The 72089-nt window shown below is 39.2% G+C and overlaps 3 non-coding genes and 1 pseudogene across 3 annotated transcripts; 1 reads left to right on the forward strand and 3 right to left on the reverse strand.

The window, feature by feature from the left end:
* Window positions 1-18197: 18197 nt before the first annotated feature.
* On the reverse strand, window positions 18198-18305 carry LOC148564381 (small nucleolar RNA R71). The gene has a single exon (XR_015884679.1). It is a non-coding gene; the product is annotated as a small nucleolar RNA R71 (small nucleolar RNA).
* Window positions 18306-29381: 11076 nt separating this feature from the next.
* On the forward strand, window positions 29382-29489 carry LOC148564382 (small nucleolar RNA R71). Its single transcript, XR_015884581.1, has one exon. It is a non-coding gene; the product is annotated as a small nucleolar RNA R71 (small nucleolar RNA).
* Window positions 29490-35392: 5903 nt separating this feature from the next.
* LOC148564383 (small nucleolar RNA R71) lies at window positions 35393-35496 on the reverse strand. Its single transcript, XR_015885321.1, has one exon. It is a non-coding gene; the product is annotated as a small nucleolar RNA R71 (small nucleolar RNA).
* Window positions 35497-64484: 28988 nt separating this feature from the next.
* Window positions 64485-66037, reverse strand: LOC148564384 (uncharacterized; annotated as a pseudogene).
* Window positions 66038-72089: the final 6052 nt, after the last annotated feature.

Consider the following 72089-nt stretch of genomic DNA (forward strand, 5'->3'; position numbering starts at 1 on the left):
ATGCCAGAAATGGGCAGCAGCCTGGCGTTTAACGCCAGGATTGGCAGAAAGGGGCATTTTTGCACACCGCTTGGTGCAGGGATGAGATATCCTTGACACCTCAGGATCTCTAGACCCCACAGGATCCCCACCTACCCCACCTCTCTCTCTCTTCTTCACCCATTCACTAATCACCTCACTACCTCTTCCCCAAAAACCCCTCACCTATCAAATCCCACATTTCTCTTCACCACTCACATCCATCCTTCATAAAACCCCACCTACCTCACCATTCAAATTCAAACCACTTTCCCACCCAAACCCACCCATAATGGCCGAACCATGCCCCCCTCTCCACTCCTATATTAACCCATCTTCACTCCTGATTTTCACACAACATACACACTACCCATCCCCCTTGGCCGGAACACAAAGCCCCCTCCATCTCCTCTATTTCTTCTTCTTCCTTCTTTTGCTCGAGGACGAGCAACCTTCTAAGTTTGGTGTGGTAAAAGCTAAAGCTTTTTTTTGTTTTATTTTTCCATAACCATTAGAAAGAGGAAAGGGAAGGCAAAAGCTTCCACCTTCAAGTCATGGGAGATGGAGAGATTTCTCTCAAGGGTGCATCAAGACCACTTCTATGAAGTTGTGGCCAAGAAGAAGGTGATCCCCGAGGTCCCTTTTAAGCTCAAAAAGGGCGAATATCCGGAGATCCGACATGAGATCCGAAGAAGAGGTTGGGAAGTTCTCACCAACCCTATTCAACAAGTCAGAATCTTAATGGTTCAAGAGTTCTATGCCAATGCATGGATCACCAAGAACCATGATCAAAGTGTGAACCTGGACCCTAAGAATTGGCTTACAATGGTCTGAGGGAAATACTTAGACTTTAGTCCGGAAAATGTAAGGTTGTCATTTAATTTGCCTATGATGCAAGGAGATGCACACCCATACACTAGAAGGGTCAACTTTGATCAAAGGTTGGACCAAGTCCTCATAGACATCTGTGAAGATGGTGCTCAATGGAAGAGAGATTCAAGAGGGAAGCCGGTTCAACTAAGAAGGCATGACCTCAAGCCCGTGGCTAGGGGATGGTTAGAGTTCATCCAACGCTCAATCATTCCTCTACAAAACTATTGGGAGCAAACCAACACCTCTCTAGGAGAATTAAGTTCCAACATGGGACAACTAAGGGTGGAGCACCAAGAGCATTCCATCCTCCTCCATGAAATTAGAGAAGACCAAAGAACCATGAGAGAGGAGCAACAAAGGCAAGAAAGAGACATTGAGGAGCTCAAGCACTCCATAAGATCTTCAAGAGGAAGAACAAGCCGCCATCACTAAGGTGGACCCGTTCTTTAATTTCCTTGTTGTTTATTTTCCTGTTTTTCGAATTTTTATGCTTATGTTTATTTATATTTGTGTGTTTATTACATGATCATTAGTGTCTAAGTGTCTGTGCCTTAAAGCTATGAAAATGAATCCATCACCTTTCTTAAATGAAAAATGTTTTTAATTGAAAAAGAAAAAGAAGTACTTGAATTTTGAATTTTAAAACAGTTTAATTATTCTGATGTGGTGGCAATACTTTTATCTTCTGAATGAATGCTTGAACAGTGCATATTTTTTAATTTGATTGTCTATGAATGTTAAAATTGTTGGCTCTTGAAAGAATGATGGGAAAAGGAGAAATGTTATCTGATGATCTGAAAAATCATAAAATTGATTCTTGAAGCAAGAAAAAGCAGTGAAAAGCTTGCAGAAAAAATATATATATGCGAAAAAAGAGAAAAAGAAAGAAAAAAAGAAAAGCAAGCAGAAAAAGCCAATACCCTTTAAACCAAAAGGCAAGGGTGATAAAAAGGATCCAAGACTTTGAGCATCAGTGGATAGGAGGGCCCACAGGAATAAAATCCTGGCCTAAGCGGCTAAACCAAGCTGTCCCTAACCATGTGCTTGTGGCGTGAAGGTGTCAAGTGAAAACTTGAGACTGAGCGGTTAAAGTCGTGGTCCAAAAGCAAAAAGAGTGTGCTTAAGAGCTCTGGACACCTCTAACTAGGGACTCTAGCAAAGCTGAGTCACAATCTGAAAAGGTTCACCCAGTTATGTGTCTGTGGCATTTATGTATCTGGTGGTAATACTGGAAAACAAAATGCTTAGGGTCACGGCCAAGACTCATAAAGTAGCTGTGTTCAAGAATCAACATACTTAACTAGGAGAATCAATAACACTATCTGGATTCTGAGTTCCTATAGATGCCAATCATTCTGAACTTGAAGGGATAAAGTGAGATGCCAAAACTGTTCAGAAGCAAAAAGCTAAAAGCCCCGCTCATCTAATTAATACTGATCTTCATAGATGTTTTTGGAATTCATTGTATATTCTCTTCTTTTTAACCTATTTGATTTTCAGTTGCTTGGGGACAAGCAACAATTTAAGTTTGGTGTTGTGATGAGCAGATAATTTATACGCTTTTTGGCATTGTTTTTAGTATGTTTTTAGTATATTTTAATTAGTTTTTATTATATTTTTATTAGTTTTTAAATAAAAATCACTCTTCTGGACTTTACTATGAGTTTGTGTGTTTTTCTGTGATTTCAGGTATTTTCTGGCTGAAATTGAGGGACCTAAGCAAAAATCTGATTCAGAGGCTGAAAAAGGACTGCAGATGTTGTTGGATTCTGACCTCCCTACACTCGAAGTGAATTTTCTGGACTTACAGAAGCCTAATTGGCGCACTCTTAATTGCGTTGGAAAGTAGACATCCTGGGCTTTCCAGCAATATATAATAGTCCATACTTTGCCCGAGATTTGATGGCCCAAATTGGCGTTCCAAGTCAGCTTAAGAATTTTGGCATTTAACACCGGAACTGGCACAAAAGCTGGAGTTAAACGCCCAAACTTGCACAAAAGCTGGCGTTTAACTCCAAGAAAAGTCTCTACACGTGGAAGCTTCAACGCTCAGCCCAAGCACACACCAAGTGGGCCCGGAAGAAGATTTCTGCATTAATTACTTATTTCTGTAAACCCTAGGCTGCTAGTTCTCTATAAATAGGACCTTATACTATTGTATTTGGGAATCTTTGGACGTTTAGTCCCTAGACCTTGGAGGCTGGCCATTCGGCCATGCTTACACCATTATCACTTTTGTATTTTCAACGGTGGAGTTTCTACACACCATAGATTAAGGTGTGGAGCTCTGCTGTTCTTCATGAATTAATGCAAAGTACTATTGTTTTTCTATTCAACTCAAGTCTATTTCTTCTCCAAGATATTCATTCACACCCAAGAACATGATGAATGTGATGATTATGTGACACTCATCACCATTCTCACCTATGAACGCATGACTGACAACCACTTCCGTTCTACATGCAAACAAGCTTGAATGTGTATCTCTTGGGTTTCTAATCTAAGATTGGAACCTTCGTGGTATAGGCTAGAATTATTGAAGGCCATTCCTGAGATCCGGAACGTCTAAACCTTGTCTGTGGTATTCTGAGTAGGATCTGGGAAGGGATGACTGTGACGAGCTTCAAAATCGCGATTGTTGGGCGTGTGACAGATGCAAAAGGATCAATGGATCCTATTCCAACATGATCGAGAACCGACAGATGGTTAGCCGTGTGGTGACAGTGCATTTGGAATATTTTCACTGAGAGGATGGGAAGTAGCCATTGACAATGGTGATGCCCAACATAAAGCTTGCCATGGAAGGGAGTATGAATGATTGGATGAAGGCAGTAGGAAAGCAGAGGTTCAGAAGGAACAAAGCATCTTCATACGCTTATCTGAAATTCCTACCAATGAATTACATAAGTATCTCTATCTTATTTTATATTTTATTCATATTTTAATTATCAATTCTCCATAACCATTTGAATCCGCCTGACTGAGATTTATAAGGTGACCATAGCTTGCTTCAAGCCGACAGTCTCCGTGGGATCGACCCTTACGCACGTAAGGTTTATTACTTGGACGACCTAGTGCACTTGCTGGTTAGTTGTGCGGAATTGTGACAAAGTGTGATTCACGTTTGAGAGCTCCAAGTCCTTTGGCACCATTGTTGAGGATCACAATTTTGTGTACCAGAGGACTTGTTAGTAAAGGTTGAAGGCCTTTACATCCCTGCTGATTTTATAATCCTAGACATTGGGAAGGATGAGGATGAATCCATCATCCTTGGAAGACCCTTCTTAGCCACAACAAAAGCTGTGATTGATGTGGACAGAGGAGAGTTGGTCCTTCAACTGAATGAGGACAACCTTGTGTTTAAAACTCAAGGATCTCCTTCTGTAACCATGGAGAGGAAGCATGAAAAGCTTCTCTCACTGCAGAGTCAACCAAAGCCCCCACAGTCAAACTCTAAGTTTGGTGTTGGGAGGCCACAACCAAACTCTAAGTTTGGTGTTGAACCCCCACATTCAAACTCTATGTTTGGTGTTGGGAGGTCCCAACAATGCTCTGAACATCTGTGAGGCTCCATGAGAGCTCACTGTCAAGCTATTGACTTTAAAGAAGCGCTTGTTGGGAAGCAACCCAATGTTATTTAACTATATCTATTTATTTTCCATTGTTATTTTATGTTTTTTGTAGGTTGATGATCATGTGAAGTCACAAAAACAACTGAAAAATAAAAAACAGAATGAAAAACAACATTAAAAATAGCTCACCCTAGAGGAAGAGCTTACTGGCATTTAAACGCCAGTAAGAAGCATCAAACTGGCGTTTAACGCCAGAAAGAAGCATCAAGCTGGTGTTAAACGCCAGAAACAAGCACCAGACTGGCGTTTAACACTAGAACAGAGCATGGAATTGGCGTTAAACGCCAGAAACAAGTAGCAAGCTGGCGTTTAACGCCAGACATGCATTCTAAGGGCGTTTTGCACGCCTAATTGGAGCAGGGATGCTAAGTCCTTGACCCCACAGGATCTATGGACCCTACAGGATCCCCACCTACCCCACCTCTCTCTCTCTCCCTCCATCTCCTCCATTTTCTTCTTCTTCCCCTTCTTTCTTTCTTCTTTTGCTCGAGGATGAGCAAATTTTTTAAGTTTGGTGTGGTAAAAGCATTGCTTTTTGTTTTTCCATAACCATTTATGGCACCTAAGGCCAGAGAAACCTCTAGAAAGAGGAAAGGGAAGACAAAAGCTTCCACCTCTGAGTCATGGGAGATGGAGAGATTCATCTCAAGGGTCCATAGCTCAGTAGTAGAGCATTTGACTGCATAATAAGAGAGCCCACTCATGAACCTCAACAAGAGCATGAGGAATTCCCTCACCAAGAAATCTCTGAGATGCCTCAACGGATACATTTTCCTCCACACAACTATTGGGAGCAACTAAGGATAGGAGCACCAAAATCACTAGGGATGAAGCAACAAAGGCAAGGAAGAGACATAGAGGAGCTCAAAAGCACCATTGGTTCTTCAAGAGGAAGACGCCACCCTCACTAAGGTTGACCCGTTCCTTAATCTCCTTGTTCTTATTTTTCTGTTTTTCATTTACTATATGTTTATTTATGTTTATGTCTTTATTACATGATCATTAGTATTTAAGTATCTATGTCTTAAAGCTATGAATGTCCTATGAATCCATCACCTTTCTTAAATGAAAAATGTTTTAATTACAAAAGAACAAGAAGTACATGAATTTCGAATTCATCCTTAAAATTAGTTTAATTATTTTGATGTGGTGACAATACTTTTTGTTTTCTGAATGAATGCTTGAACAGTGCATATGTCTTTTGATATTGTTGTTTATGAATGTTAAATATGTTGGCTCTTGAAAGAACGATGAAAAGGAAAAATGTTATGGATAATCTGAAAAATCATAAAATTGATTCTTGAAGCAAGAAAAAGCAGTGAATACAAAAGCTTGCGAAAAAAAAAAGAGAGAAAGAAAAAAGAAAAAGCAAGCAGAAAAAGCCAAAAGCTCTTTAAACCAAAAGGCAAGAGCAAAACGCCAATAGCCCTTAAAACCAAAAGGCAAGGGTAAAAAGGATCCAAGGCTTTGAGCATTAATGGATAGGAGGGCCCAAAGGAATAAAATCCTGCCCTAAGCGGCTAAACCAAGCTGTCCCTAACCATGTGCTTGTGGCGTGAAGGTGTCAAGTGAAAACTTGAGACTGAGCGGTTAAATTCAAGGTCCAAAGTAAAAAGAAGAGTGTGCTTAAGAACCCTGGACACCTCTAATTGGGGACTCTAGGAAAGCTGAGTCACAATCTAAAAAGGTTCACCCAATTATGTGTCTGTGGCATTTATGTATCCGGTGGTAATATTGGAAAATAAAGCGCTTAGGGCCACGGCCAAGACTCATAAAGTAGCTGTGTTCAAGAATCAATACACTAAACTAGGAAAATCAATAACACTATCTGAATTCTGAGTTCCTATAGATGCCAATCATTCTGAACTTCAAAGGATAAAGTGAGATGCCAAAACTGTTCAGAGGCAAAAAGCTACTAGTCCCGCTCATCTGATTGGAGCTAAGTTTCATTGATATTTGGAATTTATAGTATATTCTCTTCTTTTTATCCTATTTGATTTTCAGTTGCTTGGGGACAAGCAACAATTTAAGTTTGGTGTTCTGATGAGCAGATAATTTATACGCTTTTTGGCATTGTTTTTACTTAGTTTTTAGTATGATTTAATTAGTTTTTAGTATATTTTTATTAGTTTTTAAATAAAAATCACATTTCTGGACTTTACTATGAGTTTGTGTATTTTTCTGTGATTTCAGGTAATTTCTGGCTGAAATTGAGGGACTTGATCAAAAATCAGATTCAGAGGCTGAAGAAGGACTGCAGATGCTGTTGGATTCTGACCTCCCTGCACTCAAAGTGGATTTTCTTGAGCTATAGGAATCCCAATGGCGCGATCGCAATTGCGTTGGAAAGTAGACATTCAGGGCTTTCTAGCAATATATAATAGTCCATACTTTGCCCGAGTTTAGATGACGCAAACTGGTGTTCAACGCCAGCTTTCTGCCCTATTCTGGAGTTAAACGCCAGAAACAAGTTGCAAATCAGAGTTAAATGCCAGAAACAGGCTACAACCTTGCGTTTAACTCCAAAAAGAGTCTCTACACATGAAAGCTCAATGCTCAGCCCAAGCACACACCATGTGGGCCCAGAAGTGGATTTCTGCATCATTTACTTAATCTTGTAACCCTAGTAACTAGTTTAGTATAAATAGAACTTTTTACTATTGTACTAGGGGTCCTTTTCCCTATTTTCGAATTCATATGCCATTTTGGGAGGCTGGCCATTCGGCCATGCCTGGACCTTGTTCTTATGTATTTTCAACGGTAGAGTTTCTACACACAAAAGATTAAGGTGTGGAGCTCTGCTGTTCCTTATGAATTAATGCAAAGTACTATTGTTTTTCTATTCAATTCAAGCCTATTTCTTCTCTAAGATATTCATTCGCACACAAGAACATGATGAATGTGATGATTATGTGACGCTCATCATCATTTTCACTTATGAATGCATGCCTGACAACCACTTCCGTTCTACATGCAAACAAGCTTGAATGTGTATCTCTTAGCCTCCTGATCGTGAGATCAGAGTCTTCATGGTATAGGCTAGAATTATTGGCGGCCATTCTTGAGATCCGGAAAGTCTAAATCTTGTCTGTGGTATTTCGAGTAGGATCTGGGAAGCGATGGCTGTGACGAGCTTCAAACTCGCGAGTGCTGGGCGTAGTGACAGACGGAAAAGGATTACTGAATCCTATTCTAGTATGATCGAGAACCGACAGATGATTAGCCGTGCGGTGACAGCGCATTTTGGACCATTTTCACTGAGAGGATGGGATGTAGCCATTGACAACGGTGATGCCCAACATACCGCTTGCCATAGAAAGGAGTATGAAGGATTGGATGAAAGCCGTAGGAAAGCAGAGATTCAGAAAGAACTAAGCATCTCCATAGCCTTATCTGAAATTCTCACCAATGAATTACATAAGTATCTCTATCCTGTTTTACATTTTATTTATCTATTAATTATTAAAACTCTATAACCATTTGAATCCGCCTGACTGAGATTTACAAGGTGACCATAGCTTGCTTCAAGCCGACAATCTCCGTGGGATCGACCCTTACTCACGTAAGGTTTATTACTTGGACGACCCAGTGCACTTGCTGGTTAGTTGTGCGAAGTTCTGACAAAGAACTAAAATTATGAACGTGCGCATTAAGTTTTTAGTGCCGTTACCAAGGAATGAACAATCACGATTTCGTGCACCAATGCCACCAAAGCCTTCATGGAAGAGGCTAAACAGGAGTTTGATCGGATGAAAGGCTTGAAGGAGGAGCTTGAGGTGAAAGTGTCCAAACTGGAGAAGGAGCTGAAGAATGAGAAGGCTAGCTCCCTTGCTTTAGCGGCTTCTGTGAGGTTGGTCGAGGACACGGCATTGAGGCATAAAGACAGCTATGTTACATCCTATCGGGAGGTGATGCGTCTGAGGGAAGAATTGGAGTCTGCTCGAGCTGATTACTCCGAGCTCCAAGGTTATCTTGCCGGTAGCGTAAATGCTGCTTATGAGAACCTGAAGGAGCAGGTTCGAATTCTGGCTCCCGAGGTCGAACTTTCTCTCTTCAGCCTGGACAATGTTGTGAGGGATGGTAAGATTGTTCTTGACGACCCGGATGATGATGATGTCGAACCTCCCCCTGCGCCTGCTGTCAAAGTGTCAACTTCTACAGTTCCTCTGGCTGAGGTCAGTCATCCCGTATCCGATCTGGATTGTCAAATCCTGAATCGAGATGATGGGACCGTGGATGCTGTGCCCATTCAGACTCGCCCTCCTTCACCCCGTATTGATGCTACTGAGAAGGCTTCTGATGTTTAACTGAACTTTTTATCTTGATTGTGCAGATAGCCCGGCTTGTGGGCTTTTAAACTCTTTTATTATGTAAATGATGTTTTAGTGACTGTTGATACTTTTCTTAGTTGCTTGTTTAGCAACTTTTATTAAGTAGCTTTCGAGCTTTTGGGGCTGACTTTGATGCCTCTGAAGCTGGTTATAATATTATGCTTGTTTGCGCTTGACTTGGCACCTTTCTAGGTTTTTAAGAATGTTAGCGTCTTCTAAGTTATTTTTTTAATCCTCTTTTTTGGACCTTGTACGGGTCTCTTTCAGGGATTACTTTATAACTTTATGTTTTGGGCCGACTTTGTCATGTCGGGCCTTTCCTCATGTTAACCGACTTCGCCATGTTGGGTCAAATTATTTTGTAATCCTCTTTCTTGGACTTTGTTTAAGTCTCTTTTAGGGATTAGTTATAATTTGCGGGCCGACTTCGTCATGTCGGGCCCTTCTAAGTTATTTTGGTAATCCTCTTTCTTGGGCCTTGTTCAAGTCTCTTTCAGGGATTACTTCTATAACTTTATGTTTTGGGCCGACTTTGTCATGTCGGGCCCTTCTATGTTATTTTTGTAATCCTCTTTCATGGACCTTATTCAGGTTTCTTTCAGGGATTACTTCTATAACTTTATGTTTTGGGCCGACTTTGTCATGTCGAGCCCTTCTAAGTTATTTTTGTAATCCTTTTTCTTGGACCTTGTTCAGGTCTCTTTCAGGGATTACTTCTATAACTTTGTCATGTCGGGCCCTTCTAAGTTAAAGTAATCCTCTTTTATAGGGTTGGCCAGACCTCTTTCCAGGGTTTACTTATAACTTGGTTTGACTTGGTCTGACTTCTTAACGTCGGCCAGTCATTTAAGTTATTATTTAGCAATCCATCAGGACCTCGTCAGGTCCTTTCTCCGGATCACTTTCGATAACTTCTTGCATTATTCTATTTTCATCTCTGCTGATTTGTAGAAGGTGGGTTAAATCCTCGTTTAGTCGACCTTTAGATGAATCCAATTTTCATCTCTGTTGGTCTTTATCGTGATCGTGCAGTGAATTTGTTTTTCACTTTTTGCCAATCTGTCGCTTTATAATCGGACGATAAATGTTTCAGATTAATGCATCTTGAAAACTTTGTAGAATGTCTAATATATTTTATTTAAAAGAAAATGAAAATATGTACATACAGAGTTTTTATCCTTTTGAGTCGGACAATTTCTGGATCTCAACTTGGTGCCTCATTAAAAAACCTTTTCAGGAAAAAGAGTGCATCCTACGATGAGATCTTTTACCTTCTCTAGCTATAGTACCTTCTTAGGTTGCAGGCATGCCACGATCTGGGAAGCTCTCGTTCGTCGAGTTTGGATAGTCTATAGTAGCCCTTCCCAAGTACTTTTATGACTCGGTAGGGTCCTTTCCAGTTTGCTGCTAGCTTTCCTTCTCCGGGTTGAGTTGTTCCGATATCGTTTCGGATTAGGATGAGATCATTCTCAAGGAAACCTCTTGGCACTACCTTTTGATTATATCTGGAAGCCATTCGACGTTTTAGTGCTTCTTCCCTGATCCAAGCTCTTTCTTGGATTTCAGGAAGTAGGTCGAGCTCTTCCCTTTGAAGTTGGGAGTTGGCTTCTTCATTGTAATGAACCACTCTAGGCGACCCTTCCTCGATCTCTACTGGGATCATTGCTTCCGTTCCGTATGCTAATCGGAAGGGTGATTCCTTTGCGGTGGAATGTGGCGTCGTTCGATATGCCCAAAAGACTTGTGGAAGCTCTTCAGCCCAAGCTCCCTTTGCGTCTTGTAATCTCCGTTTTAACCCAGCCAATATGACTTTGTTGGCAGCTTCGGCCTGTCCGTTGGCTTGAGGATGTTCGACGGAGGTGAAATGGTGCTTTATGTTCAAGTCGGCTACTAATTTTCTGAAGCCTGCGTCTGTGAATTGAGTGCCATTGTATGTTGTGATGGAGTATGGAACCCTGAACCTTGTGACAATGTTCCTATATAGGAATTTCTGGCTTCTTTGAGCAGTGGCGTTGGCTAGGGGCTCTGCCTCGATCCACTTTGTGAAATAGTCTACCCCTACTATGAGGAATTTAACTTGTCCCGATCCCTGGGGGAAGGGTCCGAGAAGATCGAGTCCCCATTTTGCAAATGGCCAAGGTGAGGTTACGCTGATGAGCTCTTCTGGTGGGGCGATGTGAAAGTTGGCATGTTTCTGGCATGGTGGGCATGTCCTTACAAACTCTATAGCTTCCTTTTGTAGAGTTGGCGAATAAAATCCTACCCGGAGTACTTTTTTGGTGAGAGCTTGTGCTCCGAGATGATTACCACAAATGCCACTGTGTACTTCCTCTAAAACTTCCCTTGTGTTGGAGGTCGGCACACATTTTAATAGTGGTATTGAAATCCCTCTTTTATATAGGGTGTTGTTTATGATAGTGTAGTACTAAGCCTCCCGTTTTAACCTCTTTTCCTCATTTTCATCTGTGGGGAGTGTTTATGTTTTAGGGTAGTTAATTATGGGGGTCATCCATCCTTGATCCTGACCTGTTATGGCTAGGACTTTTCCTCTTCCGAGATTGACGGGTTCTATAGCATTTCCTGGATGAGGCTTCTATTGTTGCCCCCTGGTTTGGTGCTGGCTAGTTTTAAGAGTGCGTCTGCTCAGGCATTTTGTTCGTGGGGTATGTGGCAGATCTTATATTCCCCGGGTTGTCCGAGCTGTTCTTTGGTTTTATCCAAATACTTTTTCGTGGTGGGATATTTGGCTTGGTAGCTTCCTGTAATTTGTGAGGTGACTACTTGTGAATCGCTGAAGATGTTGAGTTTTTGAGCTCCAACCTCCTTAGCCAGCTTCAAACCAGCTAGTAACGCTTCATATTCCGCTTGGTTGTTTGAGGCCGGGAACCCAAATTTGAGGGAAAGCTCAACTTGGGTTCCTTGGTTGCTTTCTATTATCACATCTGTGCCACTTCCAGTCTTATTCGAGGAACCATCCACGTAGAGATTCCATTCTGTGGGGGTTTCCAGGGTATCTGTGAATTCTGCAATGAAGTCGGCTAAGTACTGTGACTTGATGGCTGTCCGAGCTTCATATTGGAGGTCAAACTCGGATAACTCGACTGCCCATTGTGAAATTCTGCCTGCTAGATCTATTTTCTACAATATTCCTTTTATGGGCTGGTTGGTCCAAACCTTAATGGTTTGAGCCTGGAAGTACGGGCGAAGTCGTCGAGATGTCAGTATGAAAGTATAGGCAAACTTTTCTATTTTTTGGTAGTTCAGCTCGGATCCCTGCAGCGCTTTACTAATGAAGTATACAAGTTGTTTCCCTTTGTCGTCCTCTCGAACTAATGCTAAGGCTACTGCCCGACTCCCTACCGCAAGGTATAATACGAGTGGCTCTCCCTCTCGTGGTCGTGCTAGGATAGGTGGTCATCCCAGGAAACTTTTGAAATTCTGGAAGGCTTGCTCGCACTCTATTGTCCATTCGAACTTCTTTCCTTTCCTTAAAGTAGCATAGAAGGGGAGAAATCTTATCGCTGATTTTGCTAAGAATCTGGATAAGGCTGCCAATCTCCCGTTGAGTTGTTGTACCTCTCTGACACAAGTTGGGCTCTTCATGTTGAGTATGGCCTGGCATTTATCCGGATTTACCTCAATTCCTCTTTGTGTGAGCATAAAACCTAAGAATTTTCCTGCTTCTACTGCAAAGGTGCATTTTGCCGGATTGAGTTGCATGTCATGCTTCCTTATAGTGTCGAACACTTGGGCCAGGTTGGACAATAATGTCTCTTCACTTTGTGTCTTTATTAACATATCATCCATGTAGACTTCCATGATTTTTCCGATATGATCTGAAAAGACTTTATTCATTAGCCTTTGATAAGTAGCTCTCGCATTCTTGAGACCAAAAGGCATCACAATGTAGTAGTAATTTGCTTTTGGTGTTAAAAACGAGGTCTTTTCTTGATCTGGTGGATACATGGGGATTTGATTGTATCCGGAATATGCATCCATAAACGAGAGGTATTTATATCCGGATGAGGCATCCACCAGAGCATCGATACTTGGGAGCGGATAAGGATCTTTTGGGCAGGCTTTGTTGAGATCGGTATAGTCGGTGCACATTCGCCACTTTCCATTTGATTTTTTCACCAAGACGACGTTGGCTAGCCATAGTGGGTACTTGACTTCTCTTATGAATCTTGCCTCCAGTAGTGCTTGTACCTGTTCTTCCACAGCTTGGGATCGTTCTGGCCCAAGTTTTCTTTGTCTCTGTTGTACCGGCCGAGATCCTGGATAGACCGCCAACTTGTGACACATTAGCTTGGGGTCTATGCCTGGCATGTCTGCAGATTTCCATGCGAAGAGATTGACATTATCTCGTAAGAACTGTACTAGTAATTCTTTTGCGTCTCCTTTTAGGATCGTGCTAATATTAGTTGTTTTATTCGAGGTGTCTCCGATCTGAACTTTCTCTACTTCACCTTCGGGCTGTGGACGGAGTTCTTCTCGTCTCTGAACTCCACCAAGCTCAATTGTATGGAACTCTTCTCCTCTGCCTCTGAGGTTTATACTTTTGTTATAACAGCGGCGTGCCATCTTTTGATCTACTTTTATAGTAGCTATCCCTTCTGTAGTTGGGAATTTCATGCATAGATGTGGAGTTGAGACTATTGCGCCGAGTTGATTTAGTGTTGTCCGACCTATTAAGGCATTGTAGGCTGAGCTCACGTCGACCACGATGTAATCTATCTTGAGTGTTCTGGATTGGTTCCCTTTTCCGAAGGTTGTATGTTGTGACACGTATCCCAGTGGTTGTACTGGGGTATCTCCCAGTCCGAACAGGCTGTTCGGGTATGCTCTAAGCTCCTTTTCTTCTAAGCCGAGCTTGTCGAAGGCAGTTTTGAATAAGATGTCAGCGGAGCTCCCTTGGTCTATTAGTGTGCGGTGGAGATTGGCGTTTGCCAGTATGATGGTGATGACCATGGGATCGTCGTGTCCTGGGATGATACCGGATGCGTCTTCTTTGGTGAACGTAATTGCAGGGATGTTGGGCGTTTCCTCCTTTCCTTCGACATGATATACTTCTTTAAGATATCTTTTGCGGGATGATTTGGAGATTCCTCCTCCTGCAAATCCTCCGGGTATCATATGAACATGTCTTTCTGGTGTACGAGGTGATCGCTCGGTTCACCCGGCCTCTTCATCCCTCCTCCTTTTTCTTTGCTCATCATCTCGGGTGGCCAGATACCGATCTAGTTTTCCTTCTCTTACTAACTTTTCTATGACGTTCTTTAGATCGAAGCATTCATTTGTAGAATGTCCACGGACACGATGGTATTCGTAATACTCGTTTCGGTTTCCCCCTCCTCTTTTGCCTTTGAGTGGTCGAGCTGGGGGTATTTTTTCTGTGTGGCAAACTTCTTTGTACACGTCCACAAGAGACACCCGAAGTGGGTGTAATTATGATATTTTTTAATTTTTTCCCATGTCGGTCTTCCTTCTTTTTGGGCTCTTTATCTTTATCTCGGTAGGAGAATCCGGATTTTGAGGTTTCTCCTAGCCGAGAATTTTCTTCCATGTTGATATACTTCTCCGCTCGCTCTTGCACTTCATCTAAAGATGTGGGGTATTTCTTTGATATAGATTGGCTAAAAGGTCCCTCTCGTACGCCATTGATGAGGCCCATGATAGCGGCCTCTGTTGGCAAGCTTTGTATATCTAGGCATGTTTTGTTGAATCTTTCCATGTAGTTGCGAAGACTTTCCCGATCTCCTTGCTTGATCCCTAGTGGACTGGGGGCGTGCTTAGCCTTGTCTTTTTGGATGGAGAATCTGGCCAGGAATTTTTTGGCTAGGTCGTCAAAGCTTGAGATGGACTTTGGAGGTAGGTTGTCGAACCATCTGATTGCTGTCTTTGTGAGAGTCGTTGGAAAAGCTTTGCAGCGAACGGCGTCTGAGGCGTCGGTGAGGTACATTCTACTTCGGAAGTTGCTGAGGTGATGGTTGGGATCTGTAGTGCTATCATACAAAGTCATATCCGGGAGTTTGAAGTCCGTAGGAATTTTAGTTTTCATGATTTCCAAGTGAATAGATCTTGATCTTTGCGTGAATTGTCTTCAGGGGTGGTCCAGGTAGCTTTTGCTTTGAGATCGGCTTCGAGTTGTAGGAGTTTATCTTCTAATACTCGATGTCGCCTTACCTCTCTTTGTAGATCCTTGCCAACTTCTCGTTGATGCTGGCTTTCTTTTTCAAGTTGTTTTAAACGATCTTGAAGCGCTTCTATTACTCCCGGATTTGATGAGTTTTTGTCTCCGTTAGATTCCGGGGTATCATTCGGCGTAGTGTCCGCGTTTTTGTGTGGTGTTCTATCCTCTAGATCCGAATCGTGGTCGTTGTCATGGTCGTCCGCCATGGTGATGGGATGACTTCCAGGTTCCCCGGCAACGGCGCCAATGTTCTGAGGGTTACCTAAAACTGTAGGTCGATCTCGGCGAGATCTTCTGTACTGGTCGGAGATGATGGGTCCGGCTGGTGGGTGGCGGCCGGAGCTGTCGTGTCCGACTTGTTAGACTGGCTGCACTTCTAATCCTTGGTCACCGGAGGGTGGGGAGTACTTGAAAGAGACTCCGATGCTTAAGTTTGCACGGGTATTAAATAGGTTTTTTGTAGAATCAGAGTATGAGTTATACCTGGGTGCTCCAGTGTATTTATAATGGTTGTGGAGTAACTATTTTTAGATAAGATAAGTTAGTTATCTTATCTTACCTTTATCTTTGAGTTGAGGTCAACTTATCTTCAAGGGAACTGCCCTTATCTCTATAGGCTTGGACTGCCTTTGGATTTGGGTCGTGTTCCTCTATTTGGGCTTTTCTGTCGATTCGTCCGACCTCTTTTGAGAAGAGGTCGGATAGCCTGACCTGAAGAGGTCAGTCGCTTTATTACTGAACATCCCGGATCGGATAGCTCGAACCAGGGTGTGAACAGTTACCAAGGAATGAACGATCACGATTTCATGCACCAAGTTTTTGGCGCCGTTGCCGGGGATTGTTCGAGTTTGGACAACTGACGGTTCATCTTGTTGCTCAGATTAGGTAAATTTTATTTTAATTTTAAGCTTTTCATTTTTATTATTTTTATTTTTATTTTCGAAAAAAATTTCAAAAAAAAATTCAAAAAAAAAATAAATTATTCTCTATTCTTCAAAATTTTTAAAAAGGAATTCTAGAGTTTCTTCATGATCTATTGAAGCTTGGCTGGCTGTCAAGCCATGTCTAAATTTTTGGACTGAGGCCTCCACTTATCATGGCAAGAGCCCGTGGACTCTCATCTAATCAGCTGTTATATGCCTGAAATTCTCATTAAAAATTTTGAAATCCTTATTTTTCTTTTTGCAATTAATTTAAAAAAATTCAAAAAATTTTTAAAGCCATAAAACCAAAAATAATTTTGTGTTTCTTGTTTAAGTCTTGTGTCAATTTTTAAGTTTGGTGTCAATTGCATCTTGTTAATTTCATTAAAATTTTTGAAAACTCATGCTGATGTTCTTCATAATCTTCAAGTTGTTCTTGATGATTTGCTTTGTTTGATCTTTGCATTTTTATGTTTTGTGTCTTTTCCTGTTTTTCATATGCATTTTCAATTTGTTAGTGTCTAAAGTTTGAAAATTTCTAAGTTTAGTGTCTTGCATGTTTTTCTTTTCTTAAAAATTTTCAAAAATAAGTTCTTAGTGTTCATCTTGACATTCAAAGTGTTCTTGATGTTCATCTTGACATTCAAAGTGTTCTTGCATGCATTATGTGTTTTGATTCAGAATTTTCATGTTTTGAGTCTTTTTATTGTTTTTCTCTTTCATCATTAAAAATTCAAAAATAAAAAAATATCTTTCCCTTTTTCTTCTCATAAAATTCGAAAATTTGAGTTGACTTTTTCAAAAAATTTTAAATTTAGTTGTTTCTTATGAGTCAAATCAAATTTTTAATTTAAAAATTCTATCTTTTTCAAATCATTTTCAAAAATCAAATCTTTTTTATTTTTTCTTTCATAATTTCGAAATTTTCAAAATTTATTTTCAAAATCTTTTTTTTATTTCCATTTCATATTTTCAAAATTAATGCTAACAATTAATGTGATTGATTCAAAAATTTTAAGTTTGTTACTTGCCTTTTAAGAAAGGTTCAATCTTTAAATTTTAAAATCATATCTTTTAAGTTTCTTGTTAGTCAAGTAATCAACTCCAATTTTCAAAATCAAATCTTTTTAATTTCCAATTCAAATCTTTTTCAAAATGATTTTCAATCATATCTTTTTTAATGTTAATCACATCTTTTTCAAAATCAATTTCAAAATTTTTTCTAACCTCTTATCTTTTCAAAATTGATTTTCAACTTTTTTTTCAAATTAATCCTATCTTTTTGTTTGATTCTTATCTTTTTCAAAATCACCTAGCTAATTTTCCCTCTCTAATTTTCAAAAAATCTTCCCCACTTTTTCAAAATTCCTTTTTAATTAACTTTTGTTTTAAAATTCTAATTTAATTTAATTCCATTTTTCTTTTTAAAAATTTCGAATTTTAACTTCAAATTTTAAATTAAAAACAAAAATATTTTTATTTTATTTTATATAATTTTCGAATTCTTCCCTCTCTCATCTCCTTCTATTTATTTATTTATCTACTAACACTTCTCTTCTTCTTAAAAATTCGAACCCTCTCCCTCTTTCTGTGTTCGAATTCTTTTTCTTCTCTTCTACTCACATAAAGGAACCTCTCTACTGTGGCAAAGAGGATCCCTATTATTTTCTGTTCTCTTCTTTTTCATACGAGCAGGAACAAGGATAAGAACATTCTTGTTGAAGATGATCCTGAACCTAAAAGGACTCTGAAGAGGAAGCTAAGGGAAGCTAAAGCACAACTCTCTGGAGAAAATCTGACAGAAATTTTCGAAAAAGAAGGAGACATGGCCAAAAATAATAACAATGGTGGAGATGCAAGGAAGATGCTTGGTGACTTTACTACACCAAATTCTAACTTACATGGAAGAAGCATCTCAATCCCTACCATTGGAGCAAACAATTTTGAGCTAAAGCCTCAATTACTTTCTCTGATGCAACAGAATTACAAGTTTCATGGACTTCCATCAGAAGATCCTTTTCAGTTCTTAACTGAATTCTTGCAAATCTGTGATACTGTTAAGACCAATGGGGTTGATTTCGAGGTCTACAGGCTTATGCTTTTCCCATTTGCTGTAAGAGACAGAGCTAGAATATGGTTGGACTCTCAACCTAAAGATAGCCTGAACTCTTGGGATAAGCTAGTCACGACTTTCTTAGCCAAGTTCTTTCCTCCTCAAAATCTTAGCAAGCTTAGAGCGGATGTTCAAACCTTCAAACAGAAAGAAGGTGAATCCCTCTATGAAGCTTGGGAAAGATACAAGCAACTGACCAAAAAGTGTCCTTCTGACATGCTTTCAGAATGGACCATCCTGGATATATTCTATGATGGTCTGTCTGAATTATCAAAGATGTCATTGGACCATTCTGTAGGTAGATCCATTCACCTAAAAAAAACACCTGCAGAAGCTCAGGAACTCATTGACATGGTTGCAAATAACCAGTTCATGTACACTTCTGAAAGGAATCCTGTGAATAATGGGATGCCTCAGATGAAGGGAGTTCTTGAAATTGATACTCTGAATGCCATATTGGCTCAGAATAAAATATTGACTCAGCAAGTCAATATGATTTCTCAGAGTCTGAATGGATTGCAAGCTGCATCCAACAGTACTAAAGAGGCATCTTCTGAAGAAGAAGCTTATAATCCTGAGAACCCTGCAATAGCAGAGGTGAATTACATGGGAGAACCATATGGAAACACCTATAATCCCTCATGGAGAAATCATCCAAATTTCTCATGGAAGGATCAACAAAAGCCTCAATAAGGCTTTAATGATGGTGGAAGAAATAGGTTTAGCAATAGCAAGCCTTTTCCATCATCCACTCAACAACAGACAAAGAATTTTGAGCAGAGTCCATCTAGCTTAGCAAATATAGTCTCTGATCTATCTAAGGCCACTCTAAGATTCATGAGTGAAACAAGGTCCTCCATTAGAAATCTGGAGGCACAAGTGGGCCAGCTGAGTAAAAGGATCACTGAAACTCCTTATAGTACTCTCCCAAGCAATACAGAAGAGAATCCAAAAAGAGAGTGCAAGGTCATAACCTTACTTGGTGTGGCCGAACCCAGAGAAGAGGAGAAGGACATGAATCCTAGTGAGGAAGATCTCCTGGGACGTCCATTGACCTATAAGGAGTTTTCCTTTGAGGAACCAAAGGAATATGAGGCTCATCTAGAGACCATAGAGATTCCATTGAACCTCCTTTTACCATTCATGAGCTCTGATGACTATTCTTCCTCTGAAGAGGATGAAGACATCAATGAAGAGTAGGTTGCTAAGTATCTAGGAGCTATCGTGAAGTTGAATGCCAGTTTATTTGGTAATGATACTTGGGAGGATGAACCCCCCTTGTTCACCAATGAACTGAGTGCATTGATAAGGCAGACATTGCTTCAGAAGAAACCGGATCCCGGAAAGTTCTTCATACCTTGTACCATAGGCACCATGACCTTTAAGAAGGCTCTGTATGACCTTGGGTCAGGGATAAACCTCATGCCACTCTCTGTAATGGAGAAACTAGAAATCTTTGAGGTACAGGCTGCCAAACTCTCATTAAAGATGGCAGACAAATCCATAAAACAGGCTTATGGACTAGTAGAGGATGTGTTAGTAAAGGTTGAAGGCCTTTACATCCCTGCTGATTTCATAATCCTAGACACTGGGAAGGATGAGGATGAATCCATCATCCTTGGAAGACCCTTCCTAGCCACAGCAAAAGCTGTGATTGATGTGGACAGAGGAGAGTTGGTCCTTCAACTGAATGAGGACTACCTTGTATTTAAGACTCAAGGTTCTCCTTCTGTAACCATGTAGAGGAAGCATGAAAAGCTTCTCTCACTACAGAGTCAACCAAAGCCCCCACAGTCAAACTCTAAGTTTGGTGTTGGGAGGCCACAACCAAACTCTAAGTTTGGTGTTGAACCCCCACATTCAAACTCTAAGTTTGGTATTGGGAGGTCCCAACAATGCTCTGAACATCTGTGAGGCTCCATGAGAGCTCACTGTCAAGCTATTGACTTTAAAGAAGTGCTTGTTGGGAGGCAACCCAATGTTATTTAATTATATCTATTTATTTTCTATTGTTATTTTATATTTTTTTTTCAGGTTGATGATCATGTGAAGTCATAAAAACTACTGAAAAATCAAAAACAGAATCAAAAATAGCATTAAAAATAGCTCACCCTGGAGGAAGAGCTTACTGGCGTTTAAACGCCAGTAAGAAGCATCAAACTGGCATTTAACGCCAGAAAGAAGCATCAAGCTGGCATTAAACACCAGAACAGAGCATGAAACTGGCATTAAACGCCAGAAACAAGCAGCAAGCTGGCATTTAACGCTAAACATGCATTCTAAGGGCGTTTTGCACACCTAATTGGAGCAGGGATGCTAAGTCCTTAACCCCTCTAGATCTATGGACCCCACAGGATCCCCACCTACCCCACCTCTTCTTCTCTCCTCTTCACACCTTTTCATAACCCTCTTCCCCAAATACCCTTAACCACTCACATCCATCTACTCTTCCCCATACACCCCACCTACCTCCAAAATTCAAATTCTTTTCCCTCCCAAACCCTACCCTAATGGCCGAAACCTATCCTCCACCCCACCCCTATATAAACCCGTCAACACTACTCCATTTTCACACATTACAACCACCACTTCTCCCCCTTGACCGAATACACTCTCTCCCTCCATCTCCTCCATTTTTTTCTTCTTCTACTACTTTCTTTCTTCTTTTTCTCGAGGACGAGCAAACCTTTTAAGTTTGGTGTGGTAAAATCATTACTTTTTGTTTTTCCATAACCATCAATGGCAACTAAGGCCAGAGAAACCTCAAGAAAGAGGAAAGGGAAGGCAATTGCTTCCACCTTTGAGTCATGGGAGATGGAGAGATTCATCTTAAAGGTCCATCAAGACCACTTCTATGAAGTTGTGGCCAAGAAAAAGGTGATCCCTGAGGTCCCTTTTAAGCTCAAAAAGAGCGAATATCCGGAGATCTGACAAGACATTAGAAGAAGAGGATGGGAAGTTCTCTCTAATCCTATTCAACAAGTCGGGATCTTAATGGTTCAAGAGTTCTATACAAACGCATGGATCACTAGGAACCATGATCAAAGTAGGAACCCGAATCCAAAGAATTGGCTTACGATGGTTCAGGGGAAATACTTAGATTTTAGTCCGGAAAATGTAAGGTTGGCAAAGAATTAAAGCCTCTACCTCCTCATCTCAAGTATGCATTTCTTGGAGGAGAAGAGACTTTGCCAGTAATTATCAATTCCTCCTTAAGCATGGAAGAAGAAGCAAAGTTGATTGAGATATTGAAAGCTCACAAGACAGCTTTGGGATGGACAATTGATGACATCAAAGGCATAAGCCCTGCCATCTGCATGCACAACATTTTGCTGGAGGAAGACTCAAGGCCTGTGGTACAACCTGAAAGAAGACTCAACCCAACCATGAAGGAAGTAGTTCAAAAAGAAGTGATGAAGCTGTGGAATGCTGGAATCATATATCCAATTTCTGATAGCTCTTGAGTGAGTCCAGTTCACATTGTGCCAAAGAAGGGGGGGATGACTGTAATCTCCAATGAGAAGAATGAGTTAATTCCTACAAGGACAGCACTTGGTTGGAGGATGTACATAGATTATAGAAGACTGAATGAGACTACAAGGAAAGATCACTTTCCTTTCCCTTTCATTGATCAGATGCTAGAAAGATTGGCTAGCCATGCTTAATATTGCTTCTTAGATGGGTACTCTATATAATCAAATAGTGGTAGACCCCAAGGATCAAGAGAAAACCTCATTCACTTGTCCATTTGGAGTCTTTTCATACAGGAGAATGCCGTTTGGGCTATGCAATGCTCCAGCAACTTTCTAAAGGTGTATGCTCTCCATATTCTCTGACATGGTTGAAAAATTCTTAGAGGTCTTTATGGATGATTTTTCTATTTTTGGCAACTCTTTTGAAACTTGTCTGCAACATCTAACTCTTGTATTAAAAAGATGTCAAGAAACAAATTTAGTATTGAATTGGGAGAAATGCCATTTCATGGTGCTAGAAGGTATTGTTCTTGGGCACAAGGTTTCAAGCAAGGGTATAGAAGTTGACAGAGCAAAAATAGAGATCATTGAAAAACTCCTTATGCCTATCAATGTCAAAGCAGTGAGAAGTTTTCTTGGGCATGCTGGGTTCTATAGAAGATTCATCAAGGAGTTTTCAAAAATAGCCAAACCACTGAGCAATTTACTAGTGGTTGACAATCCCTTCATCTTTGATGACAATTGTAGGCATGCTTTTGAAACTTTAAACGAAAACTCACTACAGCACCAATTATCACACCTCCAAAATGGGGACTTCCTTTTAAACTAATGTGTGATGCAAGTGATGCTGCAATTGGTGCTGTATTGGGGTAAAAGAAAGACAAGCTGCATCATGTCATATACTATGCCAGTAAGGTGTTAAATGAGGCACAAAAGAATTATACCACCACAGAGAAAGAGCTCCTTGCTATTGTATATGCATTTGAAAAGTTTAGACAATATTTGATTGGTTCAAGAGTTATAGTATATACTGATTATGCTACTCTCAAGTATCTTATGTCTAAATAGGATGAAAAACCAAGACTCATCAGGTGGGTGCTGCTCCTACAAGAATTCGACATTGAAGTGAGAGATAGGAATAGGAGCGAGAATCAAGTGGCAGATCATTTGTCAAGATTGCCACAAGAGGCTAATCAGGAAATACCACAACCAGTGAATGAAAAATTCCCAGATGAACATCTTTTCCAAGTTCAACAAGCACCTCGGTTTGCTGGCATTGCAAATTACAAGGTGGGAAGAAAGATTCCTCAAGAGTTCTCCAAGCAACAAGTGAAAAAGCTGCATAATGAGGCCAAGAAATTCTTGTGGGATGAACCTTTCTTGTTCAAGAGATGTCCAGATAGGATGATTGGTGCACGAAATTGTGATCATCAAAAATGGCGCCAAAGACTTGGTGCTCTCAAACGTGAATCACACTTTGTCACAACTAACCAGCAAGTGCACTGGGTCGTCCAAGTAATAAACCTTACGTGAGTAAGGGTCGATCCCACGGAGATTGTCGGCCTGAAGCAAGCTATGGTCACCTTGTAAATCTCAGTCAGGCAGATTCAAATGGTTATAGAGAATTGATAATTAAAACATAATTAAAATATAAACTAGGATAGAGATACTTATGTAATTCATTGGTGAGAATTTCAGATAAGCGTATAGAGATGCTTTCGTTCCTCCTGAACCTTTACTTTCCTACTGTCTTCATCCAATCATTTCTACTCCTTTCCATGGCAAGCTGTATGTTGGGCATCACCATTGTCAATGGCTACATCCCGTCCTCTCTGTGAAAATGGTCCAATGCGCTGTCACTGCATGGCTAATCATCTGTCGGTTCTCGATCATACTGGAATAGGATTTACTATCCTTTTGTGTCTGTCACTACGCTCAGCACTCGCGAGTTTGAAGCTCGTCACAGCCATCCCTTCCCAGATCCTACTCGGAATACCACAGACAAGGTTTAGACTTTCTGGATCTCAGGAATGGCCATCCATGGGTTCTAACTTATACCACGAAGACTCTAATATCTCGGACTCGGTCCCCTGTATTAGATATCTAAGAGATACTCATTATGTCTCGTCTTCATGTAGAACGGAAGTGGTTGTCAGGCATGCGTTCATAGGTGAGAATGGTGATGAGCGTCACATAATCATCACATTCATCATGTTCTTGGGTGCGAATGAATATCTAAGAATAGGAATAAGCTTGAATTGAATAGAAAAACAATAGTACTTTGCATTAATACTCAAGGAACAGTAGAGCTCCACACCTTAATCTATGGTGTGTAGAAACTCTACCGTTGAAAATACCTAAGAACAAGGTCTAGGCATGGCCGAATGGCCAGCCCCCAAAATGTGATCAAAGGATCAAAAGATAATCCAAAGATGTAAATACAATAGTAAAAAGTCCTATTTATACTAACTAGTTACTAGGGTTTACAGAAATGAGTAAATGATGCAGAAATCCACTTCTGGGGCCCACTTGGTGTGTGCTTGGGCTGAGCATTGAGCTTTACAAGTGTAGAGGCTTCTCTTGGAGTTGAATTCCAGTTTGTAACCTATTTCTGGCGTTTAACTCCACTTTGCAACCTGTTTCTAGCGTTTAACTACAGAATGCAACATGGAACTGGCGTTGAATGCTAGTTTGCGTCATCTAAACCCGGGCAAAGTATGGACTATTATATATTTCTGGAAAGCCCTGGATGTCTACTTTCCAACGCAATTGAGAGCGTGCCATTTGGAGTTCTGGAGCTCCAGAAAATCCACTTTGAGTGCAGGGAGGTCAGAATCCAACAACATCTGCAGTCCTTCTTCAGCCTCTGAATCTGATTTTTGCTCAAGTCCCTCAATTTCAGCCAGAAATTACCTGAAATCACAGAAAAACACAAAACTCATAGTAAATTCCAGAAATGTGAATTTTATTTAAAAACTAATAAAAATATACTGAAAACTAACTAAATCATACTGAAAACTATGTAAAAACAATGCTAAAAAGCGTATAAATTATCCGCTCATCACAACACCAAACTTAAATTGTTGCTTGTCCCCAAGCAACTGAAAATCAAATAGGATAAAAAAAGAGAATATACTATGAGTTCCAAAATATCAATGAAACTTAGCTCCAATCAGATGAGCGGGACTTGTAGCTTTTTGCCTCTTGAATAGTTTTGGCATCTCACTTTATCCTTTGAAGTTCAGAATGATTGGCATCTATAGGAACTTAGAATTCAGATAGTGTTATTGATTCTCCTAGTTCAGTATGTTGATTCTTGAACATAGCTACTTTATGAGTCTTGGCCGTGGCCCTAAGCACTTTGTTTTCCAGTATTACCACTGGATACATAAATGCCACAGACACATAACTGGGTGAACCTTTTCAGATTGTGACTCAGCTTTGCTAAAGTCCCTAATTAGAGGTGTCCAGGGTTCTTAAGCACACTTTTCTTTTTTGCTTTGGACCTTGACTTTAACCGCTCAGTCTCAAGTTTTCACTTGACACCTTCACGCCACAAGCACATGGTTAGGGACAGCTTGGTTTAGCCGCTTAGGCCAGGATTTTAATCCTTTAGGCCCTCCTATCCACTGATGCTCAAAGCCTTGGATCCTTTTTATTTACCCTTGCCTTTTGGTTTTAAGGGCTATTGGCTTTTTGCTCTTGCCTTTTGGTTTAAAGAGCTTTTGGCTTTTTCTGCTTGCTTTTTCTTTTTCTTTTTTTTTCACTATTTTTCTCTTTTTTTTTTCGCAAGTTTTTGTATTCACTGCTTTTTATTGCTTCAAGAATCATTTTATGATTTTTCAGATCTTCAAATAACATTTCTCCTTTTTCCTTATTCTTCAAGAGCCAACATATTTAACATTCATAAACAACAAATTCAAAAGACATATGCACTGTTCAAGCATTCATTCAGAAAACAAAAAGTATTGTCACCACATCAAGATAATTAAACTAGTTTCAAGGATGAATTCGAAACCATGTACTTCTTGTTCTTTTTTTTTTAGAACATTTTTTCATTTAAGAGAGCTGATGGATTCATAGGACATTCATAACTTTAAGGCATAGACACTTAGACACTAGTGATCATATAGTAAAGACACAAACATAAATAAAACATAAAGCTCAAAAATCGAAAAATAGTAAAATAAATAGACAAGGAGATTAAGGAATGAGTCCACCTTAGTGAGGGTGGCGTCTTCCTCTTCTTGAAGAACCAATGGTGCTTTTGAGCTCCTCTATGTCTCTTCCTTGCCTTTGTTGCTCCTCCCTCATAGCTCTTTGATCTTCTCTAATCTCATGGAGAATGATGGAGTGCTCTTGATGTTCCACCCTTAGTTGTCCCATGTTGGAACTTAATTCTCCTAGGGAGGTGTTGATTTGCTCCCAATAGTTTTGCAGAAGAAAGTACATTCCTTGAGGCATCTCAGGGATTTCATGGTGGGGAACTTCCTCCTGCTCTTGTTGAGGTCCATGATCTCTTGTTTGCTCCATCCTTTTCATAGTGATGGGCTTGTCCTCTTCAATGAGGATGTCTCCCTCTATGTCAATTCCAGCCGAATTGCAGAGGTGGCAGATGAGGTGAGGAAAGGCTAACCTTGCCAAAGTAGAGGACTTGTCAGCCACCTTGTAGAGTTCTTGAGGTATAATCTCATGAACTTCCACTTCCTCCCCAATCATGATACTATGGATCATGATGGTCCAGTCTACAGTAACTTCAGACCAGTTGCTAGTAGGAATGATTGAGCGTTGAATAAACTCCAACCATCCTCTAGCTACAGGCTTAAGGTCCAATCTTCTTAATTGAACCGGCTTGCCTCTTGAGTCAACCTTCCATTGAGCTCCTTCTACACATATGTCCATGAGGACTTGGTCCAACCTTTGATCAAAGTTGACCCTTCTAGTGTAGGGGCATGCGTTTTCTTCCATCATTGGCAAGTTGAATGCCAGCCTTACATTTTCCGGACTAAAATCTAAGTATTTCTCCTGAACCATGGTGAGCCAATGCTTTGGATTCGGGTTCACACTTTGATCATGGTTCCTAGTGATCCATGCATTTGCATAGAACTCTTGAACCATTAAGATCCTGACTTGTTGAATGGGGTTAGTGAGAACTTCCCAACCTCTTCTTTGGATCTCAAGTCGGATCTCCAGATACTCATTCTTTTTGAGCTTGAAAGGAACCTCAGGGATCACTTTCTTCTTGGCTACAACTTCATAGAAGTGGTCTTGATGGACCTTTGAGATGAATCTCTCCATCTCCCATGACTCAGAGGTGGAAGCAATTGCCTTCCCTTTCCCCTTTCTTGAGGATTCTCTGGCCTTAGGTGCGATTGATGGTTATGGAAAAATAAAAAGCAATGCTTTTTACCACACCAAACTTAAAATGTTTGCTCGTCCCCGAGCAAAAGAAGAAAGAAAGAAGGAGAAGAAGAGAAAGAATGGAGGAGAGGGAGAGAGGTGTGTATTCGGCGAAGGGTAAGAAGAAAGGGTTGTGTTGTGTGAAAATGAAGAAGGAATGAGGGATTTATATAGGGGTGGGGGAAGGTGTATAGTTCGGCCATTAGGGTTGGGTTTAGGAGGGAGAGAAGATGGATGTGAGTGGTGAGGGGGTGATGGGAAAGAGTGATTGAGGTGATTGGTGAAGGGTATTTGGGGAAGAGGGTTATGAAAAGGTGTGAAGAGGAGAGAAGAAGAGAGGTGGGGATCCTGTGGGGTCAAGGACTTAACATCCCTGCTCCAATTAGGCGTGTAAAACGCCCTTGCTGTGCAATCCTGGCGTTTAACGCCAGACTGTTGCTTGTTTCTGGCGTTAAACGCCCAAATGTAGCCTGTTTCTGGCATTTAACGCCAGGTAGATGCTTGTTTCTGGCGTTAAACGCCAGCTTGGTGCTTGTTTCTGGCGTTAAACGCCAGACAGATACTTGTTTCTAGCGTTTAAATGCCAGAATGCTCCTCCTCCAAGGTGCGCTATTTTTAATGCTATTTTTCATTTTGTTTTTTATTTTTCAGTAGTTTTTGTGACTCCACATGATCATCAACCTAATAAAACATGAAATAACAAAAAGATAATAAAATAGATATGATTAAATAACATTGGGGTGCCTCCCAATAAGCGCTTCTTTAATGTCAATAGCTTGACAGTGATCTCTCATGGATCCTCACAGATGTGCAGAGCATTGTTGGAACCTCCCAACACCAAACTTAAAGTTTGACTGTGGGGCTTTGGTTGACTCTGCAGTGAGAGAAGCTTTTTATGCTTCCTCTCCATGGTTACAGAAGGAGATCCTTGAGTTTTAAACACAAGGTTGTCCTCATTCAGTTGAAGGACTAACTCTCCTCTGTCCACATCAATCACAGCTCTTGCTGTGGCTAGGAAGGGTCTTCCAAGGATGATAGATTCATCCTCATCCTGCCCAGTGTCTAGGATTATGAAATCAGCAGGGATGTAAAGGCCTTTAACCTTTACTAACACATCCTCTACTTGTCCATAAGCCTGTTTTCTTGAGTTGTCTGCCATCTCTAATGAGATTCTGGCAGTTTACACCTCAAAGATCCCAAGTTTCTCCATTACAGAGAGTGGCATTAAGTTTATTCCTGACCCCAGGTCACACAGAGCCTTCTCAAAGGTCATGGTGCCTATGGTATAGGGTATTAAGAATTTGCCAGGATCCTGTTTCTTTTGAGGTAATTTCTGCCTATCCAATGCATTCAGTTCATTGGTGAGCAAGGGAGGTTCATCTTCCCAAGTCTCATTACCAAATAATTTGGTATTCAGCTTCATGATTGCACCAAGGTGCTTAGAAACTTGCTCTTCAGTAATGTCTTCATCCTCTTCAGAGGAAGAATACTCATCAGAGCTCATGAAGGGCAGAAGGAGGTTTAATGGAATCTCTATGGTCTCTAGATAAGCCTCAGATTCCTTTGGTTTCTCAGAGGGAAACTCCTTATTGGTCACTGAGCGTCCCAGGAGGTCTTCCTCACTAGGATTCACGTCCTACTCCTCCTCTTTGGGTTCGGCCACAACAAGTAGGGTAATAGCCTTGCACTCTCTTTTTGGATTCTCTTTTGTATTTCTTGGGAGAGTACTAGGAGGAGTTTCAGTGACTCTTTTACTCAGCTGGCCCACTTGTGCCTCCAAATTTCTAATGGAGGACCTTGTTTCATCCATGAAACTCAGAGTGGCCTTAGATAGATCAGAGACTATATTTGCTAAGCTAGATGGATTCTGCTCAGAATTCTCTGTCTATTGCTGAGTGGATGATGGAAAAGGCTTGCTATTGCTAAACCTGTTTCTTCCACCATTATTAAAGCCTTGTTGAGGCTTTTGTTGATCCTTCCATGAGAAATTTGGATGATTTCTCCATGAGGGATTATAGGTGTTTCCATAGGGTTCACCCATGTAATTCACCTCTGCTATTGCAGGGTTCTCAGGATCATAAGCTTCTTCTTCAGAAGATGCCTCTATAGTACTGTTGGATGATTCTTTCAATCCATTCAGACTCTGAGAGATCATATTGACTTGCTGAGTCAATATTTTATTCTGAGCCAATATGGCATTCAGAGTATCAATTTCAAGAACTCCCTTCCTCTGAGGCGTCACATTAATCACATGATTCCTTTTAGAAGTGTAAATGAACTGGTTATTTGCAACTATGTCAATGAGTTCCTGAGCTTCTGTAGGCATTTTCTTTAGGTGAATGGATCCACCTGCAGAATGGTCCAATGACATCTTTGATAACTCAGATAGACCATCATAGAATATATCCAGGATGGTCCATTCTGAAAGCATGTCAGGAGGACACTTTTTGGTTAGTTGCTTATATCTCAACCAAGCTTCATAGAGGGATTCACCTTCTTTCTGTTTGAAAGTTTGAACATCCACTCTAAGCTTGCTAAGCTGTTGAGGAGTAAAGAACTTGGCTAAGAAAGCCGTGATCAGCTTGTCCCAAGAGTTCAGGCTATCTTTATGTTGAGAGTCTAACCATATTCTAGCTCTGTGTCTTACAGCAAACGGGAAAAGCATAAGCCTGTAGACCTCGGGATCAACCCCATTGGTCTTAACAGTATCACAGATCTGCAAGAATTCAGTTAAGAACTGAAAAGGATCTTCTGATGGAAGTCCATAAAACTTGCAGTTCTGTTGCATTAGAGAAACTAATTGAGGTTTCATCTCAAAGTTGTTTGCTCCAATGGCAGGGATTGAGATGCTTCTTCCATGTAAATTGGAATTTGGTGCAGTAAAGTCACCAAGCATCTTCCTTGCATTGTTATTATTTTCGGCCATGTCTCCTTCTTTTTCGAAAATTTTGGTCAGTTTTTCTCCAGAGAGTTGTGCTTTAGCTTCCCTTAGCTTCCTCTTCAGAGTCCTTTCAGGTTCAGGATCAGCTTCAACAAGAATGTTCTTATCCTTGTTCCTGCTCATATGAAAAAGAAGAAAACACAAAAGAAGAGGAATCCTCTATGTCACAGTATAGAGATTCCTTTATGTGAGTAGAAGAAGAAAAGAAATTCGAACACAGAAAGAGGGAGAGGGTTCGAATTTTTAAGAAGAAGAGAAGTGTTAGTAGATAAAAAAATAATTAGAAGGAGATGAGAGAGGGAATTTTCGAAAATAATTGAAAAGAAAAGAAAAATATTTTTGTTTTTAATTTAAAATTAAAATTAAAATTCAAAAATTAAAAAAAAAAGAAAAATGAAATTAAATTAAAAGTTAAAACAATTAGTTAATTAAAAAGGAATTTTGAAAAAGAGGGAAGGGATTTTCGAAAATTAGAAAGAGAGAGTTAGTTAGGTAGTTTTGAAAAAGATATGATTGAAACAAAAAGATAGGATTAGTTGGAAAGGATTTGAAATTTAATTTTGAAAAGATAAGAAGTTAGAAAAGATTTTGAAATTAATTTTGAAAAAGATATGATTGAAACTTAATTTGAAAAAGATTTGAAAAAGAAATTTAAAAAGATTTGATTTTTGAAATCAAAGTTGATTACTTGACTAACAAGAAACTAAAAAGATATGATTCTAGAGTTTAAAGATTGAACCTTTCTTATTAGGCAAGTAACAAACTTAAAAATTTTGAGTCAATCACATTAATTGTCAGCATTAATTTCGAAAATATGAAACAAAAATAAGAAAAAGATTTTTGAAAATCATTTTGAAATTTTTGAAAATCATAAAAGAAAAATGAGAAAGATTTGAATTTTTTTGAAAAGATTTGAAAAAGATAGAATTTTTAAATTGAAAATTTGATTTGACTCATAAGAAACAACTAAATTTTAAAAAGTTTTGAAAAAGTCAACTCAAATTTTCGAAAATTTATGAGAGAATAAAGGAAAGATATATTTTTTTTATTTTTGAATTTTTAATGAAGAAAGAGAAAGACACAAAAAAGACACAAGACATAAAAAATTATGAATCAAAACAAGAAAAATATGCAAGAACACTTTGAATGTCAAGATGAACACCAAGAACACTTTGAAGATCAAGATGAACATAAGAATTATTTTTGAAAATTTTTAAGAAAAGAAAAACATGCAAGACACCAAACTTAGAAATTTTCAAACTTTAGACACTAACAAATTGAAAATGCATCTGAGAAACAAGAAAAGACACAAAACAAGAAAAATTAAAGATCAAACATAGAAAATCATCAAGAACAACTTGAAGATCATGAAGAACACATGCATGAATTTTCAAAAATTTTAAGAAAAATTAAAAAGATGCAATTGACACTAAACTTACAAATTGACACTAGACTCAAACAAGAAACATAAAATTTTTGGTTTTTATGATTTTATAAGAATTTTTTTTGTTTTTTCGAAAATTATTTTGGGAAAAACGAAAAAGAAGAAAAAAATTTTTTTTTTTTGTATTTTTCGAAAATAAGACATAAAAAGCTTAAAATTAAAATAAAATTACCTAATCTGAGCAACAAGATGAACCGTCAGTTGTCCAAACTCGAACAATGCCCAGCAACGGCGCCAAAAACTTGGTGCACGAAATTGTGATCATCAACAATGGCGTCAAAGACTTGGTGCTCTCAAACGTGAATCACACTTTGTCACAACTTCGCACAACTAACCAGCAAGTGCACTGGGTCGTCCAAGTAATAAACCTTACGTGAGTAAGGGTCGATCCCACGGAGATTGTCGGCCTGAAGCAAGCTATGGTCACCTTGTAAATCTCAGTCAGGCGGATTCAAATGGTTATAGAGAATTGATAATTAAAACATAATTAAAATATTAACTAGGATATAGATACTTATGTAATTCATTGGTGAGAATTTCAGATAAGCGTATAGAGATGCTTTCGTTCCTCTTGAACCTCTACTTTCCTGCTGTCTTCATCCAATCATTCCTACTCCTTTCCATGGCAAGCTGTATGTTGGGCATCACCGTTGTCAATGGCTACATCCCGTCTTCTCTATGAAAATGGTCCAATGCGCTGTCACTGCATGGCTAATCATCTGTCGGTTCTCGATCATACTGGAATAGGATTTACTATCCTTTTTGCATCTGTCACTACGTGATGCCAAGGCATCATAGGCTAGTTTCACTAGCATTTTTCTGTTAGTTTTAGTTGTTTTATGCATTTTCTTGAGCTTAAAGTAACCAAAAATGGTTAAATGAAGAACAAAGTAATGAACCATCCAAACAATATGATTTTTGATGCAAATTCCATGAGTTTTAGTTATATTACTTAAATGCTATGAATGAAAGATTTCTCATGAAATTTTGCAAGACTTTGATGCAATTGTTTGGATGATTTCAGGGAAGAAGAGGCTAAGCAAGGAAGCAACAAAATCAATAAAGGAAGCTTGTATATCACATGTGGAGTTTAAGTTCCAGTTTAAGCCTAAACTGGAGCTTAAACGTCAAAATCATGAAGGATAAGAAATGCTGGGATTGAAGTTTAACCTCCAGTTTGACCTCAAACTGGAGGTTAAACGCCAGAATGAAAAGCCTCACTTAAGGAGCATTCCACGTTTAACCTCCAGTTTGACCTCAAACTGGAGGTTAAATGCCAGAATGAGTATGCCATCCAGGGAGGAGTTCCACGTTTAACCTCCAGTTTGACCTCAAACTGGAGGTTAAACGCCAGAACCAGGAAGAGTACCAGGGGCCATTCCACGTTTAAGCTCCAGTTTGACTCAAACTGGAGCTTAAACGTGTTCGATAGTTTTTTCACTCCAGGGTTGCTCTCTCCATCTCCACGTTTAACCTCCAGTTTGACCCCAAACTGGAGGTTAAACGTGTTCGACACCTCCAGGGCCACCATTCCAAGCTTCCACGTTTAACCTCCAGTTTGACCTCAAACTGGAGGTTAAACGTGTTCGACCTCCAGTATGCCTACACCCCTTTCCACGTTTAACCTCCAGTTTGACCTCAAACTGGAGGTTAAACGTGTTCGACCTCCAGGATGCCTCATTCCTTTTCCACGTTTAACCTCCAGTTTAACCTTAAACTGGAGGTTAAACGTGTTCGACTACATTACTCTCCAGGGCTACCTTCTTCCATTTCCACGTTTAAGCTTCAGTTTAACCTTAACTGAAGCTTAAACGTGCTTCTACAAATGGCCTCACTGGAAGTGTCTGGCGTTTAAGTTGCAGTTTAAGCTTAAACTACAACTTAAACGCCACTCTTGAAAAGGGTTTCTGGGCCAAAAATATTGTGATTTAAGTTAGTCTTTGAGCACAAGTATTAACTTAAACTTACTTTGGTATGAAACCCAATTGAATATCATGGTTTATGGGATTGGGCCTGAAGGATTGATGAGTTTGAAATCTCAATTTATTGAGTCATGTGTCATTATTTGATTATCACTAAGTTGGCTCAATAAATGTTACAGGATCTGGATCAACAACCTCATCAAGATTATGGATCATAAACCCAAGGCAAAAGGAAAGCAAGGAGAGGCCTCAAAGCCCAAGAAGCACAACTGAAGCTCAATATAGAAAGTGTATAAATAGGATAGAAGTTAAGTTAGAGAGGGATTTTAATTTTACTTTCACTTTTAGCTAGTTTCCTTTTCTTTGTAATTGAATTCAGAGCTATGATTCACTAAACCCCCTTTCATTGGGTTAGGGAGCTCTATTGTAATTCAATGAATCAATAATAGTTTATCTTCTTCTTCAATCTTTTCTCTTGAATTTTGTTAGAAAGCTTCTCGATCTAATTCCATTGAGTAGTTGTCTTGGGAAAGAGACTACTCATACTTGGAATCCTTCGGAGCCTTGGGAAAGGAATGGAGGATTCATGCTAGAGAAGCTTTCTCACAGTGGATTGGATTGGGGTTTGGATGGATATTGTGACATGTAATCCTACCAAATTGTGGTTCATGAAATTGTGTGGTATAATCAGTGATCAAGCATCATCTCTTCTTATGAACATTTAAACCAAGGGATTGGGAATTTGTTTGTTTTTAGAGAGCATTGGTGAGCCAAGGAATTGGGATCCAATCATATAAGATTGCCAAGCAAAATTCAATGAATGCATTGGTTGAGGAAGAGATTTACATGTTTTGATTCGGAGATTTCAATATCTCCTAAACCCAATGAATTCCCCATTTCTGATTTCCACTTTCTCTTTATATTCCGCAATTCAATTCTTGCAATCATCCCCATTCCCTTTTAATTTCAGCAATTTACATTCTGTTCTTTAATTCATGCAATTTAAGATTCAGCCATTTAATTTTCTTGTCATTTACTTTTCCTGCCAATTTTACATTCCGCAATTCTCATCTCAAACCTTGATTCCGCTCAACTAGAACAAACTTCTAATCCGAATTGCTCACTCAACCAATCCTTGTGGGATTCGACCTCACTCTATTGTGAGTTTTTACTTGACGACGATAACCGGTGCACTTGCCGGAAGGAATTTTGCCGATCGTGCAATTTCCTAATCGTAGCATAACTAGTTTATGCGCATCAAGTTTATGGCGCCGTTGCCGGGGATTGGTTTTCGATTGACAATTCTCAAATTGGAAGCTAACTAGATTGAGCAATTTTCTCTTGCTTTGATTAATTCTGTTCTAGATACTTGTTGAATTTTAATTTCTGCACTTGGTTACATGCTTTCCTTCTTTATGCCTTTAAATCCATGCAACTAACTCACTGACTCACTAACTGTTTGATTTAATTCCTCAATTGATCTAACCATACTCTTCCATTAACCAAGAGTATTTCACTTGTTTGTGTTTGAGCTGTGTTCTTGTATGACAGGTAGGAGAGGAGAGACATCAACTCCTCCATATACCGAACCGGAAAGGACCCTTCATAGACTTAGAAGGGAAGCAAGAGGGAAGAGAGTAGTGGGAGAAGAGGAATCTGAAGGAGAATCTGAGGACAATTTTGAGGAAGCTCTAGATCTCAACATGGATAGAGAAGTTCACAACCATGAGAGAGCTGATGGAAACAATGCCATTCCTGAGAGGAGGGTTCTTAGTTCATACATAAACCCAACCTCTGGGAATTGTGGTAGTAGCATCCAGAAACCACCCATTCAGGCCAACAATTTTGAGCTCAAGCCACAGCTAATATCATTGGTGGAAAATCATTGTTCCTTTGGAGGAAGTGCTAATGAAGACCCAAACCAACATCTCACAAAATTCCTGAGAATTTGTGACACTGTGAAGTCCAATGGAGTCCAGGAAGATGCCTATAAACTGCTTTTGTTCCCATTTTCACTTAGGGACAAGGCAGCTAAGTGGCTGGAATCATTCCCAAGGGGGAGTCTAACCACATGGGATGAGGTGGAAGGCAAGTTTCTGGCACGTTTCTACCCTCCACAAAAGGTCAATAGGCTTCGATCTGAGGTCCAGACTTTTAGACAACAAGATGGTGAAACTCTCTACGAGGCATGGGAGAGATTCAAGGACTTGACAAGGAAATGCCCACCAAACATGTTCCATGATTGGGTGCAACTGCACATCTTCTATGATGGGCTCTCTTATGAATCAAGGAAGGCTGTAGACCATTCATCAGGAGGTTCATTGAACAAGAAAAAGACCGTGGAAGAAGCCATTGAAGTGATCGAGACAGTGGCTGAGAATGAGTACTACTATGCATCAGAAAGGCACAACACTAAGGGAGTCATGGAGCTGAACCATGTTGATACAATTCTAGCCCAAAACAAGGTGTTTGCCAAGCAACTAGCAGAGCTTACCAGGCAATTAGAAACAAAGCAAGTGGCTGCAATACACACACAAGATCAAGAGGAAGTAGGCATTGAAGGAGGTGATTGGGATGAGGTTAACTATGTGGGAAACCAACAAAGGCAATCATATGATCCACACTCCAACACTTACAACCCAGGCTGGAGAAACCACCCAAACTTTGGGTGGGGAAACCAACAAACCCAACCACAAAACCACAAACCTTACAACCACAACCAACAAAACAACTCCACATACCAAAACTCCAACCAAAGATCATACCAAGCCACACAAAACACTTACCCCCAACCATCATATCATGGCCAAAATAATCAACATACCCAACCTAATCCGAACCAACAATTTCAAGATCAATTAAACCGGATGGAAGGAATGCTTGCAACCATGAGCCAAGACATAATTGAATTGAAGGCTTTTAAGGAAGAAGTAAATTCTAACTTGCAAAACCAAGGAGCTGCCATCCAGAAGCTAGAAAATCAAATTTTGTATTTGACTAAGCAAGCCCCTGGGACAAGCAGTTCTCATACTGTTAAGGCTATTGCAAGGGAGGAATGTAAGGCCATAACCCTCAGAAGTGGAAAGAATCTAAAGGAGGTTTCAAGGGAAACCACAGAGGATGAAGTAAAGGAAAATGTGAAAGACAAAGAACAAGGACAATCTGTTACACCGTTTGCAACAAAAGAAAAAGAAAAAGAGGTCTTGAAGCCTTACACACCTAAAGCACCTTATCCTCAACGTTTGATGAAAAGTGAAAAGGATGGCCAATTCTCCAGGTTCTTGGAGATTTTCAAGAAGCTTCAAATCAACATTCCCTTTGCTGAAGCAATAGAGCAAATGCCACTCTATGCAAAATTCTTAAAAGAATTGATGACCAAGAAGAGAAGCTGGAGAAATGAGGAAACTGTGTTGTTAACTGAAGAATGCAGTGCCATCATTCAGCACAAATTGCCTCAGAAATTGAAGGACCCAGGCAGTTTCCAAATCCCCTGTATTATAGGAGAAGTCATGGTGGAGAAGGCCTTGTGTGATTTAGGGGCCAGCATCAATTTGATGTCGCTAACAATGATGAAAAGAATGAAGATTGAAGAGGCCAAACCAACAAGAATGGCCCTCCAATTGGCAGATCGAACTTTTAAATTCCCTCATGGGATAGTTGAGGATTTGTTGGTAAAGGTGGGAGAATTTATATTTCCTGCTGATTTTGTGGTGTTAGATATGGAGGAAGAAGCCAAAGCTTCAATAATTCTGGGAAGACCCTTCCTAGCTACTGCTGGAGCCATCATAGATGTACAAAAGGGTGAACTCACTCTTAGACTCCATGATGAGAAATTGGTGTTTAATGTATTCAAGGCAATGAGCTATCCATCAGAATCACTAAGGGAGTGCATGAGGGTTGATGTAGTGGACATTGCAGTACAAGAAACTTTTGAGGAAACAATAAAGGAAGTGGCAGAGGAGGAGTTCACCAAGGATATTGAAATTAGTGATATCAAGGATGATGACACAACTATGCTAAGCAGGCCAGAGAAAGTGAAAGAAGAAAAGGAAGCACCAAAACCTGAGCTCAAAGCATTGCCCCCTAATCTCAAGTATGCATACTTGGGTAGTGATGAGAGTCACCCTGTTATCATTAGCTCGGCCTTGAGCCAAGAACAAGAAGAAGAATTGATCAAGGTGCTGCAAACTCATCAAGATGCCATTGGATGGACCCTAGCTGATTTGAAGGGGATAAGTTCATCCATATGCATGCATAAAATCTTGTTAGAAGAGGATGCTAGACCCTCCATTCAAGCTCAAAGAAGATTGAATCCCGTCATGAAAGAAGTGGTACAAAAGGAAGTGAGGAAGTTATGGCAGGCAGGGGTAATCTACCCCATTTCTGATAGCCCATGGGTTAGTCCCATCCATGTAGTGCCCAAGAAAGGTGGCATAACTGTGGTTCCAAATGAGAAGAATGAACTCATACCCACAAGAACCATTACTGGATGGAGGATGTGCATAGACTACAGGAAACTCAATGAAGCCACCAGAAAAGATCATTTCCCACTCCCATTCATGGATCAGATGCTTGAAAGGCTTGCCGGACATGCTTACTATTGCTTCTTGGATGGATATTCGGGCTACAACCAAATAGTAGTTGATCCTAGTGATCAAGAGAAAACATCAATTGTTTGTCCATATGGAGTTTTTGCTTATAGACGCATGCCCTTTGGGTTGTGCAATGCACCTGCCACTTTCCAAAGATGCATGCTGTCCATCTTTTCGGACATGATTGAAAAATTTATTGAGGTCTTCATGGATGATTTTTCTGTGTTTGGGGATTCTTTTCCCAGCTGCCTACACCACCTTGCCTTGGTGCTTAAGAGGTGCCAAGAGACTAATCTAGTATTAAACTGGGAAAAGTGTCATTTCATGGTCACAGAAGGAATAGTCCTTGGCCACAAAATCTCTAATAGAGGCATGGAGGTGGACAGAGCTAAGGTGGAAATCATTGAAAAACTACCTCCACCAAGTAATGTCAAGGCAGTTAGGAGCTTTTTGGGACACGCTGGTTTTTACAGAAGGTTTATTAGAGACTTTTCTAAAATAGCCAAACCTTTGAGTAACTTGCTCGTCTCTGATACACCCTTTGTATTTGATAAAAATTGCATGCTAGCCTATGATCTCTTGAAGCAAAAACTTTCCTCTGCACCTATCATTGCCCCACCTGATTGGAACTTACCTTTTGAACTGATGTGTGATGCATCAAACCTTGCTATTGGGGCCGTGTTAGGACAAAGGAAAAACAATTTGGTGCATGTGATTTATTATGCCAGTAAAGTCTTGAATGCTAACCAAAAGAATTACACAACCACTGAAAAAGAACTCTTGGCAATAGTCTTTGCATTTGACAAATTTAGATCTTATCTCATTGGATCTAAAGTCATTGTCTTCACTGATCATTCAGCTTTAAAATATTTACTTGCTAAACAAGAATCTAAACCAAGACTTATTAGATGGGTTCTTTTGTTGCAGGAATTTGACATTGAAATCAAAGACAAGAAGGGTGTAGAAAACAAGGTGGCAGATCATTTATCAAGGATACCATGTGAAGAAGGAAGCACACAAAGCACACATGTAAATGAGTGCTTTCCTGATGAACAACTCATGGTAATTCACAAAGCACCCTGGTTTGCAGACATAGCAAATTTCAAGGCCACTGGGAGTTTACCTTTGGAATTTAACAAACATCAAAGGAAGAAATTGGTAAATGATGCCAAATACTTCATCTGGGACGAACCATACTTGTTCAAAAAATGTTCCGATGGCATACTCAGAAGATGCATATCCGAGGAAGAAGGAAGGGAAGTCTTATGGGACTGCCATGGCTCCACTTATGGAGGGCACTTTGCAGGAGAAAGAACAGCAGCTAAGGTGTTGCAGTGTGGTTTTTATTGGCCCACTATCTTCAAAGATGCAAAAGAATTAGTGAAGCACTGCCATGAATGCCAGAAAGCTGGGAACTTGCCAAGAAGAAATGAAATGCCACAACAATTCATTCTGGAACTTGAATTGTTTGATGTATGGGGGATAGATTTCATGGGACCATTTCCCTCTTCATACTCAAACAATTACATTCTTGTGGCAGTAGACTATGTCTCCAAATGGGTTGAAGCAATAGCAACTCCAACCAATGATAATAAGGTAGTCATGAACTTCCTCAGAAAACACATTTTTTGCCGTTTTGGGGTTCCAAGAGCAATCATCAGTGATGGAGGAAGCCACTTCTGCAACAAACCATTAGAGGCATTGCTTCTAAAATATGGAGTCAAACACAGGGTGGCCACACCATACCATCCACAGACAAGTGGGCAAGCCGAAATATCTAACAGAGAACTCAAAAGAATCCTGGAAAAGACTGTGGGAACTTCAAGGAAGGACTGGTCGATTAAGCTAGATGATGCTCTTTGGGCATATAGGACAGCTTTCAAAACACCAATTGGAATGTCGCCTTACCAACTAGTATATGGAAAAGCTTGCCATCTGCCACTGGAGTTGGAGCACAAGGCATACTGGGCCTTGAAACTTCTGAACTTGGACAACAAAGCCGCTGGAGAAAGAAGGATGTTGCAAATTCAAGAGTTGGAAGAATTCAGAGCGGAAGCTTATGAGAATGCCAAAATTTACAAAGAAAGAGCAAAGAAGAAGCATGACAGCAACATAGCCCCAAGGAAATTTGAAGAAGGGCAAAAAGTATTGCTCTACAATTCTAGGCTGAAGCTATTTCCAGGGAAGCTACAATCAAGGTGGTCTGGACCATTCCTTGTCACCAAGGTCTCCAATTATGGACAAGTAGAAATCATGGAAGAAAAGTCACAACGAACCTTCATTGTTAACGGTCAAAGACTTAAACATTACTTGGGAGATGTGGAGGAGAAGGACAAAGTTAAATATCACCTCAACTGAGGAAGCTGACCGTCAAGCTAATGACGTTAAACAAGCGCTTGTTGGGAGGCAACCCAACCTGAGGTAATACCTTTTCGCTGTTTCTTTTATTTGTTTCAATAAAAGGGGTAAAGTAGTTTCTGTGCATTGCAAAGAATTAAGTTTGGTGTTTCACACCAAACGATGAATTCATGGATCCATAAGTCAAAGGGGAATGTGTGACTCTAAGTTTGGTGTTCCACCATAAAGATCAACTGAACACAACAACCTTTGAATTATGTGAAAGGAACAACTATTCTAAGCAGTCACAGAAATGCTTAAAACCCTTAGTAGCAACATCATTCCAAGATAACTCAAGGATTCAAAGAACACAGAGAAGTAAGTGGGAGACTAAGTTTGGTGTTCACACACCAACTTAAGAATCCGATACTTACCCACACATAGTTGAGCTAACCACTTAAGTGCTTGAGGAGCAAGCAACTTCATTACTCTTTGCAGGAAAGGAAACAAGAACCTTAAAGCATGAAGCAACATTTAGGAAGAAGAAGGAGAAATCAAAGTGTTTCCTGACAACAAAGAGAAAACAAGGAATTTCACAAGGTGGTATTATTCCTTGATAATTCTTTAAAAAGGCCAAACAAAAGCATGCGTGTTCTGGTTTAAACTGTATATGTTGAATCTTTCTGGAATGTGTAGTTTGTTTTAATATGTCTGTTTGTTAAGTGCTTTGAATAAAGTGAATGCCTAGATGTTTGGATATAACTTCACCTTCTTAAACAAGTGCGTGCCATGCTTGTTCTGTTTCCAAAAATAAAAGAAAAGTTTGAACAAAAGTAACCGGCTAAATTAGTGACAAATCAAGTAGAATTAAGTGGTGGTATGCATGCTTGATTGTTTAGTCACATCACTAAAAATTAAGTGTAGAATTATCATTTTTTATGTAGAAGTAAAAATTGTCTATGGATCTTGATGAATAAATGTCTTTGGCCATGAAAAAGAAAGAAAAAGGAAAAGAAAAAGCCACGGAAAAAGGCAACCAAAAAGCAAAAAAATTGAAAAAATAAGCTAGGCACCAATGGTTTGAACTCCTGAGACAAATGCCTGTGGTGTTTATGTATTAAGGATATGCTTGGATGAATAGGTTCTGAGGAGTGTTTCAACACTTGGTAACTTGGGTTAACTAACCCGGGATTATCAACCAAAAGTCCATTATCAAGAGCAACCTCAATACAAAACATTTAGTCACACAAAGAGGTGCTGGGCACCAATGTCTCAAGAAGAAATGTGAACTAAAATGCCTAAAGTGGATATGTGTAGTGCACTGATAAGAAAAAGAAAATGCCAAAGGCTTGTGCAACACATGACACTAAGCAAGCAAGGAGCAAAAGAAGCTCTAAGAAAAAGAAAAGAAAAACAAAAGAGAAGTGCCAAAGACATAAGAATAACAGGAGGCCATAGCAATTTTTGACGGATGCAATGAAAAAGTGATAATCCTACCTGATAAGTATGAAAAAGTGATGCTGCAACTTTCTGCATAGAACCCTTCTGATGAACTTCAATTGCTTGCTAATATAGCCAATGTAATTACTTTCTGTTCATACTTTCTTCTCAAATAACTCAGGACTTGCTTAGGGACAAGCAAGTATTAAGTTTGGTGTTGTGATGCCAAGGCATCATAGGCTAGTTTCACTAGCATTTTTCTGTTAGTTTTAGTTGTTTTATGCATTTTCTTGAGCTTAAAGTAACCAAAAATGGTTAAATGAAGAACAAAGTAATGAACCATCCAAACAATATGATTTTTGATGCAAATTCCATGAGTTTTAGTTATATTACTTAAATGCTATGAATGAAAGATTTCTCATGAAATTTTGCAAGACTTTGATGCAATTGTTTGGATGATTTCAGGGAAGAAGAGGCTAAGCAAGGAAGCAACAAAATCAATAAAGGAAGCTTGTATATCACATGTGGAGTTTAAGTTCCAGTTTAAGCCTAAACTGGAGCTTAAACGTCAAAATCATGAAGGATAAGAAATGCTGGGATTGAAGTTTAACCTCCAGTTTGACCTCAAACTGGAGGTTAAACGCCAGAATGAAAAGCCTCACTTAAGGAGCATTCCACGTTTAACCTCCAGTTTGACCTCAAACTGGAGGTTAAACGCCAGAATGAGTATGCCACCCAGGGAGGAGTTCCACGTTTAACCTCCAGTTTGACCTCAAACTGGAGGTTAAACGCCAGAACCAGGAAGAGTACCAGGGGCCATTCCACGTTTAAGCTCCAGTTTGACTCAAACTGGAGCTTAAACGTGTTCGATAGTTTTTTCACTCCAGGGTTGCTCTCTCCATCTCCACGTTTAACCTCCAGTTTGACCCCAAACTGGAGGTTAAACGTGTTCGACACCTCCAGGGCCACCATTCCAAGCTTCCACGTTTAACCTCCAGTTTGACCTCAAACTGGAGGTTAAACGTGTTCGACCTCCAGTATGCCTACACCCCTTTCCACGTTTAACCTCCAGTTTGACCTCAAACTGGAGGTTAAACGTGTTCGACCTCCAGGATGCCTCATTCCTTTTCCACGTTTAACCTCCAGTTTAACCTTAAACTGGAGGTTAAACGTGTTCGACTACATTACTCTCCAGGGCTACCTTCTTCCATTTCCACGTTTAAGCTTCAGTTTAACCTTAACTGAAGCTTAAACGTGCTTCTACAAATGGCCTCACTGGAAGTGTCTGGCGTTTAAGTTGCAGTTTAAGCTTAAACTACAACTTAAACGCCACTCTTGAAAAGGGTTTCTGGGCCAAAAATATTGTGATTTAAGTTAGTCTTTGAGCACAAGTATTAACTTAAACTTACTTTGGTATGAAACCCAATTGAATATCATGGTTTATGGGATTGGGCCTGAAGGATTGATGAGTTTGAAATCTCAATTTATTGAGTCATGTGTCATTATTTGATTATCACTAAGTTGGCTCAATAAATGTTACAGGATCTGGATCAACAACCTCATCAAGATTATGGATCATAAACCCAAGGCAAAAGGAAAGCAAGGAGAGGCCTCAAAGCCCAAGAAGCACAACTGAAGCTCAATATAGAAAGTGTATAAATAGGATAGAAGTTAAGTTAGAGAGGGATTTTAATTTTACTTTCACTTTTAGCTAGTTTCCTTTTCTTTGTAATTGAATTCAGAGCTATGATTCACTAAACCCCCTTTCATTGGGTTAGGGAGCTCTATTGTAATTCAATGAATCAATAATAGTTTATCTTCTTCTTCAATCTTTTCTCTTGAATTTTGTTAGAAAGCTTCTCGATCTAATTCCATTGAGTAGTTGTCTTGGGAAAGAGACTACTCATACTTGGAATCCTTCGGAGCCTTGGGAAAGGAATGGAGGATTCATGCTAGAGAAGCTTTCTCACAGTGGATTGGATTGGGGTTTGGATGGATATTGTGACATGTAATCCTACCAAATTGTGGTTCATGAAATTGTGTGGTATAATCAGTGATCAAGCATCATCTCTTCTTATGAACATTTAAACCAAGGGATTGGGAATTTGTTTGTTTTTAGAGAGCATTGGTGAGCCAAGGAATTGGGATCCAATCATATAAGATTGCCAAGCAAAATTCAATGAATGCATTGGTTGAGGAAGAGATTTACATGTTTTAATTCGGAGATTTCAATATCTCCTAAACCCAATGAATTCCCCATTTCTGATTTCCACTTTCTCTTTATATTCCGCAATTCAATTCTTGCAATCATCCCCATTCCCTTTTAATTTCAGCAATTTACATTCTGTTCTTTAATTCATGCAATTTAAGATTCAGCCATTTAATTTTCTTGTCATTTACTTTTCCCGCCAATTTTACATTCCGCAATTCTCATCTCAAACCTTGATTCCGCTCAACTAGAACAAACTTCTAATCCGAATTGCTCACTCAACCAATCCTTGTGGGATTCGACCTCACTCTATTGTGAGTTTTTACTTGACGACGATAACCGGTGCACTTGCCGGAAGGAATTTTGCCGATCGTGCAATTTCCTAATCGTAGCATAACTAGTTTATGCGCATCACTACGCCCAGCACTCGCAAGTTTGAAGCTCGTCACAGCCATCCCTTCCCAGATCCTACTAGGAATACCACAGACAAGGTTTAGACTTTCCGGATCTCAGGAATGGCCATCCATGGGTTCTAACTTATACCACAAAGACTCTAATATCTCGGACTCGGTCCCCTGTATTAGATGTCTAAGAGATACTCATTCTGTCTCGTCTTCATGTAGAACGGAAGTGGTTGTCAGGCACGCGTTCATAGGTGAGAATGGTGATGAGCGTTGCATAATCATCACATTCATCATGTTCTTGGGTGCGAATGAATATCTTAGAATAGGAATAAGCTTGAATTGAATAGAAAAACAATAGTATTTTGCATTAATACTCAAGGAACAGCAGAGCTCCACACCTTAATCTATGGTGTGCAGAAACTCTACCGTTGAAAATACATAAGAACAAGGTCTAGTCATGGCCGAATGGCCAGCCCCCAAAATGTGGTCAAAGGATCAAAAGATAATCCAAAGATGTAAATACAATAGTAAAAAGTCCTATTTATACTAACTAGTTACTAGGGTTTACAGAAATGAGTAAATGATGCAGAAATCCACTTCCGGAGCCCACTTGGTGTGTGCTTGGGCTGAGCATTGAGCTTTACACGTGTAGAGGCTTCTCTTGGAGTTGAACTCCAGTTTGTAACCTGTTTCTGGCGTTTAACTCCACTTTGCAACCTGTTTCTAGCGTTTAACTACAGAATGCAACATGGAACTGGCATTGAACGCCAGTTTGCGTCATCTAAACTCAGGCAAAATATAGTCTATTATATATTCCTGGAAAGCCCTGGATGGCTACTTTCCAACGCAATTGAGAGCACGCCATTTGGAGTTCTGTAGCTCCAGAAAATCCACTTTGAGTGCAGGGAGGTCAGAATCCAACAGCATCTGCAGTCCTTCTTCAGCTTCTGAATCTGATTTTTGCTCAAGTCCCTCAATTTCAGCCAGAAATTACTTGAAATCACAAGAAAACATACAAACTCATAGTAAAGTCCAGAAATGTGAATTTTATTTAAAAACTAATAAAAATATACTGAAAACTAACTAAATCATACTGAAAACTATGTGAAAACAATGCCAAAAAGCGTATAAATTATCCGCCCATCAATAATTAGGAGGTGTGTCCCTAAAAGTGAGATGAGAGACATACTGTGGCACTGTCATGGTTCAGGTTATGGTGGACATTTTGGGCCAGAAAGAACAGCAGCCAAAGTACTTCAAAGTGGATTCTATTGGCCAACCATATTCAAAGATTCCAGGGAATTTGTGCATCAATGCAATGAATGTCAAAGAGCCGGAGGGTTGACAAAAAGGAATGAAATGCCTCAAAACTTTATTTTGGAGGTAGAGCTGTTTGATCTCTAGGGTATGGACTTCATGGGCCCCTTCCTTCCATCCTATTCTTTCAAATACATTCTGGTAGCAATGGAATATGTCTTCAAATGGGTAGAAGCTATAGCCACTACCACATGTGATGCTCCAATTGTCCTGCAATTTCTTAAGAGACACATCTTCACTAGATATGGGGTTCCTAAAGGCCTTATTAGTGATGGTGGCAGCCATTTTTGCAACAGACAGATGGAAAAGCTGCTTCACAAATATGGAGTAATTCACAAAGTAGTCACACCATATCACCCTCAGACCAATGGCCAGGTTGAATTGGCAAACATGGAGCTAAAGAAAATTTTAGAGAAGACAGTGGGGATCACAAGGATGGACTGGGCAAGAAAATTGGATGATGCTTTGTGGGCATACAGAACAGCATTCAAAACTTCAATCGGGAAGTCACTATTTTAGCTAATCTATGGCAAATCTTGTCACCTTCCTGTGGAGTTAGAACATAAAGCTTACTGGACCACTAAACTCCTCAATCTTGACTCTCAAGCAGCAGGAGCGAAAAGGCTATTGCAACTCAATGAGCTAGATGAATTTAGATTGGAAGCTTATGAGAATGCAAAGATATACAAGGAGAGAGCTAAAAAGTGGCATGACAAGAAAATCTTGAAAAGAGAGTTCAAACCAAGACAACAAGTGCTCCTATATAACTCCAGACTCAAGGTTTTTCCTGGAAAACTCAAATCCAAATGGACTGGCCCCTATCTGATAACCAAAGTCTTCCCACATGGAAGCCTTGAACTTCTGAATGAAGCCACAAAGGACATAATCTCAGCAAATGGTCAAAGAGCTAAACATTATCTGGGAGGATCTTGGAACAAAGAAGAGAGTGTTCAGGAATTAGGATGAGCAAAGAAGGAAGACATCAAGCTAATGACGATAAACAAGCACTTATTGGGAGGCAACCCAACTAGAGATAGTTTTCTTTTCCTAACTAATTCAATAAAAGGTTAAGTAGATTTTTCTGCATTACAAGGAGCCAATTTTGGTGTTGCACACCAAAAAAATTAAGGGTGAAAGCATGATATTAAGTTTGGCGTTCCACCAAACATCTCATTTAAAAATTATACTATGCATGCAGGCAGGGCAATTAAGGATACAATCCAACTTTCAATCACAGCAATATTTGATGTATAACAATCACTTAACAATACAACCTGTTGGAGTTCAATTGCTTTCCTTTTTCTCATCATCATTGTTGCTGACCTTCATGTTCATCTTTCTCCTTTTTGATGATGTTCAAACCTCCAAAAGCTTGTATGTCATTCTGCAATGATATTGAAAGTTGCTTGTTCCCCAAGCACTTGGAAACAATGGTTAATTTTCATGATTTATTTGCGGGCTTTTTGAACTTACTTTGGTGTGGGGACACCAAACTTAGTACCTTGCCAATGGTTAACGATTTGTGATAATTTCTTTTTCTTTTTCAAAAGTGATAGAACTGGAAACTAAGAAAAACAGTAAAATGGCTAACTAGTTCCTCCAGTATGCTTGAAGCCTACATTATGCAGAAAGTGAGAATGTGTTTTATAATGGGATTTTGGTGAAACACCAAACTTAGAATCCTTCATTCTCCCTTAGATTGATTTGGTGTGCAACACCAAACTTAGCTTCTTGCATTATAGATAAAACTAATTAACCTTTTTATTAAAATAGCTATGAACAGAAAACTACCTCGGGTTGGGTTGCCTCCCAACAAGCGCTCTTTTATTGTCACTAGCTTGACATCCTTCACTATGTTCATGGAAGTTGAGGTTTCTGTTGCCTTTGGTTTCCTCCTCTCACCGTAGGCTTCTCCTTGTTTTCCATAATTGCTTTCCGTTTCAACCCAGCAGCTTTTTCATTGTTCTTTGAGTCATCTTCATTGGCTCTTGGGGATATATTTCCCTCTCTCTCACCCAGTTTAGCAGGGTTTTGAACCATTTGTTCCATGTACCTTTCAATTCTCTTGAGATATGCCTCCTGGTTTTTCCTTATGTCCTCCTGCTCTATTAATGTCATTTCTTGAATTTTCATAAGTCTTTCCATCATCATTTCTAGAACATAGAGTTTTTGGAAGTTTAGGACTGGTTGTGACTGTGTTAATTGTGGTGATTGATGTAAGTCATTTTGGGCAGGTGGTGAGGTAGGATAGGGTTGGAGGTGTGTATATTGGGGTAGTGTGTAGTCATTTTTGTTGGCATGGTGGTGTTTTTGCAGGTTTGGAAAGTTGGGGTTATTATAGTTGAGGTCCCTTTGTTCCTGATGCTGAGGTTCCCTCATTCTTAAATAAGAATGTGGTTTCCATGGTGGAAATTTTGCATTCACTGTGGCAGAATGTAGAGAATCAATTTGTCTAGCTATTGATTCCAATTGCTGCTGAGTTTGCTGGTGTAGCTGCTTGTTTTGATTCATGATTGCTCTCACTCCTTCAAGATTCATTACTTCCTTTTCCGAAATTGCATTCCGTGGCGTCTCAAATGAGTGTTGGTTATTGGCTCTTTTGTCACTGAACTCTGCAGTTCCTTGGATGGTTGCTGTTGCCTTGAGTAGGCCATCTGAGAAGTAATCTACTGCTTTTCTTGTTTCGGAGGTTAATCCTTCATAGAACGCTCGAAAATCCACCTTATCATTTGCTTTCTTGTATCTCTCCCATGCTTTGAACAGTGGTTCTTCCTCTCTTTGTATGAATGGATGTACTCCTTCTTTCATCTTGATGTGTTGTTGGGGTGAGGAGAATTTGGCTAGAAACTTGGCAACCAATTCATCCCAACTAGTTATACTTCCTTGGGGAAAGGTCTCAAGCCATTGTGCCGCTTCATCCTTCAGTGAGAAGGGGAATAACAAGAGCTTAATGGTATCATGGTCTACACCATTGAGATTGACAGCCCCACAAGTTTTCAGAAAAATGGATAGGTGCTGTTTAGAGTCTTCCAAGGGATTCCCACCATAGGAACAATTGTTCTCTATTAGTGTAATGAGTTGTGGCTTCATGTTGTGATGTTCTTCTTTCTCAGAAACTCCTTCTTCCCTGTGATATATAAATCAACAACGGAACACACAGCGATTCTCTTGAAAATTGAGTGTAGCCGGTTGAGACAAAACTTCAAACAGTTAGTGGGTTAGTCAAAAATTAAAGAAAAAGTGCTTGATCTAGATCACCACCTCACTTTATCATTGTCAATCTAATCAATCCCCGGCAATGGCGCCAAAAACTTGATGAGATATTTTGGTGGAGAAACGAATCTCTCCCAAAACACCCGAATCTAACCGGCAAGTGCACCGGGTCGCATCAAGTAATAAAAACTCACGGGAGTGAGGTCGATCCCACAGGGATTAAAGGATTGAGCAATTTTAGTTTAGTGGTTGATTTAGTCAAGCGAATCGAGTGTAGGTTGGGTGATTTGTGATTTGCAGAATGTAAATTGCATGAAAGTAAAGAGTGCAGGAAATTAAATTGCTGAATCTTAAGGAATAAGAAATTAAATGGCAGAAACTTAGAGTGCAAGAAATGTAAATTGCGGAATCTTAAAGTGCAAGGAATGTAAATTGCTTGAAATGTAAAGGGGATTGGGATGTGGATTTGCAGAAATTAAACAAGGAAAAGTTAAATTGCATCAGACAAAAGAGAAGAAGGGAATGGGGATTGAAACGGATCTTGAAGCAGTAAAGTAAATGAACATTAAAAGCAAGAAACAGAGAATGTAAAATTGAGATCTCAGGGCCCAGAGACTAGAAAACCAAGTCTAGATCTCAATGCCTTCCTAGATCCAACAAGAACAATTGCAAAGAAAATGTAAATTGCAAAGAAAAAGAGATGAAGAGCAATTAACAGAAAATTAAATTCAATTATGCAGTGAGTAAAGCAGAGAGATCCAAGATTGAGATTGAAACAGAATTTCTTCAATTCTCCAATCCAAGATCCAAGACAAGTGTAATTGAAATTGAAAACAATAAAACTAAGAGGAAGAGAAGTGAATTCTCCTTCCCCAAGACAAAGAAATTAAAGATCACTCAATACCCAAAGCTCTCCGAAAACTATTATGAAAATTCCAAAAGAAAGCTCCCCGAAGAACTTGAATTCTATCCTATTTATACACTTTCTTCCAATGATCTTCAAGCCTTGAGTTGGGCCTTTGCTCTTGGTGGAATTGGGTTGAAAGAGGCCTTGGTTGATTGCTCTTGAAGTTTGGAGAAGAACCAAAGTGAACCAATTGAACCGGTTTTGAGGTTAGCAAAAGTTGGACCAAAAGTTTGAGCCAAAGTTAGGGTCCAACTTTTCATAGCAGCCAGCACAATTTGCTAGTATGAACGTTGGTGCCAACGTTAGGGGTCTAACTTTGACCCTAACGTTGGCCTTGCCTTGTGTGCTAGTGGCGCCAACGTTAGCCACCAAGTTAGGGGGCTAACGTTGGCGCAAACTTTTGCCCCTCTTCCTTGAATTTTCATGTGCCAACGTTAGCCTCAAAGTTAGGGGGCTAACGTTGGCGCAAACTTTTGGTGCCCAGGGGAGAAATTCATGTGCCAACGTTAGCCTCAAAGTTAGGGGGCTAACGTTGGCGCAAACTTTTGGAGCCCAGGGGAGAATTTTCAAGTTCCAACGTTAGCCTCCAAGTTAGGGGGCTAACGTTGGAGCTAACTTTTTAACCAAAAGTTTGTGCAAAAGTTTGATGCTAACTTTAGGTCCAGCTTCTTGCTTCCTGGTTCAATTTCACTTATTCCATTGTCCTCTCTTCACTCCTAGCCATTCCTTCTTGCTTCAACCTTTCTCCAAGCTTTCTTCACCTATCATTAATCAACCAAACTCATCAAAGCTATGCTCAAAACCATGAGATATTCATTCTTTCATAATATGCAACAAATATAGCATAAAACCTCATGAAATGGCATGAATTCATATATGGTTGGTTCAATCAAGGGAAACATGAAAATCTACTCAATTAGCTTGCTTGTAGCTCAAGAAAGTGCATAATTCTAATGAAAACAAGAGAAAAAGACTAGCTAAAACAGGCTAGGATGACTTGTCATCAGTGTTCACACACCAAAGTAAGTTCAAAAGCCTACAAACATTCATGCATATTAACCATTCTTCAAGTGCTTGGGAAACAAGCAACTTCCACTACCGATGCAGAAAAATATTCAACTTTTTGGAAGGATTGTACATCACCAACAAGGAAAACACAAAAGCTAAGGAGGACCATAAAGGACTAAGCAAGGAGATGCCAAAAGGTCATATTGTTCCTCAACTGTTTATGCCTGGAAGTGCTAAATATGATGAAGTTGTCTATGTCTGCATTTTGTTGATTTACTATCTCCTATTATCCAATTAAGTGATCTAGCCAAAATGTTTGTTTCATTTTCATCCTACTTAAATATATGTCTTGTTTCCTTGCATAAATAAGAAAAAATGTTGAAACAGAAAGTGATTGTCCAGTATGGTAGGAGTAATAATAAAGTTCAGTGGTGGCAATTACTTGATTAGATGATAAGCTCAATAATAAAAATTGTAGGATAAAATGTCTCTTGCAGTGTGAACTTAGTTGCTGTTGTAAAGCCTTAAATTAATAAGTATCCCTGAAAAAAGAAGAAAAGTAAGAAGGAAAAGAAAGAAAAGCCAAGAATTGGCAACAAAAATGAAGGAAACAAGTAATAAGGCTAGACACCAATAGCTTGTACCTTAGGACATATGCCTGTGGTGTTTGTTGTACTAGGATCTGCTTGGACAATTAGGTTCTGAGGAGTCTTTTAAAACTTGGCAACTTGGATTAACTCCGAGATTACCAACCGAAAGTCCATTATCAAGAGCAACCTAGTTACAAAGCATTTAGCAACCCAAATAGGTGCTGGGCATCAATGTTCCTAAGAAGAATTGTGAGCCAAGTGTCTGTAGTGAAGAGGTGTTGAGAAAAATTGAGCCAAAAGGCTACTGCAACACTTGACACTGAGCTACCATTAAGAAATAAGTTTCTGAAGCGAAAGAAAGAAAGAAAAATCTAACAGGGAACAATAAAAGAATAAGGCATTATAGCAGCAACTCTAGTTAATCCTCAAAGAGACATTTCACATTTAGAAGCTAATAATAATTGAGCTGCATTCTGTCTGCATAAAATCCCATGAACCAAATTCAATTATCTGCTAAATAAGGACATATATGCTTCTCTGTTTCATTTCATTTCTTCTCATGTTTTAGTGCTTGCTTGGGGACAAGCAAGATTTAAGTTTGGTGTTGTGATGACAAGTCATCTTATGTTAGTTTCACAAGCATTTTCCATTTGTTTCATTAGGTTTTATGCAATTTCTTGATTATTGGGATTCAATCAAACATCATTTATTTTATACAAAATCATGAGATTTATGCAAGAATTTGTGATTAGAATGAATGATACAAATTCTTGTGATTTTGGTCGGACTTTGATTGCTTGTTTGGTTGATTTTAGGTGATAAAATAAAGAGAAAAAGGTTCAGTACAGAACAACCTTGCGTTCAAACAAAGAGTGCCACGCCCAGTAAGCCACGCGCACGCATGCAAGACGCTTACGCGTACGTGTCGAAGTTTTTGTCGCTCATTTTCAAAGAGAGCGCTACGTTCATCTACTTAGCGTTTTTGGGCAAGATTCAAAGTTGGAGGCAAAGTTTTACAAACAACGTGCACGCGTGCCTGACGTGCACGCGTCGATGGTGCATCTGAGATAAAACACGCGCACGCGTGGCTGGAGCTGAAGCCTGAATTGAGATTTTGCTACCCACGCGCACGCGTACATGACGTGCACGTGTGGGTAGCGCTCACTAAGCCAACGTAGCGCTCACTAAGTGAACGCCATTGAGGACGCGTACGCGTGAAAGGAGCGTGCAAGCTTTGGGAGCTGAGGATTGATAATGATATGTACGCGTACATGATGCGTACGCGTCGAATTTGCAAAAGGCGTAAAAGGACGCGCACGCATCAAAGACGCGCACGCGTGGGTAAGTGAACGCTGCGCTCACTTTGAGAACGCAACGTTCCCCTAGAAGCAGCAACCAAGTGACATTTTGATCCACTTCTTCAAGGGCCAAAAAGCCCACTCCAAGTACTGGAAGCCAAAATTGGAAAGTGTATAAATAGCTAGGAATTTGATTTCATTAGAGAGTTCTCTTTTAGTTTTCATTTGAGAATTGTAGAATTGAGATCAGATCTGAATTTTCCTTTCTGTTTTGCTTTCTCTTTTCTGCAACTTTTACTCTTCTGTTTTGGGTCTTGAACTCGGATTGAAGAATTCTACTGAATTTCTTCATCTGAGAGTCATCTTTTACTTTTCCTTTTATAGTTCTTAGAATTGAAGATCCGATCATAGTTCACTTATTGTTTTATTTTCTTCTGCAATTTCTTTTATGTTTTGTTAAGAGAGTAAATTGAGATCTAGATTCTCTTTCTGTTTTGTTATTCTATTGCAATTGTCAATTTCTCTTTTTGGATTTTAAAGTTGATTTAAGTTTTCATTCTGTTTTGACTCTTTTGCACTTTTACATTCCTGTTTTGGTACTGAGTTGATCTACTTTCTGAGTTTCTTCATCTGAGAGTTCTTAAATTCACTGCAATTTATATTTTCCAGTTCTGTTTCGACTCCCATTACCCAAATCCTTTTATTCTTCATGCAATTTAAGTTTCCTTGCAGTTTAGATTCAGCAATTTAAATTACTTGCACTTTAAGTTTCAGTTATTTACCTTTCTTGCAATTTAAGTTTCAGCTCTTTTAATTTCTTGCACTTTAAGTTTCTGCAATTTACTTCTTCTGTAATTTAAGATTCGGCCAATTTACTTTCTGCATTTTATTTTCATGCAATTTCAATTCTGTTAATCAAAATTTCACCAAATTCATCAAATATTCGCTTAACTAAATTCATCACCATACTAAAGTTGCTCAATCCATCAATCCTTGTGGGATCGACCTCACTCCTATGAGTTATTACTACTTGATGCGACCCGGTACACTTGCCAGTGAGTTTGTGTGGAATCATTTTTCCCTCATCAAGTTTTTGGCTCCATTGCTGGGGATTGATTTAGATTGATAATGATTAAGTAGGGTGATAATATAGATTAAGCATTTTTTTCTTTTTGTTTATGTTTAAGCTAACCTTAACTTCACTCTAGCAGTAGAGTGATTTGTTTTTAGTTTCTGGTTTGTTTGTGTTTTATGCCAGGGGAAGAAGAGGTGAATCCACCTCTTTTGATTCTGAGCCAGAGAGAACATTGTTGAGATTGAGAAGAGAGGCAAGAGGGAAGAGTGTTGTTGGAGAAGAAGATTCAAAAGAAGAAAACCAAGAGATGGAGTGGAATCCTCCTAATCCACCAGAAGAAGTGGCCAACAATGGCCTACCTCAGAGGAGAGTTCTAGATTGATACACCTTCCCCAATCCAAGGCACTGTGGGAGTAGCATTCTCATTCCCAATGTTCATGCAAACAATTTTGAGTTGAAGCCTCAACTTATCACCCTGGTACAGAATAATTGTTCCTATGGAGCAGGTCCACTTGAAGATCCAAACCAGCATTTATCCATCTTCCTAAGGATTTGTGAAATTGTCAAAACTAATGGTGTGCATCTAGACATTTACAAGCTGCTGCTATTTCCATTTTCCCTGAGAGACAAGTCTTCTCAATGGCTAGAGACATTCCCCAACGAGAGCATCAACAAATGGAAAGATTGACGAACGGATTTTTATCAGTAAAGAGTTCACAAATAAATTCTCGTTGCTAGTATAATTTCTAAACCAACAATAATCCTTTCATACAAAAATTTGTTTGTCACTAAAGTAAACCCAATAAAAATAATAACCGAAGTATTCAAACCTCAGGTCGTCTCTCAAGGAATTGCAGGGAGGTGTATTTATTATTAGTTATGGGGTTGTATCTTTTGGGGTTTTTGTAAAGGTTGAACAAGAAAAGTAAATTGCAAGAATAAAGCTAATAGCTAATAAAACTCTTGGCAAGGTATGAGAATTAGAAATCCTATCCTAGTTATCCTTATCAATTGTGACATCAATTGTTCATTGCTTCTACTTGGTAAACCTCTAACTATGAAGGTAAGTCAAGTAGATAAATCAATTTGATTCCTCAGGTCCTAGTCAACTCCTATGGAAAGACTAGAGTTATTGGAATTCAAATCAACTAGCAAACATAACAATTATCAATCAACAAGGGAGTTTAATAACTCAAGAGTCTCCAATTATTCAACCAAGGCTAAGAATATGAAAATCTAACTTAAATTAAAAGCATCAATAACATAAATTGAGGAAAGCAATCATAAATCTGAAATACCTCAAATTGTATTAAATAGAAAATCAAATATAACAAGAAAAGTCATAAACCAAATTAGGGAAATAAACAAATCAACAAGAGAAATAAGCAAACAAAAGTGCTAGAATGAATAAGAGTAGAAGAGAAACTAATTAAACTAAGATAGAATCTGAAATTAAGAAAAGCTAATCCTAAAATCCTAAAACCTAAGAGAGAAGAAAGAGCCTCTCCCTTTAGAAAACTACAACTAAAACCTAAAATTGTGAATAATGGAAAGTGTCTTGAGTTTCTTCTTGTCCTCTGGCTTTAGTCTGCGTTTCTGGGCCGAAAACTGGGTCCAAACTCAACCCGAAATTGCCCCCAATATTTCTGCGTTTTCTGCAGGTAGCGCATGTCACGCGTACGCGTTGCTCACCCGTATGCGTCGCTCACGCGTACGCGTCCCTGGTCATCTTCGCGTGTCATGCGTACGCATCAGGTACGCGCACACGTCGCTGTGCAAACTCGCTTTCACGCATACGCGTCAGGTATGCGCACGCGTCGCTATGAAAATCTCCAGATCACGCGCATGCGTGAGCTATGCGTGCGCGTCGATGCTCACTGGTTGTCTCCTTTATTTCTTGTGTTCCTTCCATTTTTGCAAGCTTCCTCTCCATCCTCTAAGCCATTCCTGCCCTATAAATCCTGAAAATACTTAACACACAGATCACGGCATCGAATGGTAATAAGAGAGGATTAAAATTAGTAATTTAAGGCCATAGAAGCATGTTTTCAATCAAAGCACAGAATTAGGAAAGAAATTGTAAAACATGCGAATTCAATGAATAAGTGTGAGTTTAGTGGATAAAATACACTCAATTAAGTACAAAATGTACCACGAAATAGTAGTGCATCAAATCTCCCCATACTTAAACATTAGCATGTCCTCATGCTAAGCTTAAGGAGATAGAACGAATGAATAGGAGAAAAGTAAGACTCATGCAATGCAACCTATGTATGTGAATGCAACTATATGCTAAGATGTTTCTATTCTACTTGGTTAAAAGTAAACAAGTTCTCCAAGACAAATATAAATCAAATTCCATTAATTCAAACTATACAATAAAAAGCAAGTAGACTTGTAAGAAGGTAGCTCATGAAAGCAGGGAATACAGAATCAAGCATTGAACCTCACTGGTAGTGTATATGCACTCTAATCTCTCAAGTGTTTAGGGTTGATCACTTTACTCTTCTCTAGTCATGCTTTCTAAAACTTTGTTCTTCATCTAACCAATCAACAATTATTTAATGTACTAATGCAAACATCATGAGGTCTTTTCATGGTTGTAATGGGGCTAAGGTAAGGATGAGGATATATGTATGGCCAAGTGAGCTATAGTATGAATCTTTGACTAACCTAAGCTTTCACCTAACACACACACACACACACATTCCCTATGCTTCTAATTCATGCATAGCTACCCATATTTATCACTTTTGCATTACATACTCATGTATCAAATTTTTCTTTAATTTTCGCACATATGCAGTGATCTCAAACTTAACATTGGGGTAACTTTGCCCCCCTATTTATTTAAGCTGTAAATTTTTTTTTTGAATCTGAAAAGCAAACATAACATATCAATGCATATGGATTTTTAATTTTGCTGGTCTCATATGAGTATGCACCCAAATTCCCAATATCTAAATAAAGTAGAAACTTGACATATTCCCTATTAACCTAGGTTTCCCACAGTTTTCCCACACTTAGTTGACACATAATATCTATCTTAAGCTAACCAAAGATTCAATGGGATAATTAATTGTTTTTCTGCTTAAGGCTAGTGATGTGGTAAAATATAGAACAAATGGGGATTAAAAGGCTCAAAGTGGCTAACAAAGGTGATTGAAAGGGTAGGTTATTTGGGATAAGTGAGCTAACAACAATTGATGGCCTCAATCATATGTATGCATGTAAATACACTAAACAATGGACATATAGAATGGAACAAAATATAGATTGTAATTATAGAGAAGGAAACACACAAGAAAAAATATTATGGTTAAATAATGTAACCATGTAATTAAGCTCAAAACTCACAGGTTGTGTGTTCTTAGCTATAAACTATGTTGCAAATACAATCTTCAAACAAGCTTAACACAAATTTTTAATTTAAATTAGTGAAATGCTATAAAAAGGGATCTTGAAAAGGAACTCATTATTTTAACCAAGCAGTGATAAAATATGCACAAAAATCAAACAAACATGCAATCAAACATGCAAATACAACAATAAACTACAAAGAAAATTAAACAATGATGTTGAAAAGAAGGTAACTAACCCCCGGAAGTCGGTATCGACCTCCCCACAGTTAAAGATTGCACCGTCCTCGGTGCATGCTAAGATGTGCAAGTGGATGGGTGGCTCCAACTGACGCATTTTCTGCCTCATCAACCTTGATGATCCTCTTCACCCGCTTTGTTAGCGGCTTGATGCTTGTAGATGGAGGCGCCTTAGCTGGAGTTCTCTTGGTTCCTCTCCTTGCTGGTGTCTTGTTAGTGGCCTTCTCTTTTCCTTTCTTGGTACCCATGTCTAAAGAAGAAGGAAAAGAAAGAATATTAAATATAGATAACTAGAGAACCAGAAGGAAGGAATTCCAAGGGATAATGAATGCCAAAGAGAAGATAATAGCTTAAATACATGGTAGCTACAACATGTAGGTAAGACAGTAATTAAGATCAAAGAGGCAATTCATAATAATTAGATGCAAGAGTGTTTATGGCATGCAGAAACAGGCATGAGAAGCATAGCTCAAGCATCAAGTATTAAATGTGCCAAATTAAAGAGCACTTGTAATGATGACAATGGTGAATGATAATCCCAAATACATGTGGATTACAAGTGTTGTAAAAAAGAGGCATATAAGTAAAAGAATAGAAGAAAATAGGATTCAAAATGCCATAAGAGCTTTTTCACAAACACTTGGTATGCAAGTTAAAATAGGAATGAAAATAATATAATCCAAATGTATATGGGAGCCAATAATTACATGTCAATTTTCAAATTACTCCTCATAAGATCCTTAAGGGCAAATTAATAAAATAACATCCAAACAAAGCTCCAACACCCATATAAAAATGCATGCAACAATTGAAAATAAAGAGTTCACAAATAAATTCTCGTTGCTAGTATAGTTTCTAAACAAACAATAATCCTTTCATACAAAAATTTGTTTGTCACTAAAGCAAACCTAATAAAAATAATAACCGAAGTATTCAAACCTCGGGTCGTCTCTCAAGGAATTGCAGGGAGGTGTATTTATTATTGGTTATGGGATTGTATCTTTTGGGGTTTTTGTAAAGGTTGAACAAGAAAAGTAAATTGCAAGAATAAAGCTAATAGCTAATAAAACTCTTGGCACAGTATGAGAATTAGAAGTCCTATCCTAGTTATCCTTGTCAATTGTGACATCAATTGTTCATTGCTTCTACTTGGTCAACCTCTAACTATGAAGGTATGTCAAGTAGATAAATCAATTTGATTCCTCAGGTCCTAGTCAACTCCTATGGAAAGACTAGAGTTACTGGAATTCAAATCAACTAGAAAACATAACAATTATCAACCAACAAGGGAGTTTGATAACTCAAGAGTCTACAATTACTTAACCAAGGCTAAGAATATGAAAATCTAACTTAAATTGAAAGCATCAATAACATAAATTGAGGAAAGCAATTATAAATCTAAAATACCTCAAAGTGTATTAAATAGAAAATCAAATATAACAAGAAAAGTCATAAACCAAATTGGGAAAATAAACAAATCAATAAGAGAAGTAAGCAAACTAAAGTGCTAGGATGAATAAGAGTAGAAGAGAAACTAATTAAACTAAGATAGAATCTGAAATTAAGAAATGCTAATCCTAAAATCCTAAAACCTAAGAGAGAGGAGAGAGCCTTTCCCTCTAGAAAACTACATCTAAAACCTAAAATTGTGAATAATGGAAAGTGTCTTGAGTCTCTGCTTGTCCCCTGGCTTTAGTCTGTGTTTCTGGGCCAAAAACTGGGTCCAAACTCAGCCCGAAATAGCCCCCTGCATTTTCTGCATTTTTTGCAGGTAGCGCATGTTGCGCTCATGCGTACGCGTCGTTGGTCATCTTCGTGTGTCATGCGTACGCGTCAGGTACGCGCACGCGTCATTGTGAAAATCTCCAGATCACGCGCACGCGTGAGCTATGCGTGCGCGTCGATGCTCGCTGGTTGTCTCCTTTATTTCTTGTGTTCCTTCCATTTTTGCAAGCTTCCTCTCCATCCTCTAAGCCATTCTTGCCCTATAACTTAACACACAGATGACGGCATCTAATGGTAATAAGAGAGGATTAAAATTAGTAATTTAAGGCCATAGAAGCAGGTTTTCAATCAAAGAACAGAATTAGGAAGGAAAATGTAAAACATGTGAATTCAATAAATAAGTGTGAGTTTAGTAGATAAAATCCACTCAATTAAGTACAAAATGTACCACAAAATAGTAGTGCATCAAAGATCTAGTGAGCAAATTTCTAGCCAAGTTCTATCCACCCCAAAGGATCATTAGACTGAAGACAGAGGTGCAAACATTCACTCAATTTGATGGAGAGTCACTGTATGATGCATGGGAGAGATACAAAGCCTTAATCAAAAAGTTCCCACAAAAAATATTCAATGAATGGGATAGACTTCAAAACTTCTATGAGGGATTGACACTGAGAGCTCAAGAGGCACTTGACTATTCAGCAGGAGGCTCAGTACAACTCTTGAAGATAGCTGAGGAACCCCAAAATCTGATAGATACTGTAACAAACAACCAATATTTCTATAGTCATCAAAGGCAATGCCAACTAGCTCAAAAGAAGGGTGTGTTGGAGCTGGAAGGTGTGGATACTATCCTAGCACAAAACAAGGTGATGCATCAACAGATCCAGCAGCAAATGGAGATGATGGCCAAGAGGATTGATGGTCTTCAAGTTACAGTAGTGAACACTACAAATCAACCACCAGCTGGGTGCAGGCAGAATGAAGAAATCTATGAAGAGCAACAGCAAGAGCAAGTCAATTATATGCACAACCAAGGTGTCAGTTAAAATGAATTTCATGGTGACACTTACAATCCTTCTTGGAGGAACCACCCCAATTTGAGGTGGGGAGATAACCAGAACTAGAATTCATGGCAAAGGAATTCAAACTCAACCAACTCCCGTACAAACCACCAAAACCATCAGCAAACTAATCAAAACTCATACATAAAACCACAAAACAATTACCCCAATTCTAACTTCTATCCACCCCACAACCCATCAACTAACCAAAATAATTTCCACCAACCATCCTCATCTCACACTTAACCAACAGCACCCCAAGAGTCCCAAAGGATCTCCAATCTGGAGATGATGATGGAAAAGATGATGAAATATCAATAGCTAGCCAATAAAAACCATAAAACTTCACTGAGAAACCTGGAGAGACAGATAGGTGATGAGCGGATAATTTATACGCTTTTTGGCATTGTTTTTAGTATGTTTTTAGTATATTTTTGTTAGTTTTTATTAGTTTTTAAATAAAAATTACAATTTTAGACTTTACTATGAGTTTGTGTGTTTTTCTGTGATTTCAAGTATTTTCTGGCTAAAATTGAGGAACTTGAGCAACAATCTGATTCAGAGGCTGAAAAAGGACTGCAGATGCTGTTGGATTCTGACCTCCCTGCACTCGAAGTGAATTTTCTGGAGCTACAGAAGCTCAATTGGCGCGCTCTCAATTTTGTTAGAAAGTAGACATCCTGGGCTTTTTAGAAATATATAATAGTCTATACTTTGCCTGAGATTTGATGGCCCAAACCGACGTTCCAAGTCAGCATAGAAATTCTGGCGTCAAAACGCTAGAACTGGCATAAAAGCTGGAGTTAAATGCCCAAACTGGCACAAAAGCTGGCATTTAACTCCAAGAAAAGCCTCTACACGTGAAAGTTTCAATGCTCAGCCAAAGCACACACCAAGTGGGCCCGGAAGTAGATTCTGCGTCATTTACTCATTTCTGTAAACCCTAGGTTACTAGTTTTCTACAAATAGGACCTTTTGCTATTGTATTAGATATACTTTTACACACTTGATCATTGATGCACGGAAATTTGTCTCTCAACAATTTTCCTTCGATAAGTATACCGAATTGTCGTCAAGTAAAAACTCACAATAGAGTGAGGTCGAATCCCACAGGGATTGATTGGTCAAGCAACTTTAATTAGAGGAATGTTCTAGTTGAGCGAAGTAGAATTTTGGTTTGAGAGTTGCTGGAAATTAAATGGCGGGAAAGTAAATAGCAGAAAATATAAATGCTGAAAGTAAAGAGCTGAAAATAAATGACGGAAAGTAAATTGCAAAATCTTAAATGGGAATGAGGAAGATGCTCATAAAAGTAAATTGCAGAAATTAAAAAGAATGGGTAAGATCAGAATGGGGAATTCATTGGGTTTAGGAGATGTTGCATTCTCCGGATCAAGTTCATTTTCATCTCTTCCTCAATCAATGCGTTCATTGATCTCTTGGCAATCTTAAGTGATCGAATTACAATTCCTTGTAATTCAGTCTCTCAAATCTTGATCAATAGCCAATTCCTTGGTCAATTGCTCATGAGAAGATATGAAGTATGGTCACTGATTATACCACATGCATTCCCAAATCAAGTGTTGGTAGAATTATAGTCACCATATCCTTCCAACCCCAATTTGGTCCAACATGAGAAAGCATTTCTAGCATGATCTCTTCATTCCTCTTCCAAGGTTCAGAAGAGATCCAAGTATGAATAGCTTCTTTTCCAAGATAACTACCCAATTGGATGAAGATTGAAAGCTTTCTAGTAAAATCAAGAGAAAAGATAGAAGAAGAATAATGAAAACTAATATTGATCCATCAAATTACAGCAGAGCTCCCTAACCCAATGAAGGGGGTTTAGTTGTTCATAGCTCTGGAAAGGGAAAACAAAGATGGAAGATACATTCTGAAAAATAAACTAGAAGGGCAGAGAAAGTAAAATACAAAGAGTAGTTCTCAAATTTCCAACTCCCAAAAAGCTTCCTCTAATTCAAAACTACCCCTATATATACTACTCTTCTGATCTTCTAGTTGGTTCTTCAAGTCTTGGATATGGGCCTTTGGATCTTGAGTTTGAAGCAGTTATCCTCTTCACTGGGCTTAGCTCTACTTGCAGAGAGAAAGTGTGAAGTAGGCAGGGTATTTAGCTCAGGACGTTAGTGGCGTTAACGTTAAGTGAGAGTGTGGGTTCGAGAACGTTAGTGACAATCAGCTTTTTCACTAACGTTCCTAACCCAGGGATGATCCACGTTAACTTCAACGTTAGTCGCACCAACGTGACCACTAACATTGCCTCTTGGTCCTTCGCACACGTTATTGGGACTCACCTTTTCCAATAACGTTGAGAGTCCTCCCTTCCCCTACGTTAGAGTCCACGTTAACTTAGTTAACGTGGCTCTTCACGTAGGCTTGCCAATCCTTCGAGAACGTTAGTGACACTTACCTTTGTCACTAACGTTCCAAGATGCCCCTACTTCCCACGTTAGAATCCACGTTAACTAAGTTAACGTGGCTTCTAACGTGGTGATGATAGCCATCTCCAACGTTAGTGATAAAGGTGAGTGTCATTAATGTTGGCTCATCATCCTTTCCTCCACGTTAGCTTCCACGTTAACTAAGTTAACGTGGGAGTTAACGTGGCTCATAGTGACTCATTGTGGCTCATTCCAACGTTAGTGACAAAGGTGAGTGTCACTAACGTTGGCGATTATTTGCTTTCTCCACGTTAACTAAGTTAACGTGGGAGTTAACGTGGCTCAAAGTGGCTCATTCCAACGTTAGTGACAAAGGTGAGTGTCACTAACGTTAGCCATTCTTTTGCTTCCCAACATTAGAGTCCACGTTAACTAAGTTAACGTGGCCCTTAACGTGGCCAATATGAGCTTGGTCCAACGTTAGTGACAAAGGTGAGTGTCACTAACGTTGGCTCCACTTTCTTCTTCCACGTTAGAGTTCACGTTAACTTAGTTAACGTGACTCTTAACGTGGGCTATGATGGCTTCGAGGACGTTATTGGCGATTACTTTTTTCATTAACGTTGCAAGCTAGCTCCCATTCCACGTTAGTGGTCACATTAGTTAGACTAACGTGGCTGCTAACGTGGTTCTTTCTTGCTTCCTTTGTCCTGAAATCAAACAATAAAGTGCATCAAAGTTCTAATCCTCATCATGAGACATGCGTCATCCAATTTGTCATTTAATTCATGCAAAATTCTCATGAAATCATGTAAAGTGCACCATGCTTGCTTGAATCAAGATGTAAGTGAATTTTTACCCAAAACTTAATTATTTCCTAAGAAAATGCATGAAACTACCCTAAAACAGTAAAGAAAAGGTCAGTGAAACTGGCCAAAATGCCCTGGCATCACAACACCAAACTTAAAGCTTGCTTGTCCCAAAGCAAGTACTGGAACAAGAGAATGATGAATGAAATGCCAAGAGAAATGAGTCATTATTGTGGAAGTCATGTCCTTGGTTTTATGGTGGTTTCATGCATAGCATCTTAGGTTCATTCCTTCACTGGCTTTCAGACCTTTATCATGTCCTGGAATACCCACTTGACTGCACCTTATGAAACTTTTATTCATTGATCCTTTTTGTCATGTCATGGCTTATTTGTGTTCTTAGACTAGGTGCTTTGTGAGGGGGCGACTCTTTAAGATAAGCTTTCAGCCAGCACTCCCGAACCAGTTGGTTCAAGGTGCTAGGTGTTAAGACACCCCTAAGGACTTACTCCCTCAAGTCTCTTTCCCCCATACATACACACCACAGGCACTTGGTTTGTTCTTTTCTTTTCTTGAGACCTTGGTGTCCAGCACCTCTTTGGGTTACTAAGTGTTCTGTAGCAAGGGTTACTCTTAATAGTGGACTTTCAGCTGATAATCCCGGGTTAGTTAACCCAAGTTACCAAGTGATAAGGCACCCTTAAGAGCTTATTCATCCAAGTAAATCCCCTACACAAGAGCACCACAGACATATCCCTCAATATTCAAACCCTTGGTGCCTAGCCTTATTTCTTACTCTGTTTCTTTTATTCTTTAACTTTCATTTTTCTTTCCCCTTTTTTTTTTTGAATCTTGTTATTCAGCTAGTCTCATAGGGTGTGTTTCAAGCATATGATTCAGGACAGATAGTTGCCTTCCCACCTTATTGGTGAACCAACTTAGCTAATCTATTACCACACCACAAAATTTGGAACTTACTCCACAATATGGATTCCACTCTGGTCTTTGATAACACACATTCTCTTTTTATTTGATTCAAAAGGAGACAAGCAACACAATAAGCAAGGTACAAATGCAGTGACATGAAGACTAGCAAGCATAGACCTAAGCAATGAAAAACTTAAAGGCATAATTCAAAATCCTAACTACCATGGAATATGTTCTATTTCATACATGATTTTCATTACTTAAAGCTTGAAAAATATCGATCAAAGAGGGAACTCCACCACCTTTTACTCCTGGGGTTGCCCATGCTCTTCCTCTTGCTTGTCTTCTTGGTGTTTTTCTTGAGTGCTTGTACTCCCACTTCCCTTGCCTTTTTCAATCAACTTCTTCCAAAAACCAGCATCTTCTATCTTCTTTTTCAGTGTTTCCTTCTGCTGTTTCACCTTCCTTTCCTCTTGTTCTGTGAAATCTTTTTGGACCTCATCATACCTAGGGATTGCAGAGTGTAGATTATGCATATGACTAGACATATAGTTCAACTTAGCTTGAGTGTTTATGTTGAACTCCTCCCTATGTAGTTGCCGTCCTTCATTAAGTACACTGAACTCATTGAATGCCTTCGTCTGAGCTAGCTGGCGTTGGTTGAGTTCTTGAAGGCGCTTATCTTGACGCTCTTGCCTTTCAGACACTTGATTGATGGCTTGAGTGAGCTAGGAATAATGTTCCATTTGCTGTTTCTGCCACTCCCCTTGTTGATTCATCCAATTAGAAAGGAGCTCTTCTTGACGATCCATCCTTTGAGCTTGAATGTGCAGTTGTTGTTCTTGTCCCTCCATATAACTCCTTGCTAGTTCCTCAATGGCTCCATGAATGTGATTCGGGTTTATGTTGGTTGGGTCATAATATTTTCTTTGTTGGTGTTCTTCCTGATGAGACTCTTCTTAGTGAGCTCCTCCTTTTGGTTTTGGCTTTCCTATGTGAGGTCTTCTTTGTTGTTGGGCTGGTGTCACATGAGTTAGACGTTGAAACGTAATTAGCCTCCCAGGATTTAACCAATCTGGGTTGCTATACTCGAAGACAACCTTGGCCTTCGTGCACAGTCTGAGGATAGTGCTGGGGTACCAAAGTCTGGCACCCGAATCAATCTTCTCAGCTAACTCTTGAATCCCTCAGCTATAAGTTCGTGCACATTGATATCTCCACCTTGTACTAAGCAATGTACCATAGTAGCTCGAGTGACGTTGACCTCAGAATTGTTCGCTGCTGGGAGGATAGATCTTCTAACGAGTTCAAACCATCCCTTGGCTTCAGGGCTGAGGTCTCCTCTCTTGATGAACCTGGGTTTCTTATCTGCATACCTTTCCCAGTCAGCTCCTATAACACATATGTCATTCACAATTTGTTCGAGTTCATCATCGTCAGGGCTCTTGCTTACTCTTTCTTGATAACCAAGCTCATTAAAATGTGGTGATTTCAACTGAAGAGTTCTTGTTATAGCATTGGGGCTGAAGTCCACCTCTCTCCCTCTTACGTAACTTTTGAAGGTGGGAGCCTTGGTTTTGTCTTCTCTGACCACATTTGCATAGAACTCTTTGATGAGGTTTGCATTTATCTTCCCCTCCGGGTTCGTAAGCCTTTGCCAACCCCTTTGTTCAATCTTCTCTCAAATCTGTGGGCACTCATCCTCGTCAATTTGAAATGTTAACTCAGGCAGTATCTTCTTGAGCTTTATTCGTTCAAATTCGAGTTCATGGAATGCAGTTTTGAATCTCTTCTCATCGAAAGGAATGCTCTCCACTGGTTCCTTCCTCTTTTGCCTCTTGGAGCTTGATGATGCCATGAGTTTGAGTTGATGTGTGAAGAGGGTGGAAGGTACGAATAGATGAGGAATTCGGTTGGTTAGGACAAGGTGTGATGAAGGGATTTGGATGCCGAAGGTGTGTAGTGTGAGGAATGGGAATTGGAATGTGAAGGGAAGTACGGACTAGGACTCACTTATATAGGGAAGTGATGAGTGAATGAAAGATGTGGATCGATGGGCTGGTTGTGTGATGGACAGATGGGGTTTAGCAATGGTGATCACAAGGATCACCAACTTTATGATGGGTTGGTTCAGTTTCCAAGCTTATTCTTCTTCCAATGTTGCATGGCAACCATTCCCAATGCAATCCCCTTGAAGACAAGTGTGTACTATCTTCCTTTTGTGTTATCCGAACCCTTCAATTGCCCCATCAATGCTTCTATAAAATAAAAGAAATGTGATTAAAAACATACTTTTAGAAATTGGCGGCAAAATTAAAAGGTTAACTATATTTTATTTTTATTTTTTTTAGTTTTTATTTTTAACTAACTAAGTGCTACTCATGAGTGCAAACCAACTGACTAACTCAACATCCATGTATGCAACATTGGCAACACCAAACTTAGTTTGGTTCCATGTGGTGTAAAAGATTTGTTCAAGGCCCCTAAGAGTTACATGATGTGGGTTACATTCATGTTCTCTTAGTGTGCTTTGAACACCAAACTTGTTCCTCACTATATGTTGCACACAATGATTCATTCAAGTGCATATCAAGTTGATTTGAATTTCATGAACCTTGAATTATTAACTATTTTTAAAAGCATGTAAAATATGGGTTGCCTCCCATGAAGCGCTTCTTTAGCGTCACTAGCTTGACGTTCTGCCTTTATCAGGGTAGTTGGTAGTGCTTCAAGTCCTCCCCCCTTGCAGTAAATCTATCTCCATTGGCTTCATCAAGGATCTCCACATGTTCCAAGGAGAGAACTCTGTTGATGGTAAAAACTTTAGGTAGCTGAGATGGGATGGTGGGGAGATCGGGGAGAATGGCTGGGAAGTAAGCTAAGATTACTTTATCCCCTAGTGAGAAGTCTGATGACAAGTCATCATGTCATGTTTTTCTATGCCTTTTTCCTTTGTTTTCAATAGGTTTTATGCACTTTCTTGAGCCATAAGCAAAGCAAGTGGGTAGATTTTCATGCTTCCTTTGATTTAATCAACCATGTATGAATTCATGCTATTTCATGAGGTTTTATGCTAAAATTGTCACATATTATGAAAGAATGAATATCTCACGATTTTGAGCATAGCTTTGATGTGTTTGGTTGATTAATGATAGGTGAAGAAGTCTTGGAGAAAGGGTGAAGCAAGAAGGAATGGCTAGGAGTAAAGAGAGGACAATGGAATAAGTTGAACCAGGAAGCAAAATCTTTTGGGTGAAAAGTTAGCCTCAAAGTTAGACCCCTAACTTGGAGGCTAACGTTGGCACATGAATATTCAAGGAAGAGGAGCAAAAGTTAGCCCCAACGTTAGCCCCCTAACTTGGAGGCTAACGTTGGAACTTGAAAAGATCTCCCCTGGGCATCAACTTGGAGGCTAACGTTGGCGCCACACACCACAACAGCTTGAAGGGGTATACTTCCAACAAGAATAACTTGAGCTACAGAGCTCCAAATGAGGTGATTCAAAAAGCATTGGAAAGTAGGAATCAAGATCTTTCCAAGCATATATGGAACTGCATGGTGGACACTAAAATTGAGGGAGAAAACTGCCCCGCAATGTGCATAAACGAACATGGTGGCAACCTGCAGTGAGGCCAACTGACCTCTGTACCTTCAACGGAGTATAACTCGAGCTGTAGAGCTCTAAATAATGTGCTCCCAACGGCATTGGAAAGTAGACATCCAGGGCTTTCCAACAATGTATAATAGTATGGGGTGGACAATACGTTTGAGCCTCCAGAACTGGCGTTTTCGCCAACGTTTGAGGCAAACGTTACCTCAAACGCTGCACACCAAAGCCAGCGACCATGCCCTCTTCAAATGATCATAACATGAGTTGTAGATGTCCAATTGAAGTGATTCCAAGTGGGTTAGAAAGCTGACATTCATAGCTTTCCAACCATATATGATAGTCTATATTGGGCATAAAATTGGCAACATGACAAGAGGACAAAGTTGGCCATAAATGTGCATAAGGGAGGCTAACGTTAGCGTCAAAGTTAGACCCCTAACGTTGGCACCAATGTTCATACCAGCAAGTTTTGTGGGCTGCTATGAAAAGTTGGAGCCAAAGTTAGACCCCTAACTTTAGCTCCAACTTTTGGTCCAACTTTTGCAAACTCAACCCGGTTCAATTCGGTTCCTCTTCAAACTCCAAGAGCAATCAACCAAGGCCTTTATCAACCCAATTCCATCAAGAGCAAGGGCCCAAATGATCATCACTCAAAGGCACAAGAAATAGATAAAATAGGAATTTCATTTAATTGTAATTTATTTTTAATTTCATTTTCATTTCCATTTTGTAAAGCCTATATAAGGCATCATTTTCATATTTGTGAGGAGGCTGGCTCCACTAGGGAGCACTAGAATTTGAGAGCTCTCTCTTTAATTTTCTTTGTTTTGAATCTTGGGTGGAGAATTGAAGGTGTTCTGTTTCATTCTCCCTCTGAGATTTCTCTTTGTTTTTCTTGCTGCTTTTAATTCACTGCACTTCAAAATTTCAATTCTGTTTTGATTCCCAGCATCCAATTTCCTTTATTCTTCCTGCAATTTAAATTTCCAGTTGCGTGATCTATTGCTCTTTTTAATTTCCAACACCCCAGCCCCTTTACTTTTCATGCAATTTACTTTTCTTGCAATTTAAGTTTCAGCTATTTTACTTTCTTGTTCTTTAACTTACTTGCAATTTTACTTTCTGCATCTTTAAGATTCATTGCAATTTACTTTCTGTTGGCTACATTTCACACAATTCACTAAATGTCAGCTTGACTAAACTAATCACCCACTAAAATTGCTTGATCCATCAATCCCTGTGGGATCGACCTCACTCCCGTGAGTTTTATTACTTGATGCGACCCGGTATACTTGCCGGTTAGATTTGTGTGTTTTGGGGGAAATTTATTTTTCCTCCAAAATATCTCATCAAGTTTTTGGCGCCGTTGCCGGGGATTGATTTAGATCAACAATGATTATGTGGGTGAGAAGTCTAGATCAAGCATTTTCTTTATTTTTGTTTTCTGTTTCAAAGTGAAACCAAGGTGTTTGAGTTTTTGCCTCACTAAGAAATTCTCATCTCTGATATGAGTAATTTCAATTTTCCTTGGTTGTGTGTTTTACAAAACTCAAATGGAGTTCAACTCATCTTATGATCAAACAAATTCTATGGGATATCACCCACCATCACCAATTTCTAATGATGGATGGGAATATCACCAAGAAACTTCAAATTCTGGGCTCTCCAATTCATGGAGCCATGCTTCAGAACCACAAGATGAGAAAGAAAATCATATTGGACATTTCCCTCCACCACAAAATGATTCAAGTCATTATTCCACTGGTGGCTGGGAGTATTACCAAGAAACTGCAAATTCTGAGCAGTCAACTCACATGAGAGATTGTCCAATCTCACCTCCCATTTCTACATTTGAAAATTCTTCATCACCTAAATATGCCTCAACACAAACTTCCACGAACCTAGGCCTCTCAAAGCTAGAGATCGTGTTTGAAAAATATGAGAGGGAGGTGCAAAGATCTTGGAACGAGCAAAAGAATTCATTCAAAAACATGGAAGTGATGGCAGGCCAATTGTTGAATGCAAGGAAGGAGAAAATGGAAAAACAAGAATGCAAGGTCCCTATGTTAAGTGAAATTGCAAAAAAGGAGGAGGAAGAAGAGCAAAATGAAGATCCACTTCAAAAATCCAGAGAATTGTTGAAAAGACAAGAACAATTCATGAAGGAACAACAACAAGCCTGGAAAAGGGAAGAAAGTCTCTTAAAAAATATGAATGAAGATTTAGAGAAAATAAGGAAACACTTAGAACCACTGAGCAAGAAAAATGAAGGCCAATTGATGGATATGAAGGAGAAAGTGGAAGAGCAAGATAAGGAGGCCATTGCATCAAGTGAACTTTCAATGAAGAATGAGGTGGTTGAACCTGAAACTGCACTTGAGATGACAAGAGAACATGAAGACTCACAACTCTCACAAACCTCCCTGGACCAAAACGCCTCAACATTTGAATCCATGATTGAAAGGTATGACGAGGAGATGAAGAAATGTTGGGAAGATTGACAAACCTCCCCCATGATAGAGCGATTGAAACAAATGTTGGGTGTAAAAGAGGAAGTGGAGGAGCAAGAAAGTGAAGAAGTCATTCCAAACTCAAGTGAGGCAAAGAAGTACATGAAGGAAGAATTCACAGAACCACCATTGCAAGAGACTCTTGATGAAGACAAAACTCCAACAATCACACAACCACCAAAATATGGATTCAAAGAAGTGAAGGCAATTAACAAAAGTACCAAGAAGAGGATTGTGACCAAACTACCAAGGACAACATTCAAGAGGAGGTCAACCACAAGCAATCCAACCCCTGGACCAATAGCAAGCAAGCTCAATCAAGCCATGTACAAAAGAAAGCTTGCTGAGGAGAGACCAAGACAGGGGGTAATAGCTGAATCTTCTCCTCCTTTGAAGTCATTTCTCTTAACAAATTGGAAGAAGAGGAAGAAAGTAAAGAACAGGTAGACAGTAGGTACATTTCTTTTCCTTGCTTTGTTTAAATTTCAATAAATTGGCATATGGTTACATTCTAAGTTTGGTGTTGCCCTGCAACAAACTGTTTTCCATTTTCATGGATGATTGCATCAATTTTACATGAAAGTGACACACCAAGATTCTAAGTTTGGTGTGCCACCTATTTTTCTATGCAAATCAATCCAGCAACATCACTTGTCTGCATAATCATATTGCCTTTTACAGTGTTATTTTTCTTCTTAGTTGGATAATTTTTGTTTTCCCTTTGTTTCATTTATTTACTTGTTTTTAATGCCTTCCTTCATTAACTGTTTTTGTTAATACATCACCAAGACATCCTTATTCATAACAGACTCTTCATTTGGTGATTGTATTTAACATATAACAGTTTCTTTTGTTTAGTTTTAGTTCAAATAAATTGACATAGGATTGCATTCTAAGTTTGGTGTTGCTATACAACACAGTTTGCTTCAAATCTTTACTGGGTACTTGCATTGATTTCAAGTGAAAGTGTCACATTAAGTTTGGTGTGCCACTTATTCTTTATGCAAAGTATTATGCTCACCTTCTTAAGCTTGCAATCACAATGTCTCTGTCTCTTGTGCCTTGATTATTATCTTTAATTTTGCTTGCTTGAAACACATGTACTACTAACATTTCTTGTGTAAGACATTCATGATCCATCTTAGCCCCATAGCCACGGTTCTAATAGTTGCTTGAGGATGAGCAAGCATTCTGAGTTTGGTATGGAAGGAGGAGAATGGGAGGAAAATGACAACAATAGAGAAGATGAACTACAAGGTTGTAAAGTTCCTTTTTCTCTCATTTAATTCAAGCACTATAAACTGCATGATTGTCTTTATCTTTTCTGTTTACATGTGTGTATGAATAAAGCATAGCTTGAATCTTGATTTGTAACATGTTGTTGTGGCATTCTGACTACCAACTTGAGTTCTGTGTATTCAAAAGTAGTAAAGTATCATGATCATAAACAAACAAGGCATTAAACAAGATTTTTGCATGTGCATAAAAGTATTGGGAAGCTAGTATGTTTGATTGTTGCTTAATTGCATTGGATTTTATTTAATTGAAGTTTTCATCTAGTACAGTTTGTGAAATCTTTTGAAAATCATGAAAACCTTGAAGAAGCAAATACAATTAAAGCAAGAAAAGTAAAAGGGAAAGAATGAGAAAGCTGAAGGCTCTGAGTACCAATGGCAATTTATTTGTTAAGTACTTGTGGTGTTTATGTATCAAGCCAAATGCTTGAAAACAAAACACTTAGAAGTCAAGGTTAGGCTCAAAGTGCAAAAGCACTCCCTCAATGCTCAAGG

Source organism: Arachis ipaensis, chromosome B5 (assembly GCF_059453495.1).
Source record: "Arachis ipaensis isolate K30076 ecotype BB chromosome B5, ASM5945349v1, whole genome shotgun sequence".
Classification (NCBI taxonomy): Eukaryota; Viridiplantae; Streptophyta; class Magnoliopsida; order Fabales; family Fabaceae; genus Arachis; species Arachis ipaensis.